Source organism: Aethalodelphis obliquidens, unplaced genomic scaffold (genome assembly GCF_003676395.1).
Source record: "Aethalodelphis obliquidens isolate GAN/ISIS:26980383/991018 unplaced genomic scaffold, ASM367639v1 scaffold5, whole genome shotgun sequence".
NCBI lineage: Eukaryota > Metazoa > Chordata > Mammalia > Artiodactyla > Delphinidae > Aethalodelphis > Aethalodelphis obliquidens.
In genome coordinates this window covers 64,963,685-65,035,773 of record NW_020837949.1, presented here as the reverse complement: position 1 = coordinate 65,035,773, position 72,089 = coordinate 64,963,685, and the positions used below count along the sequence as shown (strand labels likewise).

Here is a 72,089-nt window from a genome sequence, read left to right as displayed (position 1 = left end):
TGTTCTCAAAATAAATAGATATTGACTAAAAATAAAGCAAAATTTAAAAGACTGGGGATAGATGAACTAATTACATTTATTATTTCTATCTAAAGAATAGACAGAGATTAAAATTATTTATTGAAAAATTAGCCTCTCTATGGGGGCTACTGCCTAAATGAAATATTTTTAAATGAATGAGGGATTGATGATATATAAGTAATATAATAATCAAAGGTGTTTTAGAGCATGTCAGAATTAAAAGTATGATGAAATAAGCCATATGGCATAAAATAAGTCATAGTAGATTATATAAGGAGCAGATACAAGGTCTATAAGTAAATATGTTCCATCTTTTAAAAAATATATATTTACAGGTGTGAATTGACACCTGCACACATACAAATACACAAACATAAACCTATTTTCTTCTTACTCTGTTCCACCTAATTGAAATTTTCTCAAACTGCATTGTATGCTTTTTCTTCAGGAGTAATTCATTTTAATTTTATGATATAAGCAATACTAATATATAATTTCATTAAATGATGAAATTAAATTACTGCTGTTCAAATTTTATATGCAAACCAGTGAGAGAGGATATTATTGCATTAGGTATTTCTTAGTAAAATAATTGGCAGTGTCAAGTCATGTATCAGAAACAAGAGTCTAATGTTGATTTAATCAAATAAAATAATGTTAATAGTTTGTTCTTCCAAACAGTGTTAAGAAAGGGGAAAGACCTCGGTGGAATTATTTTGTTGTTACTGCTGTTGCTTATAATGTTGGACTCTGTTATTACAGAGCCTCATTACTGCTTCTAGTGTAAAAGGAATTGGAAGAAATTTAGGAAATAATTTTAATAGATAATCAAATTTCCCAAGGTCCTTTAGTATGTTGATGATGAAGGGGGAGTAGAATCCTAGGATCCCATAATCTCAGTAAGTGAATATTGACCGAATAAATGATTAAAATGGATAATTTGACCAATATAAACATCCAGTATGTGCCCACTATTAGCATAGCCACTATAGCAGATATACACAGTTTCTATTTGAACCAAATACTAGATATGAAATTTTAATAGCATAAAATGCTTTGTCCCTCTCTCTTCCTTTAGAAGAAAACAATGTTCATCACCATGTATTACTGGTTTCCTTAAACGTCGTCATTATCCTTGATCTTCATCTTTAGTAAACTATTCTTTCTTCTACCTGGCTGCTTCACTCTCTAGTTTGTGTGGATTATTTATTATGGGAAGATTTTTATGTCTGTAATTTCTTTGGGGGATTAGGAAAAAAGGATAAGCATCAAGTTTCATTATAGACTGCATCTATAATTGAAATAAATCAGTAGTAACAACAGGGCCACTTGAGACCTAGATATACAAAAATTTAATTCCATAAATCACTAACAAGCAGTTTTGCCAATAATGTTGCTTTTTTTAAGTTTTTTTTTATATTTATTTTTGGCTGTGTTGGGTCTTCTTTGCTGTGCGCGGGTTTTCTCTAGCTACGGAGAGCAGGGGCTACTCTTCGTTGCAGTGCGCGGGCTTCTCATTGCGGTGGCTTCTCTTGTTGCAGAGCATGGGCTCTAGGCACACGGGCTTCAGAAGTTGTGGCTCACAGGCTCTAGAGCGCAGGCTCAGTAGTTGTGGCTCACAGGCTTAGTTGCTCCGCAGCACGTGGGATCTTCCCAGACCAGGGCTCAAACCCGTGTCCCCTGCATTGGCAGGCTGATTCTTAATCACTGCGCCACCAGGGAAGCCCGCCAGTAATATTGTTACTGAATTAAACGGAAACAGCTCCTGACTTTTGGTGTAACAATTCTGTGGAGTATGCCTTGATGAAGAGTAGCTTCCTGCTTTTATGGTGGAACAGACCTTGGGAACATGAGAAGAAGACTGATCCTCAGGGACTGAGTGGCACAGTTGCACTGAACATGACATTTATTTGGATTACACATAAAGACCCAACTCAAAATTTGGACTTTCCACTTGAACTATATACTAAAGCAGGTTGCACTGAAGTAGTTATAACAATGGTCAAGGAGGGATCAATAACTGCTTTTTCACCAGTCAAGTTCAAAAAGAAAGCCTGGACCACACAAGTGCATTGACTTCAGTGAAAGAAGTGTAAAATTAGGGAACTGGGCTGCTGATACCACAAGCTCCTTCTTTCTTAACTGCACCCAAAATATACCTACACCTGTACCTATACCTGTATCTATACCCATATACATAACAGCTATATCTATATCAAATATCTGTCTATCATCTGTCTACCTATCTTTTTTTTTCTTTTTGTGACCCTAATATTAAAAATACTCCTTGGGACTTCCCTCGTGGCACAGTGGTTAAGAATCCATCTGCCAATGCAGGGAACACAGTTTCAACTCCTGGTCCGGGAAGATCCCACATGCGGCGAAGCACTAAGCCCGTGGGCCACAACTACTGAGCCTGCAATCTAGAACCCATGCACAACAACTACTGAGCCCGCGTGCTTAGAGCCTGTGCTCCACAACAAGAGAGGCCACTATAATGAGAAGCCTGCATACTGCAACGAAGAGTAGCCCCCGCTCGCCACAACTAGGGAAAGCCCGTGCGCAGCAACGAAGACCCAACACAGCCAAAAATAAGTCAAATAAATAAGTTTTTTTTTTAAAAAAAAGAATACTCCTAACTTCTGTCCATGGCCATACAGACAGAAGATGTAACTAATATTTTATTAGAAATTAGTGAGTATTTCAGGAAGACTGATATGGAATAAGTGATAAAAACTTGTGTCAAGGAAAAAAGATGTTGCCAAAACCAAATGCAAACAACTTCACAGTTTTGCTCAGCGACCACCAAACAGCACGGCAGCCTCTACAAAGAATAAGCTGGAAAGAGTTAGACAAGGCTTTGTAGGTGACTCTGGAGATACTGAGTAATTAAGACAGAAAAAATACTCACTTCAAGGAGTTCCTAGTTTAATAGATTGTATTCTATTCACCTTAGTATTTCTGTAAAATGAGAATTTACACAGTTATTCATGTAAAGGCCAAAATACACGTTAGAATAAGTGTTTTAACTTCTCTGATCAATTCTACCTGTGCACAGACCATTTTCCTCCTTATTTTAGGGGACTGTTGCCACCTATGGATAAGAATAGAGTATTACAGCTTGCATCAAGACAGCCCAATATCCACCGGTAACACAGTAGTGAATGTCAGATGTAGCTTGAGTTTCATACATTTTAATTCAGTTCAAACAATATTTATCATCAATATTAAACACTTAATTAAGCACTGGACATTCAGAGATATATAAACAAGGCTTTGATCCTCAAGGAGCTCATAGTCTAGTAGGTGACGTAAACCTAGAAACAGATATAATTTCAAGACTATGAGGTAAAAGAAAATGTACTACAGGGCAAGAGCAGAGTTCAGCTTTAATAATGTATAAATGCGGAGCAGGAAGTGTGAGAGTGGAGGCTGAGGTAAGTTTGCTAGAGGTGATGTATTAGCTAACTCATAGGGAAGAGGAAGAGTTAACCAGAAAAACGATAGAGAGGATGGGTATATGAAGGCCATAGGTAATCTCTAAACTCCCTGACAATTTTGCAGGTAATATGTAATTTAGTCTTTTTCTGGCTGCACTGGGTAGATTTGCTCAGTTAATGAGATTTCATCGATAGGCCGTACGAGAAATAATAATACTAAAAATAATAAAAGTTTCCCCACTGTTGAGCACATTCTACACACCAGTTATGCTAAAGCTTCATATGCATTGTTTGTTTCATCCACACAAAAACTTCATGAGGCAAATATTATTATCCCCATTTTACAGATGTCAAAACAGGTAAGACAAGTTAAATAAATTGCCCAGAGTTACCTAGCTGGTTAGTGACAGGACTAGTTTGCAGAACAAGTCATTCTGATTCCAGGTCTCGTAACCACTGTGCTGAACTGCCTTACATTGTTCCTCCTTTAGTATAATGCAGTAGCTCTCAAAGCAATGGGAACCTGGCAGCAACTCACCCCCTACCCAGCTGACTTTGCATGTCTTGAATTCAAACTCTCCAAAGGTAAGGACATGATGAGTTTAGAGAATGAGCTCTATCTTGGAGCCTCCTGCTATGGATTGATTTGACCGCCCCGCACCCACCCTCAGGGCCCCTGCCCCCAATTCATATGCTGAAGCCCTAAGCCCCATTGTGACTATCTCTGGAGACAGGGTCTTTAGGAAGTAATTAAGGTTACAAGAGGTCAGAAGGAGACTTGCAGATGACTACTGTCCTCACACGGTGGAATGAGAGAGATCTCTCCTCCTCTTGTTAGAAGGCCACAGTCCAATCAGATTAGGGCCCCACCCTTATGACCTGCAAGATAGTTACAGTACCAGGACACAGTTACAGAGCACTAATTTGTAAAATCTGTCCCCCATCCCTGCACCAGCCCCACTCATGGTCTGTCCTGGTTGCCAGGCACTTGTTTGGATTGAAGTAAAACACTTGCAGGGTTCCAGGCAAGCACTTGTAACCCACAAGCTAACTTCCACAGTAGAGCTGTAATGCCCTTTGGAATCAGAGAGGGCCTCCTGGAGGCCAAATAAATGAACTTCCAGCCAGTCCCGTAGCAGCTGTGCAGTGCTCTGATGGTGTTGTCTGAATTATGGGCACAAGGCTCAAGTCTGTTTGGATTTCCCTACGAAATTCTAGTATGAACTGCTTTGATTGTGTTTAACATTAAAAGCCAATTTACTTTAAGGAGGGAAAAGGCTAGGAAAAGATTTTCTGTTTGAGTTAAAGAATATCAGGGCATGAGTGAGAAGATTAGACTGATTGCAAAAGACTCTAAAGTCCTCGAATCACCTGCAGTGGAGCCCAGCCCTCTGAAGTTACAAACTCTGTGTTTGGTAGCACTTAGTAGAGCTGTGAACAGGTCCCTGAGGGATACAATAAGTCTTGGCAGAGAACAGAAAAGAGAGCTACAAAAAATTTCATTTAATGGCATGAGGATCGTCTATCTCTAAAGGCAGTCACAATCACTTAAAGAGGCATCAAAATCCCTACAATTCAAAGTGACTGAGTCCAAAAATAACTTAAAGTCGTCTCAGAAGCATAAAGAACTATGTCACAGGGGAATAATGGTTTTGATGCAAATGCTCAACGCAAGAAAGCTTAAAGAAGATGCTGAACGGCAGAAAGAATGTGGAAACTAAAGGAACAACAAAATGCTTGACAACTTCGACACACAATGGTAACTCATTGTAAATGATAGAGACAGTTAAAATCTCTGACTGAAACTTTCCTGAATGTAAGTGTTCCGCATCTCATTAGAGAAGATTACAATGATGATGGCAATTTGGAAACAGAGGGAAAAAAAGTGATTCAGAAGAATGAGACCAAGATAATCAGTCAGAAATGGATTTGAAGAAGCTTAAATACTTATTTAAACAGACATAAAAGAGAAAAAAAAGTGATATTTTAAAAGTTATGTGAAGCCAATCAAATGAGTGAAACAATTCAAATTAAAAGTCTCAAACTGAGAGAGCATCTTTACAGTGTGAAAATGCATATTTTGAACATGAGGTTCAAAAGCCTCAGCTGAGACTTCAAAAACTGTCTTTACAGTGTGAAAATGCATATTTTGAACATGAGATTCAAAAGCCTCAGCTGAGACTTCAAAAACTGTCTAAACTACATCATGAATATGAAACACAGCATCAATTGACGAGGGAATTTATAACTTAAAATGGAATAGAATACGCAGAGGGGAAGGCAATGTGAAGAGGAAGGCAGAGATAGGAATGATGTGGCCACAAGCCAAGGAATGCTGGCAGCCTTCAGAAGCTGGAAGACACAAGGAAGGAATCCTCCCCTGGAGCCTCCAAAGGGTGTGAGTCCCTGCCAACTCTTTGATTTTAACCCAGAGAATTGATTTCTGACTTCTGACTTCCAGAACTGTGATGGAATAAATTCGTTGGTTAAAAAAAAAGGAGACGAAGAGAGTACAAACTTCCCAAAGTTTATGAAAACATCAGCATTACACATTGACACCTACAGTAAGATAGCCAAAATGTGGAGAAAGAATTGGAAAGCACCACTTCTTTCTATCACATAGGATTTTCTCCTATGACAAAAAACCTGAAGTTGCTTGGCAGCTCTGTTAACTGAAAGCTCAATGAGCTAAGGAAAGAAAATGATCAAAACAGGGAAAAGTGGGCAGAATCAGAGTTTAGAATCCAGCCTTTGCCAAAAGACCCTTTTGCACCTGCTATTCCACTTGCAGCTCAGGGCAGCTGCCAGGGAGGGTCAGGGCATTCCTTGCATCCTCAGGTCCCCAGGGGAGGAGAGGGATATGAGGGCACAGGGATCCAGGGTGATGTGCAGGTTTGATTCAGCTGTAGAGCAGCCAACTCCCGCATGTCCATACGCATAGCAGAAGATCTGATGTGTTTTCCTCTCTTTAAAGAAATTTTGATTGATATTTTTCTAGTGTAACTGCTGCCCTTTAACTGATGATGCATTTTCCCTTATTAAAGTTTTATAGCTCCTAAGAGAGTAGTTCCAGAATACAGATGGCTGAAATATAACTCTTACTAATACATTATTTTCATTTCTTTGGACCTCCCAGAATTCAATTGTGTAAGTACTGTATTTTAAATGAATAAATTAGTCCATGACTACTTCAGCCATAATTGAAGCTTGACATGATCAGTTGGAGATATTTGAAACATTAAAGTCTACTTCTATACACTATCAAGTATACTAAGAAATCTGTACAAATAACCTAATATTTACTTTAGTAATTGATGATTGGTTTTGAAAATAACAGAAAACATGCATGAAAATACCAAAACAACAACAAACCCCTGGCAAAACTTATTAGTGTTTTTATTCTTCATTCTCTTTAGGAATTTTTCTCATTTTTTGGATATACTTAATCTTTTGTAGATGAGTCCAATATAATTTAGTTGAGTTTCTTCCACAGCCCCAGTTAAACCTACTATTAAGATTTTTATTGGTTTAATAATAATTTTATAGATTATCATAGGGAAAGTTGACTTTTTTTAATGATGCCTCGTATCCACAGAAAAACATACATGAATATTTAATTAAACTCTCTTTTATATATTCAGTAGAGTTTTCTTCTTTCACATGCTGCACATTTATTTGGTTTTTAGGCAATTTAACCTGCCAATAAATTATGCAAATATAATATATTAAGGTGTTAATCTTTGTTTCCTTCATTTTTTCCCTCCTTTCTTTCCTACAATTAGCCTCTTTGTATAACCTCTGAGAGAATGGTAACACGGGAAGATAACAGAAATTTGTTCCATATGTTCTAGCTTTTTATTTTGAAAAGCTTAAACCTTGGAGGAGAGAGAGTATTTGCAGACTGAATGAAATATCTTTGGGAGAAAGATGACAAGAACAGTATGTTCCCCTTCCCCTGTCACCACGTCAAACACAAAGACACATGGCCATGCCCCAACCAGACTACTCTAGATTTGGAAAAGGGAGAAGAGAGAGGTAGGGACAGAGTCTTTAAAGGAGTGGCTATAGGGCAGATCTAGGCAGAAAGACCAGGATCAGCCTTGAAGAAAGTTTTCAGTGCTCTAAATATGGCTGTGAAGCAGCAGCAAGCTGAGAGGACTTGAGGATGCATGACAAGCAAGGCAATGTCCGTTGCAGAGGATAAGCAGAAGGGCAGGGCCCCCATCCTGACAAAGGCTTGCCACTCTGCAGGGCCCCCAGTACCTTGACAGTACCAGGGTTATAACACAAGAAGCAAGCACTCTTCTGTCTTCCAAAAAACCCTTGTGTCAAATACACACACACACACACATACACATTAATAACCATTTTGTTATATTGATGATATGTTTCCTCATTAAGCCCCACATCATTTTGTGGACTTATTAAAAATTAGGGCATACCACATCCCTCACTTTGTCATTTCAGGTGAGAAATAATACATTGACACTTCAGTTGCTGCTCTTTATTTCTACTGAATTCTGTGAGCTACTCAAAATGTATAGAGCTATGCATATTATCTCAGAATTTGCCATTTATTTGTTCCATATTTTACTAAATTTGGCATGTATTTTTCAAAGGCTGATATTTAGGAACAAGGTTATTTGTGGCTTAGATTTTTTAAATTTTTGTGAACTTTTTAATGTCACATATAACACACATACATAAACATGAATAAACCAGAGTTACACAGTGATCTGTGATATGAGTACAAAGTGATCTTCCTGTTACAGCGCCTTAGTCAAGAGAAGGAGTATTAACAGCAAGTTCTCCTCAACCTCCTCACTCCTCGAACAGCTGGAAAGCTTAACCACAAATAAGGTTTGGGTTTATGGGTATAAAAACAACAATATGGCTGTTTCCAATTCTTTCTTCTTACTCCTTTCAAAATAACATTATTTCCACACACTAAACGTACCCTCTTTGTGCACAGTTCTGAGAGTTTTCATAAACATAATCAGTGTGCACCTACCTCTATAAGGAAAATATAGAGCAGATGTCTCACCCCAAAATGAACTTATTTATCCATTTGAAATCAACAAATATAACATTGCCAACCCCTGGAAGCTACTTATTTGTTCTCTGGGCAGATAGTATTGCCTTGCAATAATTCATATAAATGGAATCAAAGAGTATGTAGTCATTTAAGTCCGTCTACTTTCATGTATTATAATGCAACTGAGACTAACCCTTAGAAAAATGCCATATTTGCTTTACAGCTCTAGTGCTGCCTGTTCAGCAACATTTTTTTCCAAACACAGCCTGCCAGTGCTGCTTATTTACAAGAAATAAATCATTTTTAATGTTGGGAAGAGACATATAAAGTTTATTAAAATACAGCTTGCCAATCACTACGTGAGTATAAATGAAGATTAATGGTTGCAACAATGAGGGGGCATAGAGAGCTATGCATGTGACACCCTGGAGATGACTTACTTTTCTTGGCATGGAATTTATAACTTCTGTATCACTGGATATATTTCAGCTGAATCATTAAGATGCTCTTTGCAGTAAGAAATAAGGGGAAAGACAGTTTAGGCAAAAGAAACAGTGAGAAAAAGGGTATGGCCATGTGGAAACATGTGGTACATTTTGATGTCACAGTGCAATACAGTGTAATTACAGAAAACGATGTGCATCAATCTCAATTTCCTAATTCAAATACAAGACCCCCCTATCATCTGATATTCTGCAGTCTAGATATAATAGCACTGAGTTATGTCATGCTAAGCAAGTGTAACTGGAATAGATTATACTGCCTTCAAAAAAATGCTAGACATATTTTTGAGAATATGATTAGTGAGCATTTCATTGACCAGACAGACAATTAGAGCCAAATGGCTACAATTGTATATCAACTTAGGTTGTATCTTTTGTTTTTTAAATATTTGAGGGGAAAAATGAAAGGACAAAGCAGTTTTTAAAAGTAGGTTATTTTGGCACCTTCATGTATCAAAGCCACGTCTATCAGCTGGGGGTGCAGAAGCTACTCTGTCTTCTGAGACCAATAATGAGCCTAACTCCCTCATGAACCTAGTGAATAACTATATCCATTCAGACCCTTGACCTAGCTTTCCACGTCAGCATAACTCATACTTTTACTGGATTCAGTTTAACCAAGCAAGTACTTTTTGAGTGTCAACAGTGTCTGTTACGGAGCCATCTTCTGCAAACATGTTGATCCAGACAATCTTTACTTTCAAGGACCTCACAATTTGGTGAGGTAGGCAGTTAGGGAAGTGGGGAACTTCCATATGATGGGTAAATGTCCATCAACAGTTGAAAGGATAAAGAAGATGTGGTATATATATATATATATATATATATATATATATATACACAATGGAATATTACTCAGACATAAAAAAGAATGAAATAATGTCATTTGCAGCAACATGGATGGACCTAGAGAATACCATATTAAGTCAGACAGAGAAAGACTAATACCATATGATATCACTTATATGTGGAATCTAAAAAAGTGATACGAATGAACTTATTTACAAAACAGAAATAGACTCACAAACATAGAAAACAAACTTACGGTTACCAAAGGGGATAGCGGGGAGTGGGGAGATAAATTAGGAGTTTGGGATTAACATGTACACACTACTACATGCAAAGTAGATAAAGGACCTACTGTATAGCACAGGGAACTATATTCAATATCTTCTAATAACCTAGAATGTAAAAGAATCTGAAAAAGAAAACATACATATATATGTGTGTATATATATATATATATATATATATGAATCACTTTGTTGTACACCTAAAACTAACACATTATAAATTAACTATACACCAATTAAAAAAAATAGTTACAAAAAAAAAAAAGAGCTGTGAGAATGTTAAGTACATGGAGTTATAGGAATCCTCGGTTTGTCAAGAAAACACTGGAAAAAGTGATGTCTCAGCTGAAAGCCAAGCCTGAGTAGGTGATAGTCAGGTAAAAGATAAGGAACAGAAAGCCTTCAGGCCAGGGATCTATCATATGAAAGAAATGAATAAGAGCCTGGTCACATCAGAGAATTGTGAGCTGTTGTGTGAGAGTGGAGGTGTGCATTCTTGTGGAAGAAGAGGCTAAGTGAGGATGGAGGGGGGCCACTCTGAAGACTCTTGTAGCTTATCTTTCGAACATGGGGCCCCATGCAAAGGATGGGGATGAATTGATAGATTTACATAGACATGTGGGCAAAAATGAAAACAAAAAAAGTTATTGTCCATAAACTAGGTGAGAAGTGATGGCTATCTGCCCATGTAGTGTCAGGAGGGAAGGAAGAAAATGAATGGAATTGAGGGATGTTAAAGGAGCAGACAGGTCTGGGGGACTGCCTAGCTGTGGGAGGTGCAGTGGGGGGAAGTGAGGATGACCTGCAGGCTTTCAGCTGAGAGGAAATGAGGGAATTATTCCTGAGACAGAAAATCATGGAGAAGAATTTTGAAAAGTAAGGGTGTGGATGGTGCAGATACGCAGAGTTGGCATCCTGGGATGTGGAGACCACGGGCTAGCTATTCAATCGGCATTTGGTTTTACGGGCATGGAGTCAGGAGAGAGATTCTGTTGAGGGAACTCTGGAAACGTCATCATACAGTGGTTACTGGTGCCACGTGTTTGAAAAGTGTCTCAAGCTGCTCTTTTCATTTCCGAAATGTTGTGAAAGCTGCAGGGAAAGAGGAATGTTGCTGCTACATTAACCGTTTACTTCCTCCTCCTACCTTTCCTCACTGAGACGTAAGGCGGCAGGAGCATCTTCTGAGAAGCACGCTCTTCGTGGACAATCCAACAGGAACCAACAGAGGTTGAAGAATCTGTCTGCAGGGATAATCAGGGACGGTGCTCCTGCCAACTGAACAATACCTGGCTTCCTCTACTGAAAGTACATCTCTGAAGTTTCTAAAACTACCAAGTCTTCCCCCAAAACAATTACACTAAGAGAAGGGCGCGGAGCCACTCTACTTCCGGTGAGCGCTGGCGCTAGGTGCAAGCGGCCGGCGGGATGCGGGAACTGGAAACGCCGCGAGAGGGAGCGGGCGCGACGGCGCAGCTTTCGGACCCGCCGGTCGGGGTCGCAGACAGGAGGGGCAGCGCACAGGCTGACATCGCTGTTCAAGAAGAGGGCTGGCTGAGACATGAGCGAAGACCCGTGGCCAAACTGAACTTGTAGCAGGAACAGACAGGGAAGCCCAGGACGGCCCCATCCTTCCCGTCCCCGCGGCTTGGGCTCCCTGAGGTCTTTGGAGCCAGGGCACCGGCTGATGCTCCTAGCCACGAGGAAGGTCAGAGAGGTAGGGGGATGCCGCTGGGTGTGGAGATGGGAGGCTCTATCTGTCAGAAGGTAAGCGGAGTGTAGCTGAGCATCTTAATGTACAGCTGGAGCTTGTGACTGACCCTGACCGACGGCCACCCTGTCTCGCTCCGGCCTTTGCAGTGGTCACTTTTCTTCCAGTGGTTTTAGTTTTCCTTTGCGTACTGGCAGTTGTCTTCTCCCCGAGGAGAGGGAGGTCTTGTATTTTTGCTGCTGATGTCCTGCTCCTTAAAATTCCCTCACTAATCTGTATGTAACTTCTAGAGCCTGCCAGGCATTCTAGAGGCAAGGAAATTCTAATTAGCAAAAAGGATAATCAGACACTGATTCTGTTCCAATTCCTTTTGCTACTGTAAATTAGATCTCTTTTGAGGGAAGACCCTCCTGCCCCCAACTCCTTTAATCTAGGCAAAGAAAACATAGCTAATACACAGTGCAATTAAAACAAGGACAGTTCATTAGTCGTTCCTAGTTATTGCTCATTATTCGTATAGACAGGAATATCAAAGTAAAAGAGTCGACAGATTCAAAACATTAGGAAGTCACAGGGATGAATGTGGCCATCAGTTAGAGATTCTTGGACCCCTCTCTATTTAGATAGTCATTGAGTTATTGAGCCTTACTTTATAAATCAAGAAATTAATTATCTGAACTATTAAATAACTTGCCCAAAGACATACAGCTTTTAAAATCAGATTCCAATTTTGAATCAAAGTTGGTCTAATCCAGTAATGTTTATTCTTTTTTTCATATCACGAAATTCACATGTGTGCACAAAATTTAATTTCCTGATACCTAAAGTATCAGGAAATCCAGGAATTTAAGTAAGTACACTAAAGCCTTTGGTTTTTCTTTTAACGTTCTAGGCATTATTTGAGGTCTGAAAGGGCTGCTAATAGATGAATCATTCATGAAGAAAAGCTGCTGAAAATTTCAAAAATGTTGACAGTAATTTTCACGTGCAGTATTCATAAAAGTTTGAGAATCTTCTACAGATTGACTTCAAAATTTGTCATCCCAATTTTATACAAACAAATCTTCAAGAGGTTTTACTTTACTTCACCTAATATCAAATGAAATGCATTGACATTTTTGAGGCAATTCATTTGTTAAAAATCATGGCTTAAAGTATTATAACAATTTTGCCAATAAAATTTCAAAATTGAGTCATGGAAAAAACAAGAGACCTAATTTTTGATCAAAATATTTCTGAGAGATTTTTATTTCAGAGAAAAATAAACACAAGCCAAGAACACACATCATATACAAATTTACTTTCCCTCCTAAAGCAAGTTTGTTTAGAAAACAATATGGAAATTTCTTTAAAAATGAAACACAGGCTTATAATATGACCCAGCAACTCCATTCCTAGAACTCTATCCAAAATAACGAGCATACGTGTACATCCAAAGACTTACACTCAAATGTTAATGGCAGCATTATTCACAATGACCAAAAAGTGGAAACAACCCAAAATGTCCATCAACTGAAGAATGTATAAACAAAATATAGTATATCCATACAACGGAATATTGCCAATAAAAAGGAATAAGGATTGGAGCAGCTAAAGCCCAAGGAGTGCAAAGACTTAGCCGAGGTCACACAGAGGGTTAGCAATGGGACAAGATTTGAAGTATCTTGCTTTGCAGTCAAGGGTCTGTTTATGACATCATGCTGCCCTCTAGGAGAATGTGACTTATAAGCAAATAGGAAATGTTTTAGGATGTCAGAAACCTGGATATGGGTGAAAGGCCAAGGATAGTTTCAAGGAGGGCATGGAATGATGTGAAATGGGATTTAAATGGGTGGAGAGCAGAGGGCAATGTAGCTCGAGGGGGATGCCCTATACCTGCCCAGAATGTGCCAAACCTGGCATTTCAGTATCAGGAAAAGAAGTAAGCAGATTCTTGTGGTGAAAAATTGCTACAGCAGTAAAATTAAATCCCCTTTCCGGAAGAAATGGAAACCTTTGTAAGAGATGAGAAATCTAAACCTCTGTGCCCTAGCTTAACTGATTTAAGAAACCAACAGCTCCTTGCAAGGTTGAAGAGAAGAGGAAAATACTTGGCTTGCCTCCCCACTTAAAGAAAGAGTATTTCCTGCTGGCAGCTACAAACATTTATAAAGCACCCTGAGGGCTTCATCCCCAGTAGAGCAGCAAGGGCAGATACAGTCCCCCAACGCCAGGAGGGGCCCCCAGAGCCTTACCTATTCACCAATGGGTGACAGGACCACAACAGACCTGAGTCACCCTTGCTAATCATGTTCAGTTCATTGGCCCATAACAAATCTCCCTCAGCCGGAATGGGATGCAGCCTCTAAAACAATAGCACAGGGAACTCCACTCAGTACTCTGTAATGCCCTGTATGGGAAAAGAACCTAAAAAAGATTGGATATATATGTATGTATAACTGATTCACTTTGCTGTACACCTGAAACTAACACAACATTGTAAATTAACTATACTCCAATAAAAATTAAAAACAACAACAACAACAATGCAGGCAAAGACAGCAGCTAATATGGAGAAGCATTTATACAATGAGTTTGGATGAAAAGTATAGAACCCAACAGCAAAGTAAAATATACATAAGGAGGAATTAAGATTGGAAAGAAAAACGAACACCATTGTGTCCAGTTGGTAAGATTATGAGTGCTTTTATAAATCTTTTAAAATAATCTTCATTATAATTACATGTGATTTAAATAATAAATACATTTTATAATACTTTAAAAAATAAATAAATAAGGGTAAAAAAAAAAGGAATAAGGTACTAATAAAGCTACAATACAGACAATCTCAAAAAGTGAAAGAAACCAGTCACAAAAGAACATATATGATCCATTTATGTGGAATATCCAAAAAAAAACAAATATGTAGAGACAGAAAGGAGATTAGTTGTTGCTTGAGATTGGAGATGGAGAAAGACTATAAGTTGGCATGAGGTTTATCTTTAGAGTGACAGAAATGTTCTAAAATTAGATTGTTGTAATGTTTGTACAGACCTGTAAATATGCTAGTATTCACTGAATTATACACTAAAAACAGGTCAGTTCTTTGTTATGTAAATTAAATCTCAATAAAGCTATTTTTAAAAATGACTTTACATCTTGTAAAAATATGGCTTATTTCAAATTGGACTAGAGTGGGTGTTTGGGACAGTTGGACAAAAATGAAATATCTGACATCTATTAGATTGTTTTGTAAATCTAACCATTTCATAAATAATGGAATTACTGCTCCAATATTACCAAGCATTGCTTCTAGAGTTAAAGAATTTAACTAATTATATATTACAAGTTAGAATTTTGAGGATCAAAATGCTTTGAGATTTAGAAAAGGATGACAACATAAATCATATAAACAAAAACAGAAATGTCACATAGCTTTACCACCTGCTACAACGTTTTATTTAAGGCTTCCAGAAGAACCTAAATAACATTTAAGTATAATCATGACACTAGCCAGACATTTCAATTATAAAGGTATTGTATAATATATACTTCAGATGCAAACATTATTGCTTACGTATATGGATGGCTGTTGAAAGGGAAAATATACACCTTTTCCAACTCCATTCAAAGGAATTTTAGTATTCCAATCTTATTTTTAAACCACACTGTGAAAGATAGTAAATTGAAACAAGTTCATTTTTGTATGAAAATTATGATTTTTAAAAGTTGCTTTTATCTTCGTGCACCAGAAACTAGCATAGTATTGTAGGTCAATTATACTTCAAACAAACAAACACACACACAGACTCTTAGAAAAAGAGATTAGATTTGTGGTTACTGGAGGTGGGGGTGGGGGGATTAGGAATTGGATGAAGGTAGTCAAAAATACAAACTTCCGGGAACTTTCCTGGCGGTCCAGTGGTTAAGACTCCATACTCCCAATACAGTGGGCACAGGTTTGATCCCTGGTCGGGGAATGAAGATCCCACATGCCGCATGGCCAAAACTAATAAAATAAAATAAAACAAAAAAACCCCCAAATTTTCAGTTATAGAATACGTAAGTACTAGGGATGTAATGTACAACATGATAAATATAATTAACACTGCTATGTTATGTATGGAAGTTACTAAGAGAGTAAATCCTAAGAGTTCTCAAAACAAGGAAAAAAATTTTTTTTTCTTTTATTTTGTATCTATGTGAGATGAGGCACGTTCACTAAACTTACTATGATAATCATCTCATGATGTATGTAAATCACATCACTATGCTATATACCTTAAACTTATTCAGTGCTGTATGTCAACTATATTTCAATAAAACTGGAAGAAAAATAATTTTAAAAGTTTTTATTGTACAAAAATAACAAAAACAAAATCTTTGAAAAGTAGTAATTTCTCAGTCTTCTGTAAAATATACTGATCTACAAGATAGAAAAACTGCTTAGGCGGTAAAACATGGTCACCATGTTGCAATCTATGTGATTTTGCATGGTTGATTGATATGTTATCAGGTTGTCACCTCTATATGAATTTATGTCAAAAGTAAGCTCAGTCAGGGGTTGAACCATTTCTACTCTGCTGAACATTTTCAAGAAACCTCCTTAGGGCCAATGACATTGAGATATGTTGAAATAAAGGGCTTTCTTTCTAGCCGATGAGTGAAAGATACATTCTTTTTATTTTATCTGATTTTATTTTACTTTTTAAATGTAAGAATAGTTGATTTACAATATTAGTTTCAGCTATGCACCAAGTGATTCAGTATTTGTATAGATTATACTCCATTTAAAGTTATTATAAAATAATGGCTATATTTCCCTATGCTGAACAATATATCTTTGTTGCTTATTTATTTTATACATAGTAGTTTGTACCTCTTAATCCCCTGTTCCTGTTTTGTCCCTCTCCCCTTCCTTCTCCCCACTGGTAACCACTAATTTGTTCTCTTTATCTGAGTCTGTTTCTGTTCTGCTATATTCATTTATTTTTTTTTTGATTCCACATATATTTAACAGTGATAACACACAGTATGTTTTATTTTTTAAATTCCACATACATTTAAAAGTGATAACATACAGTATTTGTCTTTCTCATGACTTTTTCATGAGACTTATTTCACTTATGACATTTCACTAAGCATATTACCCTCTAGGTCACCCATGTTGTTGCAAATGGCAGAATTTCATTCTATTTTTTGGCTGAGTAATATTCAATTATATATATAATTATATATATATATATATATATATACATGCACCACATCTTCTTTACCCATTTATCTGTTGATGGACACTTAGGTCGCTTCCATATCTTGGCAATTGTAAATAATGCTGCTGTGAACATTGCGGTGAATGTACCTTTTCAAAGTAGTGTTTTTGTTTTCTTCAGATGTATACCCAGGAGTGGAATTGCTGGCTCATATTGTTGCTCTATTTTTAGTTTTTTGAGGAACCTCCATACTGTTTTCCATAGTGACTGCACCAATTTCCATTCCCACCAACAGGATTCCCTTTTCTTCACATCCTTAGCAACACTTGTTATTTGCAGACTTTTTGATGATAGACATTCTGACAGGTGTGAGGTGATATCTCATTATGGGTTTGATTTGCATTTCTCTGATGATTAGTGATGTTCAGCATCTTTTCATGTGTCTTTTGGCCACCTGTATATTGTCTCTGGAAAAATTTTAATCAGATTATTTGGTCTTTTGATATTGAGTTATACGAGCTGTTTATATATTTTGGATATTAACCCCTTATCCATCATATCATTTGCAAACATTTTCTCCCATTCAATAGGTTGTCTTTTCGTTTTGCCAATTGTTTCCTTTGCTGTGCAAAAGCTTTTAAGTTTAAGTAGGTCCCATTGGTTTATTTTGCCTTTGTTTATTTTGCCTTAGGAGACAGATCCAAAAAAAAATATTACTATGATTTATGTTAAAGAGTGTTCTGCCTATGTTCTCTTCTAGGAGTTTTATGGTTTCAGGTCTTACATTTAGGTCTCTAATCCACTTTGAATTTATTTTTGTATATGGTGTGAGAAAATGTACTAATTTCATTCTTTTACATGTACCCTCTATTCTGTTTCATTGATCTTTGTATCTGTTTTTGTGCCAGTACCATGGTGTTTTGATGACTGTAGCTTTGTAGTATAGTCTAAGGTCAAAGAGGCATGATACCTCCAGCTTTGTTCTTTTTTCTCAAGATTGCTTTGGCTCATTCTTTTTATTTTTTTCTATTTTGACAAAGTATACATAACATAAATTTACCATTTTAACCATTTTAAGTGTACAGTTCAGTCGCAATAAGTATATTCACATTGGTCTGCAACCATCACCACCATCCACCTCCAGAACTTTTTCATCTTCCCAAACTGAAACTCTGTTCTCATTCAACAATAACTCCCCATTGTCCTCTTCCCCCAGTCCCTGGCATCCAGCATTCTACTTTCTGTCTCTGTGAACTTGACTACTATAGGTACCTCATATAAGTGGAATCATATAGTATCTGTCCTTTTCTGATTGGTTTCTTTCACATATCTTCAAGCTTCATCCATGTTTGTAGCTTGTATCAGAATTTCCTTTTTAAGCTGAATAATATTGCATTGTATCTATATACCACACTTTGCTTACCATTCATCCATAGTGGACAGTTGTGTTTCATCCATGTTTTAGCTGCTGTGAATAATGCTTCTATGAACATGGATGCAGAAAGATTCATTCATTTTTTTTTTAAGATTTAATTTTATTTATTTTTGGCTGTGTTGGGTCTTCTTTGCTGTGCACGGGCTTTCTCTAGTTGTGGCAAGCAGGGGCTACTCTTTGTTGCATTGTGTGGGCCTCTCCTTGCAGTGGCTTCTCTTGTTGCGGAGCACAGGGTCTAGGCATGTGGGCTTCAGTAGTTGCAGCACATGGGCTCAGTAGTTGTGGCTCGTGGGCTCTAGAGCGCAGGCTCAGTAGTTGTGGCGCACAGGCTTAGTTGCTCTGTGGCATGTGGGATCTTCCCGGACTAGGGATCAAACCCGTGTCCCCTTCATTGGCAGGCAGATTCCCATCCACTGCACCACCAGGGAAGTCCCAAAAGATTGATTCTTAAAACAAGCATTCATGCCAAGCATGCAGCTCCCCTCTCTCAGCTTATTTACATTATTTCATAGAGACATGCCACAATAAACATTATAAAATTCACAGTTAATGGATGCTTTCAGTTAATTTTCTTTAATGTATCAAGTGTCTAGCTGACTCCTCATTAAGAAAAAGGAATCTACTACTGTTGGGGGCAAAATGTCTGCCCCATTAAGTGTCTCTGTCTGGGAGCAATGGCCTCCTGAATGTAAACTCAGTGCCAAAGCCAAAACATTAATTTTTGAAGCTCAAGAATTGATTTGATGACACTGTTCTCTTCCCCAATGCCATTTCTAGCAAACCTCCTCTTCCCCTGCCTAAAAAAAAAAAAAAAAAAAAGATATATCCAGGTGAGACCCAGACTTTCTCATTTAGTAACATATACACGGGTCAAGGAATTCATATATTATATAAACGTGTGTTTCTCAGTAAGGTTACTCCAAATTATCCTGAGCACTGTAAGAGAATAACACTGAGAAATGATGAACCGTTATATAATAACAAAAGGACACGTATAGTTATGTGGTATTGCAGCTTGGTTTTATTATCTGTAAACTATTATGTATACTCAGGGTAGCTACCCTATGCCAGACACTACCTAAATGCTCTCTCTCCAGACCCCTCCTCCTCCACACCACCCCCACCCCACACATACATACACTATTGTTTCCTTTTTTTAAAACAGCCAGTCTTATGAATCCATTTCTTTTTTTAAAATTTTACTTATTATTTATTTATTTTATCTATTTTTTGCTGCATCGGGTCCTGCTGTGGCACGCGGGATCTTTGTCGAGGCGTGCGGGATCTTTCGTTGCGGCAGGTGGGCTTCTCTCTAGTTGTGGCACCTGGGCTCCAGGGCACATGGGCTCTGTAATTTGCGGCACGCAGACTCTGTAGTTGAGGCGCTCAAGCTCAGTAGTTGTGGCGAGCAGGCTTAGTTGCCCCACAGCATGTGGGATATTAGTTCCCTGACCAGGGATCCAACCGTGTCCCCTGCATTGTAAGGTGGATTCTTTACCACTGGACCACCAGGGAAATCCCATACACTATTGTTTCTTAAACTCTACGGGGTAGGTATTATTACCATCATTCCCATGGCACAAAAAAAAGAAGTTCAGAATGCCATCCAAGGTGACACAGTCAGTAAATAGGTAGCAAATCTAGGATTAGAACCCAGGTGTCCTAACCTCAGGATTTGTGCACTTAATCACTGTGTCTTTCTATCCCCTGAATTTGGGGGATTTACTCATATAAGTTCAGCATAATTTTGCAAATGAACCTGAGAAGAGCTGAGTTATTTCCTTTTTCAAGGAAATTATCCTTTGAAATTTTCTCCTGATTAGTGTTTCCTTTCACTCAAGTTATACTGTACTTGGCTTCATTTTATCTTCCACACAGACATTCTGTATTATTTCTCTCTCAGTGGTATTTACTGCATTTTACACGTACCACTGGTATTTATAATTAGAGTACCATGCCTCCATTCTTTATCCTGCTTTTCAAAAATTAAAAAGTTTTAAAAATTTGAACATTATACCAAATTTTGATGAATCTCACTATATAATGTATGTTAAAACATTATTTTTATTACTTTTTGTTTTTCCCACAGTCCTGTAACTAATTTTTATTCAGTATATTCTTGCAGACTCAAGCCAGTTTAGATGAATTTACTATTGAGATCTGAAAAACAATTGTTTTCAGGTTTTCTTCCATCTTAACTCACTTACATGGAGGAAAATCTGTTCTCTGTTACAAGTCTATTGTAAACTCATAAACTGGTATTCATCAACCAAAACTGAAGGGGAAAATGAGACATATTATACTTCACATTGTATGCTCAGGGTTTGCTGGAAGTTAGGCAAGTGATGTTGTCCTCCAGGAAAGTATAAAAGTTGATTGCATTTCTACAGATATTGCTGGACAATAAATTTACAAAAAAGCCTGATGTTATTTAATCCTGATTATAACCATTACCTTATTTCTGTTGATTTCACAGATAGACTGAGAAAAATCGATGTTTATTTTTCTGTCCCAGTTTTATTAGGGCTTTGATAAGCTGAAACAAAAGATGGAGGCTAAAAAATCTCTGGGTTTTCAACCTGCTCACATTAAATTGTTCTTCCACAATTAGGCTTTAAGATGAAACTCATCTTCCACACCCACCAAAAACTTATGTTTCAGTTTTTTCCTGGAAGATTGGATGCCTTTTCTGCATCTAAAAGGGGGCTAAACACAAGTTTTGCACAGCACAAAGAAATTTTTTCCAAGATGGACTAATACTCATATGTTTGGAAACAGTTTTTAAACTTTTAAATGGTAATTTCTTTCAAACAAGCTATAAACAATTTTTAAAAGAACTTTTTTATACATTTGGGCACCTGCTGTCTTTATCACCATACATAGTCCATGCTTTAATCGTCCAAATCTATAAATGGAACTGTGGCCTGAACCCTGATGCTCACCAGGACTCCAGGACTACCATCTGTATCTGTTGACCAGTGTCTTCTTTCCCCTCAGGTACAGGCTCTAAGGGTGAAGTCTCAGGTGATGGATAAAAGGACTCAAGAACTGAGAATACCAGAGAAAAACTAGAAGAGTGAGGTTTCGTTTAAAGACGTAAAAAGATGAAGAATCGGTTAAGAAGAAGAAGAAAAAAAGGCCCCTTCCCTCTGCAGAGGCAACCACACATCTGAAGACAACTGTGGATTGGAAACCATCCCCAGGGCAACCCTGGGAGTCATGTAACCATGTCTTGGAAACTCCTGAGTCACTGGGTCACCACTGGACAACTGAGAGAGCTCTGGGAATCATCAGCAAATACATGATGACTGTGCCCACGTATTTGAAAAATGTCTAAACGCCCTCCAGTTCACTTCTGAAAAACCTGCCATATAGACAGAGAAAAAGAGCTACTACTGTCGCAGCAGTAATCTCTACTTCCTCCTTCCATCGTTCACACTGAGGCCGAAAGTGGCAGGTGCAACTTCTGAGAAGCACCTGTGGAGGCAAACCAGCAACCCCGATTACCAGGTGAAGAGTCCATCTGCAGGTATGATCAGGGGCCCCCTCCCTGCCAACAGAACCTTGCAAGCCTTCTTTTATTGGAGGTCCATCAGAACAGTTTCTAGGAATACCAAGTTTTCCTAAAGCATTTGTTAGAACAGCGAGACGCGGGATGCCGTTACATCCTGGGAGGCTTCCCCGAGAATGTGCGACTGCTGTTGACAACCAGGGTGGTGAAGCCACAGCCAGGACACGCAGGGCGCACGCGGTCTCGGGGACAGTTGGGCGTGGCTTTCCGGTGGGTGGGCGGGGTTTGGGAGGAAGGAGCCACCAGGCTCGCTGGGTTATCCCTGGAAAAGACCAGCGCGCCCCACAGCAAGGACGCGCGGCAACCCTGAAGGGCGAGCAGGAACGGACTGAGTTCTGTGATAGGAGGACAGAGAGGCTGCTGTGGCACCCTCCTGCCCGCACCCTTGGCCAGGGATCAGCGACGCCTTCGTCCCACCTGCGGCAGTAGCGATGCTTGACGGAGTCCGGGTGCTGACGCTGGCACTGATGCTCCTGGCGGCCGGGAAAGGTCGGCCAGGTAGGGCGCGGGCGTTAAGGCAGCGCAGGGGCGCCACCTGGACCTTTGGAGGAGGGAGGCTAACTTCCCGGATGACACGTGGAGCGTGCCTGTGCATCTTTACGGCCGCATCTAATACTTGTCCCATACCAACCTCCTCCCTGTCCTACCACCTTCTTTGAAATGGTCACTTTACAACCTTGGCACTCTTCAGTTTTCCTTTGTGCACAGGCGACTGTTGCCTCCTATTTTTCTGCTCTTAAGACCCTCAGTCACTTTTTTGTTCCTTTGTTTCCTGCTGATATCCGCTCCTTAATGTCCCTTTATTACCATAAGAAACTTTTGCTGGATCTTCCAGGCATCCTAGCGACAACTGGATCTGAAATATCCGAAAGGAGTTCAGTTCCAAACTGCACGATTTCTGCACCACTCCCTCCCGACCCCCGGAAATAATAAATTGATTAGCATTTTACCCCTATAATAATTCAGTAAGTTTTGTGCATGATATCTTAAGTTTTGTGTATATCTCTTAGAATCAGTTTTGCTACTGTAAAAGAGATCTCTGAGGAGCGAGTAGCTCCCTCCCACTTCAATCCACGACGAAGAACGCATGGTTGAAAACGCTGTGAAGTTAAAACAATATTCCTTAGCCCTTCCTGATTGTTTTGTGTTCACACAGATAGGAACATTAAATGAAAGGTGACTTGTTCTTATAAGTTTCCTTATGTTTTTCAGAAATAAATCTGATCTGTGTAAAACTACCCACAGCTTTAAAAAAGAGATTGTGTGCAACATTTATAAGTGTTCAGGATATAATTTTATTTTATCATCTTGTTGATCTTAATCTAGTTTGCTAAGGTAAGTTTGCTCTGTAAAAGAGGAAGGGAGAGCAGCACTCACCCTTAAAACTGTACAAAGAATATTAGAACACAATTATTTCCTAAAATGATAGACCTCAACAAGCTAGCATTGATCTGTGCCATCTTTGGTTGCTTACACATTAACTAGATCTTCATGAAGAACTTTTCAAAAAATACATGTAATAATATATAATATGTACTTACAACAGACGATATGTTTCCAGAAAAATGACCAATATTTATAAAGGAATTTACTTCAGTGTTTACTATAGATCACATAACGACTTCTTGCCCTATATAATAGCCTTGTAATCTCTCTACTAAAGGTGAATATTAACCATTGCCATGTTCTAAGCTCCTATTGTGGTAAAGTTGATAATAAAGTTTATGCTAAACTTCTTTATGTTAATGTAGTAGAGATAAAAGTGGAGACAAATGGAGCACACGAGACTTTTTCAAATAACTTTATTAAGATATAGTTCATATATCATACAAATCATTCATTTACAGTGTACAGAGGTTTCTTACAGGACACAGTGACCTATGGGTTTATGTATATTCAAAAATATGTGCAACCATTACTATAGTCAATTTTTATCACCTTGAAAAGAAATACCATACTCTAGGTATCCTCCCCTTATACCCTCCTTCACCCTCTCCACCCTCCCCACTATAAGCAATCACTAATCTACTTTCTGCTCTATAGATTTACCTATTCAGGATATTTTATCTAAATGGAATCATATAACAGATTGTCTTTTGTGACTGACTTCTTTCATTTAGCATAATGTTTTCAAGGTTTCTCATGTTCTAACATGTATCAGTACTTCCTCTCTTTTTGTGATGGAATAATATTCCATTATAAGTACATACCACGTTTTGTATATAAATCAATCAGTTTGTGAACATTTGGATTGTTTTTACCTTATGGCTATTGTAAATAATGCTGCTGTAAACATCTGGGTGTAAGTTTTTGTATGGACACATTTTCATTTCTTTTAGAAATATACCTAGGAGTGGAGTTATTGGATCATAGGGTAACTCTGTGTTTAACCATTTCAGGAATAGCCAGACTGTTTTCCAAAGTGGTCGCACTGTTTTACACTCCTGCAGCAGTGTACGAGGGTTTTAATTTATCCACAGCCTCGTCAGCGCTTATTATCTGAAAAAAAGTTTTTTTATCTGAAATTTTGATTCTAGCCATTCTAGTGGGTGTGAAGTGACGTCTCATTGTGGTTTGATTTGCATTTCTCTGGCGGTCAATGATGTCAGCAATTTTTCATGTGTTTATTGAACATTTACATATCTTCGTTGGAGAAATACCTATGCAAATACTTTGCCAATTTTTTAATTGGGTCATTGGCCCTTTTATTATTGAGTTGTATGTGTTATTTGTATAGTCTAAATACAGTTATCTTAGCAGACATGTGGATTTGCAGTTATTTTCTCCCATTCTGTGGGTTGTCTTTTCACTTTCTTGGTAATGTCCTTTGAAGCATGGAAGTTGCTAATTTTGATGAAGTCCAGTTTGTCTATCTTTTGTTGCTTGTGCTTTGTTGTCATATCTTGAAATCCATTGCCAAATCTACAGTCATGAAGATTTACCCCAATATTTTTCCTAAGTCTTTTAGTTTTAGTTCTTGTATTTTGGTCTTTGATCCATTTTGAATTAACTTTGTATATGGTATAACCAAAGGGTCCAATTTTATTATTTTGCACATGGATATCCAGTTTTGTTGAAAAGACTGTCATTTCCCCATTGACTGATCTGGGCACCCGTCTCAAAAATCAGTTAAAAACCATACGTACGTGGGTTTATTTCTGGACTGTCAATTTTATTCACCAATCTATGTCTCTCCTCATGCCACCACTAAACTTTCTTGATTACTGTAGCTCTATAGTAAATTTTGAAATGAGAAAATGTGAGTCCTCCTGTTTTGTTCTTCTTTTTCAAGATTAGTTTAGCTATTCTGGTCCCCTGAAATTCCATATGAATTTTACAATTAGTTTGTCATTCTTTACAAAAGAGTCAGCTGGTATTCTGTTAGGAGCTGTGATGAATCTGCATGTAAATCTGGGGAGTATTGCCAACTTAACAACATTAAATTTTCAGATCCACGAACATGGATGAATTTCCATTTAAATACTTAGGTCTTTAATTTCTTTCAACAATGTTTGTTATATTCAGAATATAAGTTTTGTGCTTTTGTTAAATTTATCCCTAAGTATTTGTTCTTTTGAAACTATTATAAATGGAATTGTTTTCTTAATTTCTTTCTTAGTCTATTTACTGCACATGTTTAAGAATATAATTAACCACCCTAAGGCCCATAAAACTTTAGGCAACTCCCAGTTTCTTCATTTGTGAAATAGAAAAGGTAATAACCTTGCTGGCTTATTTTAACACAGCAAATGTAGAAAGCATCTACTATGTGTAGGCATTATTCTAAGCACTTTAAAATACATTACCCACATTAAATCATTTAATTCTCACAATACCCACAGGATAAGTATTATTATTACCCTATTTTACAAGTAAGAAAACTGAGTCACATATATGCTAGGCCATTTACCCAAAGTCACATACTATTAAGTAGCAGAGCCAGACTTTGAACACATGCAAGGTGGCTTCAGATTCTAACATCCTTAACTATTGGGCTATCTCTACTGCCCCTAGTGAATGAAATAGCATATGTTCACACAAAAATTTGTTCATTAAGGTCCACTTCAGCATTATTCATAAAAGGCAAAAAGTGGAAACAACCCAAATGCCCATCAAATGATGAATGAATGGGTAAACAAAATGTGGTATATCCAGTGGAATACTATTTGGCCATAAGTAGGAATGAAGTACTGCAACATGGATGAAACTTGAAAACATGGTAAAGCCAGAGACAAAATGCCACATATTATATAATTGCTTTTATATAAAATGTCTAGAGTAGAGTAGGTAAATCCATAGAGACAAAAAAATTAGTGGTTGCCAGTGGCTCGAGGTAGAGGGGAATGGGCAGGAGTGACTGCTAATGATACAGGTGTCTTTTTGGGGTGATGAAAATATTCTAAACTTGATTGTGGTATACAACTTTGTGAATATGCAAAAAGAAAAAAAAAACACCCCATACTGAATTCTACATTTAGAAATGGTAAATTTTATGGTATGTGAATTTTAAAAAAAGAATAAAATCACATTTTGCATCTTGATTTTACATCCTAAAGCCTTGCTGAACTTGTTCACTAGTGTTAATATTTTGTTGTGTTTTTTAGTGGACTTCTTAGGAGTTTTACATAAAAAGTTAGGTCATCTGTGAATAAAGATAGTTTTACTTCTTTCTTTCCAATCTGGATATCTTTATTTATTTATCTTGCCTAGTTGTCCTGGTTACAACCTCAAGTACAGTGTTGAATAGAAGTGGTGAGAGTGGATATCCTTGTCTTTTTCCTGATCTTATGAGAAAGCATCTAGTCTTTCTCCATCAGGTATGTTGTGGCTACGTGGTTTTTTGTAGATTTCCTTTATTGGGTTGAGCAAGTGCCCTTCTTCTGTTCCTAGTTTTTTATCATAATGTGTTAGATTTTTTTCAAGTGATTTTTCTGTGTCTATTGAGAAGCACATATGGATTTTGTTTTTTATTCTGTTAATATGGTATATTACCTTAATTCATTTTTGGATGTTGAATCAACCTTGCACGCCTAGGATAAATCCTACTTGGTCATGGTTTATAATTCTTTGTCTGTATTTCTGGATTTGATTTGCTAGTATTTTGCTGAGGACTTTTGTATCTATATTCAAAAGATACATTGGTTCATAGGCTTTTTTTCCCCTGCGATATCATTTTCTGGCTTTGGTATCAGGGTAAATAGAATGGTATCTGGCTCATAGAATGAGTCTGGAAGTATTCCATCTTTTTCTATTTTTTGGAAATGTTTGTGAAGAATTGGTATTATTCTTTAAATGTTAGGTAGAATTGAACATTGATGCCATCTAGACCTGGTCTTTTCTTTTTGGATGTTTCTTTTTTTCTTTTTTTAAACTGATTCAGTCTTTTCACATGATATAAATCTATTTGGATTGCTTACTTTTTCTTGAATCAGTTTTGTACTTTGTGTCTTTTTAGGAATTTCTCAATTTTATATAAGTTATCTAATGTACTGGCATGCAACTGTAATAGTATTCCTTAATAAGATCTGTAGTGGTGTGCCCTGTTTCATTTTGATTCTAGTAAATGAGTCTTCTCTCTTTTTTTCTCAGCAAACCTAGAAGTATGTCACCTTTGTTGATTTTTTTCAAAGAACCAGCTTTTGGTTTCATTGATTTTTCTCTACTGTTTTTCTATTCTCAATTTCATTAATGTCTTCTTTAGTCTTTAAAATTTCTTACCTTCTTCCTTTAGATTTAGTATGTTCTTTTTTTCCAGCCTTCAGGCGAAAGATTAGTTCATTATATTGGGATCTTTTTCTTTTTTAATATAGGCATATATATCTATAATTTTCCTCTAAACACTACTTTAGCAGCATCCCATAAATTTTGGTGTGTTGTATCTTTCTTGTAATCCTTTTCAATGTATTTTCTCATTTCTATTTTCATTTCTTTGACCTCTTGCTTTTATCGGTTGTTTAATTTCCACGTATTTGTAAGTTTCTTAAATTTCTTTCTGCTATTGATTTATATATTCATTCTATTGCAGTCAGAGAACATACTTTGTATAATTTTTATCTTTTCAAATTTATTGAGGTTTGTCTTATGGTCTAATGTATTGTCCAGCTGGAAAATGTTCCATGTGCACTCCAGAAGAATTTATATTCTGCTGTTGTTGGGTAGAGTGTTCTATAGATGTCCGTTAAGTCAAGTTGGTTTATAGTGTGTTGTTCTGGCTCTGTTTCCTTGATGATTTTCTGCCCATTTTTCTATTCATGTTGAAAGTGGAGTATTGAAGTCCCCAACTATTACTCCTGAAGTATGTATTTTTTTTCCCCTTTGTTTCTCTCAGATTTTGCTTCATGTATTTTTGTGCTGTGTTATTAGGTGTATATCTTCCTCATGGATTGAAACTTTTATTGTTATAAAACGTCTCTCTTTGTCTCTAGTAACATTTTTTTTTGTTTTAAGATATTTTTGTCTGATATTAATACAGCCAGTCCAGTTTTCTTGTGGTTACTGTTTGCATAATGTTATTGTCCATCCTTTTACTTTCAGTCTATTTGTATTCTTTTCAAGCACATTCATCCTTTAATATATAAAGGATGACAAAGTAAAGAGACTTAGCAAGTCCATCACTCTCTATTTGACCTTGCTTTTCAGCCTTTTGTGTTGTTGCAGAATCCATAATACAATTTTGAACATTAGAAGCTTAATGATTAACTTTTTATTTCTCACTGAATTTGGAGCTAAAAGGTGGGTTTTCTCTTTTCCACATCTTTGGGGAAGTTATACAATTTTTTAAAATTCACAGATATTTGAAATTCCCATAGAGCAATATACCAAAGGTTTTATAATTGTAAACTCAGATATTATGAAGTACCTGTCTTTAGGCATTAAGCATATTCATCTCTTAAAAATACAATAATTTATTTAGTTTCTTAACATATTTGTCTGTCACCCAATTATGAATCTTAAAGCATACTAGTCTTAGCCATTGTATTAACCAATGTATTAATCTAATACAGGTTACTTATACCTACAAACAAAACTAGAAAACTATTTGCATATTGTATCATTATGTATCTATTATTTATAACTTGACACGTTTTCCCAAAGTATCTGAAATGCAAATATTGCAGATTCTATTATATACTACCTAGCTTCTTTAAATCCTATTGAAAAGAAGACAGAATAAACAGAAATGTAAATTTTAATGTATATTTTATATGTACTTTTGTTTTGAGGGAAAAAACTTTTATTGGACATTTGCTAGAAAGCTTTGCACATCATTCATGTCATGAAATTGACTGATGTGTGAAATGGGCTTGTAGAGTTATTCTTTTAGTACTTCAGGAGGTAGGCCCCCAGATTCCCAAATGGGAGCCCAAACCAGCCATAGTTAACTATATCCTCCCTTCTAGAGTTAAGGTTGTAATGAGATTTTTAAGAGTGTGACTTATTCATTGCTAGTAAGATTTAAATTTTTCTTCAGAGACCTTGAACATTTAATGAGTGACAAGTCGATTTGGAGGGAAAAATTGTGAAATAAATGATACAAAATATGAGCTATTATTAATTATAAAAATTAAGACTTTTCCTCTAAAATTAATATTAAATAAAAATTTAAAATTTCTGTTTAAATATTATACAGTTCTTAGTATTGTTGATGTCACACTGTGATTGCTTCTACATTTATGACATCTTTAGCTTTGGATTAGAAAACAGTTATTCAAAGCAGCAAAATCAGAGGAAATGTGAGAACTTCAGAAGTGCTTAGCAAGGAGAAATACTGCACAGAATAAAGATGGAGTTATTGACTTTTTTCCCAAGACAAAATTCTGTTGTAGGATAAGATCAGAGAAAATATCTCAATAATTTATACAAACCTCACTAGTAATCTCTTTTAAAATATTTTCCTTAGTTTCTAACCACGTGCAATCTTCTGATATTGACAGGGGGTTAGAATTATTTCAAAATTAAATGAAATGATAGCACATCCTCTGACTTCTACCCACATTCATTTTATAAAATATTTATCTAGTGTTGACAAATTGAGATCGTCAAAGTCACTAGAGCCTTTTGGGACATTTATAACTGGTGAAACTAGAGACAAAAGGAAGAAGAACCTTTTGTGGTCATTCCTAAAATCTTTTACGAAAAAAAATTCTTTAGGGAGATCTTTTATCTTGCAAAACAATACCTTTTTTACAGTTTAATTGCTGTAACTACAAACAAAATAAAAAGCAAAAACCTATATAATAAAGACAATTTTATAAGCTACATTTGTGAGACTGACGTGCAAATTATCTCTAGTTTATTGTGCTCTTTATTAATTTGTTTGGAAACTGATTTTTGTTCATAAACTGTAGCTTAAAATTATGTAATAAACATTTGAGAGTTCTGTTCAGTTAGATTTTTTTCCATTACTTTAGTAATGATTAAATTTTTCTTCCGATTTCTATTTCAAAGATATTATCTTTACTATAGTGTTTTCCTTGAACAAATACAATATCTAATATTGGGAGATTTTCTGCCTATTGTGTCAATAAGATACTCCAAATAAGGACAGTTCCATGTGTTTCTTATTATTAGGGAGACAGCAGCCTCAAACAAGAGCTGTATTTCCAGGATAACTATTTTTATTGCCTCCTTTTCTCTTCTCTCTTCTTGCTGGGAAGAGGTGCTTTATGTTCTCCCTCTGTGGATTTGACAGAAAAAGGTATCTTCCAGGCCAGCTACTGCTCAGAAAATGGCTTTCCTAAAAATATACAGAACTAGCTCTTTCTCCATGTTTTTTTTCTTGTTTTTCCTTCAAAACTGTTCCCTTCTACCCCATTCATTTTCCTATGCTTAGAAATGAAAATGAACTTCACTACTTTTATATGTAAAAATAAGAAAAAATGTGAAAACTTTATATTTTTTCCTGCAGTAAAAAAATGCAGGAAACTTCACTAGGAGGGCATTTTACAAAAATTATATTAGCATTAAAAGTTTGGTTTGTTGCATTCTAGGACCTGGCAGAGATGGGATTTGGGGGGGCACATGGCTACTGTGGCAGAAAGCAGGTCATGGAGGGTCAGTAATTGCATTCAAATCTGGAGGATCACTCTCAAGAGGAGTCCTTGTAAGGCCTATACCTTCTGATGGTAGGAATAAACAAATCCTGACTCAACAGCAATCAGCAATTTTGCCTGTCCAAATTAAATGAAAATAAAGTCCTTGAAGCTCAAATAACTCAAAAATACATTCTAAAGAGTTTGTTGATTGGCTTATTGTATTTATGGAAAGTGCATATTGTCATCTTTGTTCTACTAAGAGATTATAACATTTCAGATGGCCTTTACATGCACTTGTAGGTTTATTTTCTGTTTTTGTTTCAGTAGTCAGTTTTAATCGAGGGCTGAACTATGTCAATGAAGAAAATACATAACATCATCTGTCCTTCCATTCTAGCTCAGGGGTGCTCTCCTGGGGGATACCAGTTTCTTCAGAGCCCTTATAGAAGTGTCAATTTTGACTCCCTGGGCCTCCAGCAGTTAGCCATTCAAGACCTGATATGTGACCACTCCCTTTCTCCCTGATGGTATCGATTTCTCCTCTTTGACAGACCTGCTAAGATGCCAACCAAATGTGTTGAGGTATCAACTCACTAATGTGAACTACACGTGCTTTTTCTTAAGTATTTTTTCATATAAGGATTGAATCTTGTTACAACCAATTTATTTATCACGCTGCAATATTATTTTAATTTTGCATCAAGATTAAGTTAATCAAAGGGAGTATTCCAAGGTTCTCTGTTCTGACAATAGTAATAGTTAATGTAATGTTCAACAGTCCACCAAAGTGTTTTAACTTACAATATCTTATAGAAGGCAGCCTATCATCGTGATTTCCACCATATAATACAGAAAACATATTTTTAGGCGTAACATACCTAGAGTCACCTGGATAACAGGTCAGACAACCAAGTTTTGATCACAGGCTGTCACTCTCCAGGGCTCAGGTACTTAACCTCAGTAACTTTCAAACAGTAAAATACTGCATATTTTAAGTGCTTCAGTTCTTGTCTGCTTAATAGAAGGATTATGTCTTAATAGAAGGCTCATTTTCCTTATCAATACCCACATTTTAAAAATTATGCAGAAGGGCTTCCCTGGTGGCGCAGTGGTTGACAGTCCGCCTGCCGATGCAGGGGACACGGGTTCGTGCCCCTATCTGGGAAGATCCCACATGCCGCAGAGCAGCTGGGCCCGTGAGCCATGGCCGCTGAGCCTGCGCATCCAGAGCCTGCGCTCCACAATGGGAGAGGCCACAACAGTGCGAGGCCCGCGTACCGCAAAAAAAAAAAAAAAATCATGCATAAGTGGGAATTATTTTCGTTTTTAGGTACGTAATGTAAAAAGAACTCAGGAAAGATATCCAAATTTGGCTTCAAGTGAGGCTTTAACCTCATTTTTTTCCCAAATTGCCAGCCTGTTGGTCCATCACCAAATTTTGAGCAATCCTGTCTTCTTCCTCCCGATTTTTGATGCCTCCTCTACTGTGCACTAACTTCTTACGTATACTATTTCCAGAAAATTTTCAAGAAATCTCCAAGATCAGCTTATCTTTGTGCTGTATATTAAGATGACTTCAGATTGACTTGTCTTAGATGTATCAGCTATTTCATGAGTTAACTGATACTGAACTTCTCTTGTTCACAATAAATGTAATAAATGGAATAAAGGTATTTTAATTGAAAAAGATTATATTAATTATGAGGGATGTACCCTTAAATTTACTCTTCCATGAAGTTACTACTTCTTTTATGTTATGGGTACAAGTTATTAGATTTTTTTAAATGATTGATACTTTAATATTTTAAAGGTTGTGTAAAAGAAAATGCAAAGTTGATTTATCTACCATGTATGAAAAAAACTGGCTTTTCAACTTTTGTTTTCTCTGATCCAAAAGATGAACCACTGCGCAACACTGGCCCCCATCTGCCTGTCTCTGAACGATTCAGAAACACTACCTCCACCTGGGGAGATCAAGCAATTGACAGCTTGTGCCACATGGCAGTTTGTTTTGTTGTTGTTTATAGCACTTTATTTTCAGGTATAAACATGTTTTTGATTTTTAAAAACTCCCTTCAGGGCTTCCCTGGTGGCACAGTAGTTGAGAGTCCTTCTGCCGACACAGGGGACACAGGTTCATGCCCCGGTCCGGGAAGATCCCACATGCCGCGGAGCGGCTGGGCCCGTGAGCCATGGCCACTGAGCCTGCGCAGCCGGAGCCTATACTCCGCAACGGGAGAGGCCACAACAGTAAGAGGGCTGCGTACCGCAAAAAAAAAAAAAAAAAAAAAACTAAAAAAAAACTCCTTTCAAAACATGTTCAGAAACAAGTTTTACATTAAACAAAGTTTATGCCATGTCTTAAGACAAATATGCTTATAATTTGACAAAATGGGTTGAAAACACTGTCAAAAATCTCACTCCGGGGGCGAAAGGGGTAAGACACATCTACAAAATATTTTTTTTAATGTTACAAAAGAACTTATTTACAAAACAGAAATAGACCCACAGACATAGAAAACAAACTTATGGTTACCAAAGAGGAAAGGAGGGAGATAAATTAGGAGTTTGGGATTGACATATACACAGTACTATATATAAAATAGATAACTAACAAGGACCTACTGTACAGCACAGGGATCTATACTCAATATTTTGTAATAACCTATAAGGGAACAGAATCTGGAAAAGAATAAATATATTTATAGATGTATACATCTATACATCTGAATCACTTTGCTGTATGCCTGAAACTAACACAACATTGTGAATCAACTGTACTTCCATTTAAAAAATAAATAAAAAATAAAATACCACATATCAGTGATTGAAATTGTTCTCAATTGATAGAAGGATTTGGAAAGAGCTGTCAACTTTAGGATATTGAGTCTTCCAATCCATTAATACAGTATGCTCCTCTACTTATTCAGATTTTCTTTAACATTGTTCATAAAGTTTCATAATTTTCACCTTAAAGGTGTTTTATACCTTTTAATTTATTCCTATTTGTATTTTTATTGGCACTATTGTAAATACTATTTTTTAAAAAAAATTTACTTCCTAACTGGTACTATTGTATAGAATTATAGTTGATTTTACATTGATTTTTGTACCTAGCAAACTTGCTAAATTCCCTATAATTCTCTATATATTCTTTTGCATTTTCAACAGAGCGAATCTTATCATCAGAGAATAATAAAAGTTTATTTCTTCCTTTCAATCCTTATAAATTAAAAATTATTCTCACCTTACTATATTGGTTAGGGTTTCCAGGAAAATGTTGAATAGAAGGAGTGATTATAGCTATACACATGGCAGTTTTTGTTCAGCACTACAAAAGACTTCTGTCTTTTTCAAATCCCAGTGTCCATAAGAAACTGTGGAAAGTTTTTTGTGTACTTACTACAACCCACTCAGGGATGTATGGGATATTGTGCAGAAGGTAAGAAAACATGTTTAATACACATGAACTGCTAGTGATGGAACTCTGTGTGTTGGTGTGTTTGTGCCATCCTCTGGATGGGATGTATGGAGCTAATGCAAATCTCAGTAAGAGATTTGGTTTGCTATTATTGCTAAAATGAGGCTAAATTTCTGGTTTAAATTGGCCAGATTTGTTCAGGGTTCTTTGCCAAGATGTTCAAATCCTCAAAACTATCTGTTAATGTGAAAGTATCAACAGTTAATATCAGCAGTGATAATGTATAGTGATACCATTTATCTACTAATAACACTCAATAAGAAGGACACTTCTCCTTTGTTGTATTCTTCCTCAAAGTCATAATCCCAGTCTAATCATGATCAAATTCATATAAACCCAAACTGAGAAACATTCTACAAAATACGTGAATAGTACTATTCAAAAGTGTCAAAATCATGGAAAACCATGAAAGAGTAAGAAATTGTCAAATATTGGAGAGGACTAAGGAAACACGAGTAATACATTATGAAGATATCCTGGATTGGATAACTGAAACAGAAAAGAACATTCATGGAAAACTGATAAAAACTGAACAGAGTCTTCAGTTTATTTAAGAGTAGAGTCCTACAGTCAATTTCTTAGGGTTTTTTTTGGTTTTTTTTGTTTTTTTTTTTTTTTGCGGTACACAGGCCCCCCACTGTCGTGGCCCCTCCCGTTGTGGAGCACAGGCTCCGGCCGCGCAGGCTCAGCAGCCATGGCTCACGGGCCCAGCCGCTCCGCGGCATGTGGGATCTTCCCGGACCGGGGCACGAACCCGTGTCCCCTGCATCGGCAGGTGGACTCTCAACCACTGCGCCACCAGTGAAGCCCCGAAATTGATCAAACTTTTAATAACTGTGTTGCTTTTATTAATGAATGGAGGTAAGAAAGTAACTTATTTTCGTTTGTTATTATATTAATATTTGACTTAACATGAGTGGTGGGTGACTCAACGCTCTGCTTTTTTTGCAACACGTTACTGAGAAAAAATCGTTCTTGTCCAAATTACTATTCTTTTCTGTTTTCCATCTGGAAGGATTTTACCAGGAAAAAGCATGTTTGACACAATGCCAGTTTCTCTGCCATCACCTAGAAAACAGTCCTATTGTAGCTGCTCAATAGACACTACTTCATTGTATCCATCCTCTAATCATCTGGAAAGTGTTTCTCAATCAGAGACTGTTTCAGCTTGCAAAGACCCCAAACATGTCAAATTCGCTTCCTTGATAAGAGCTAGATGTCACCTCTGAATATATTAATTCAGAAGCTCCTGTCAGAGGAATAAACAAGCATACATCTCGAGAAAAAAATAATTTGGATTTTTTCCTCAAGAAAAAAAGCATGTGAATCTAACCAGTCTGGACTTAAATTTACAAAAACATCCTGGGAATGAAAAACAAGATGCATCAAAAACTTTGGACAAGGGGAGACGTACACAGGACCAGGGTAATCACAGCCAAGAAATAAGGTGCGATCGACAAAACAGATGGAAACAGCAAAACTTCAGTGAGTTTCTTCCTTTGTTTGCTTTTCAAAGTCTCAGCCAAAGTGACCTAGAAGAGTTTACTTACTTTTTCCCTGAGGACCATACTGAGGATGTCCACCAAGAGTTTGTCCCCACGTGGCCCACACCATCTGGCCACACCGAATACAGCACATCGGCACTATGTCAGCACACTCTTGCCAACTCCAGCATAGGAATGCACTGTCTTGCCTTTCTTGGCAAGAGACTAGACAGTGTGATAGAGATGTGTTTTAAGGATGTTCTCCTAAAAGATGATCTTAGCTGGGCAGAAGCAGGTGTGGCCCTTTTAGAAAATGAATGTGAAAAGAGGATTTTGGAAGAGGGGAAATATAACAGAGAAGAATACATCAAGTCAATTAAAGACATTATCTTGTCATTAAAACGCCCCAATTTATGCAGTGGCCATGGGCAGTATATGGAATGGGGGTGTGCATGCTCCCCAGGCTTTAGTTCCTATGATTGCAGTGATTCACACGGTAAGTAAATACACTCCAACTTTGATCTTGTGTATGTTATTTAATTATGAAACCTTCTTTGTTCTTTTTTACCTTCAGTATCCTAACAGGCTTTATTCAGATTATATATGGAAAAGAACCCAAATTATATTACTCAATATGTTAATAATATTCCAAAACAGTCTCATCTTAGAATAAAAGCTGAAGTACTTATAATGGCCTATAAGACACAATGTGATCAGGCACACAATATCTCTCGAGACTCATCCCTTACTACTATCACCCTCACTCATTCCACTCCACCCACTTTGGTTTCTGTGCTGTTCCTTACAATGCCAGTTCTCTTGACCTCAGGGCCTTTGCACATAGCTGATCCCTCTACTTGCAGAGGATAATCATTCTTCTAGAACTCAAATTTAGTATTTTTGAAGCACTGTTTATATTTTGCTAATTTTACTAATATGCTTAATTTTTTTCTCTAACCTATCTAAATGGTACAAATTATTTTGTCCCAATATATTAGAGAAAGACATTTCAAAAAGTCAATTTGATTCTCTTAACTATTAAACCAGTAACTCCTGATTTTGCTCCTACCACCACCAATCTGCCCTTTTCTATCTCAGTAAATGCAAACTTCATTCCTCTAATTGTTCACATTAAAAACTTGTAGTCACTGACTTTTCTTTTTATATCAAGCCTCATATTTGATCCATTAGCAGCAAATCCAGCTCTAGCTTCAAAGAATTTCATATCTTTCCCTGCTATCAGCTTAGTCCAAGCCACTATTCTCTCTCCCTGGATTATTATAGATTCTCTCAAAGTTTATTCTCCATGCGGCAGCTAAAGTGATTCCTTTGAAATGTAAGTCAGATCGTATTACTCCCCTGCTTAAATCCTTCTGTTAGCTCTTCATCTCCTTCAGCATAAAATTGGCAGGCCCTACTATGGCCTAGAAGATTCTATTTATGTGAAGACTATTCTACATATAGTCTGAGACTCCTCTCTCACTGAATTCATCTACCATTGTCTCCATAGGTCATTACTTTCCAGAGTTCTCTAGTGGTTGCTTTGCTGTTCCTCAAAAAAGGCCAAGCCTGCTTCTACATCAGAACATTTGCACTTACTGCTCCCTCTCACTGGCACATTCTACCACATATCTTCATGACTGACTTCCTTCTCTTCTCTATTCAAATATCATATTATCATAGAATCCTTCCATCATCATTCTAAATAAAGTAGTTTTTCTCACACAACCCCATGGCCTTTATCTCCCTTAATATAGTTTATATGCTTTTTCCCCATTACCTCAAAAACACTTACGTGATACACTTTATTTTCTCATTGGTTTATTTTTTTGTCCTCCCATATTAGAATGTAAGTTACATGAAGGCAGGGACTATTTTGTTCATTACTATATCTCCAATATTTGGAATAACACCAGAAAAATAGATGTTGCTCAGTAAACATTTGTTGAATATATGAAAGAATAATACGTGTTTTTTAAATTTTTCGTAAATATTTTAGGGTTCTGAATACATGTAACAGGATTTTTATATCCTATTGCTATTAAAGTTATATTCACTTGGATTTTGCCACTACTTAGACAAAGGACTCAATTGTTTTTATACTGCATTTATCTATTTTGACCACCAGATCTTGCTCATAATGAATGATCTTACCAAGACCAGAACCACAGAAATAACCATATGAAGGTCAGTTAACTCTGACTGATAAAAGAAATTTTTTCTCCTATGACTGAGAAGTACACCTAAGATTATGGTAGCATGTAGGATAGCAATAATACACAAAAATATCAACAATACTGGGACAACAGCATGCACAAATTTTGATAATTCTTTTCTAAAACAGATTAAGAATTTAAAGAAAATATTTTAATACATCACATTGCTAAGTACACTATATTATTACAAAAGCACTTTTTCTATAACCTATCTCTATGACATAAAGCAAAATCGTAAAACCAAAACATAGGCCATGGTAGAAGTAATTTGTTAGTACTCATACTTATTTGGTATCAAATATTATTAAAAAACTAATTAAACCTGTATAGTTAGGCACTGGTAGTATCTGTAATGCTATTTCTATTGAGTTGAATAGTAGGTAACACTTCTTTTAATACCAGATCACTCTTAACATGTAATAGTTTAATTAATGTACTAAATATTATTGGGGGTAGACTTTAAAATATTAGTTTATATATGCTTTTAATTTTGGCCTTGAAAAATAATTAGTTTTTTTCTGGAATTAAAGCAAATATGTCCTATTTTTTCCAAAGACAAGGTTCCTGAAATTATAGAACTTGAGAATGCTGGATTGTGTAATATTCAAAAATACAACTGTATGATGGTGAGAGTTTTTGGTCAAGGCTTCAAAGAATCACCTTCAATTAAATGTGAAGTTACTAAACTGAAGGTATGTTAATTATAATGTTGAAAACAATTAAGTTTATGAGTTATTCAGATTAATTTTCTTAGATTAATTTGGAGTATCAATTAGCAACATAATCCCAAAGGATGTCATATCCTCAGAGAGCTGAACAGGAAAATTATTAAGTTGCTTAACCTTAAATCTTCCCTATTTGCCAACTCTATTAAACTGTTTTATATAATTTTTATTGAGGTATTGACTCACTATTTAAGCCATAATCAGAAATTAAAATAATATCAAACTTGATATATAAGCTTCTGTATTTACTGAAATGTAAAAACACAAAGAACGGAGGTCATTTTTATCTAAGACTCTGCATGAATTATAGGATTTAGAGATAGGAACAATTCCCTTTTACAAACCAGAAAGTTTGGACAAATTGTGCTCATCCTTTATATTTCCTTTACTATGGATTTCATATGAGAGAATTACCAAAAAAAAAAAAATATATAGTGTTTTTCTTTCTTGAGACCACCAAAGACAGACATGATCACTCAGTTTGAACAATGGTGTATCAAATTACACCTTTTTTTTTTAACATCTTTATTGGAGTATAATTGCTTTACAATGGTGTGTTAGTTTCTGCTTTATAACAAAGTGAATCAGCTACACATATACATATATCCCCATATCTCTTCCCTCTTGCGTCTCCCTCCCACCCTCCCTACCCCACGCCTTTAGGTGGTCACAAAGCACAGAGCTGATCTCCCTGTGCTATGCGGCTGCTTCCCATTAGCTATCGGTTTTACATTTGGTAGTGTATATATGTCCATGCCACTCTCTCACTTTGTCACAGCTTACCCTTCCCCCTCCCCGTGTCCTCAAGTCCATTCTCTAGTAGGTCTGAGTCTTTATTCCCGTCCTGCTCCTAGGTTCTTCATGAACATTTTAAAAAATTTTTAGATTCCATATATATGTTAGCATACGGTATTTTTCTCTTTCTGACTTACTTCATTCTGTATGACAGACTCTAGGTCCATCCACCTCACTACAAATAACTCAATTTCGTTTCTTTTTATTGCTGAGTAATGTTCCATTGTATATATGTGCCACATCTTCTTTACCCATTCATCTGTTGATAGACACTTAGGTTGCTTCCATGTCCTGGCTATTGTAAATAGAGCTGCAATGAACATTGTGTACACCTTATTTTTGATGATTATTTATATGGTCTTCCTTTTCTTTATTTAAGTGGAATTTTATTTTAAGGAAAGCACTTTGAATTTAGAAAGTACTTATTACATGGATAAGATAAAAACTTAAAACAGAAAATCATATCTTGGCATTCTTTTTACCTTTTCTCTAAATTGATTCTGAGATTGAGAATTTAAGAAGGAAATAACTTTTGTTTGTGTCTTTATCAAATAGTTATACACAAGAATTATGTTTATTTCCTGATTTTATGAGCAGAGCCTTTCTAAATGAGCCATGAAATATTCTAACCCCAATGAAATAAGACACATAATAGAAAATGTAATATATATGTATTATTTCATTCACTTCAAAGTCGCTCAAGAGAGTTGTCATTACATTGTTCTTGGCAGAATAAACCATATGACATCACACTATAATTAAGCAATTTGACAAGAGAGAATTTTATAGGTTTATATTTTCTTGGAAAGTACATTTTATTCTTACTTTCAGATATATATTTTCCTGTGGTATTTTTTCTCATACTACTTCCCTCCTCCAAATAGCTTATCAATAAAGAGTACACTCTGGAATTCATTAACACTATACAGAACTATAGAAAGGAAGAAAATATATTCACTAGCCAAAACAATCTTACATAGATTAACTATTTTCTTTCTCACCCCGTTTAGAATGTTTATGTATTTTATTTGTAATACAATTAGGTTTATTTTTTAATATTTATATTCCATTTTGAATTTCCTTCACACTCTGGTTGATTTTAGTTATATACTTATTTGGAAGGTATGTGAAATATTATCATGGTTCTAACACTTGATGCCATACAACAGGTATACAACACAGAGAAATGTCACTATCTTATCCCTACCTCCCTCTTCCCACTACCCCTTCTTTCCATCCTGTTCCCATCCATCCCCTGAAGGTATCCACTCTCATTATTTTCTAGTTTTTCCTTACTGTGTTTCTTTTGCACAAAGGAGAAGGTAAATTCCTTCTTTTTTTATATGAATAGTAGCACATTATGTATGTTCTTTTCTACTTTTGCAGTAATAATTTTAGACAAGTTTTTAGCCAGAGAGCCAGCCACCCAATCATTTCCTTCACTCTCCCCCAAAGCTGCTAGGACTTTACAGAATCCAATTTTTAAACAACTTACTTATAGGATTAAATCCAAGTTGTTATCCTAGAAACAAATGGCCCTTCATGATCCAGCTCTTGTCTGTTTTTGGAGGCTTGAACTTCCTGCATGTGCTCTAGGAAAATCCCATGCTATTTCATGCATCGCTGTCTTTTCACATGGTGTTCACTCCAACCTTGCTAACTCGCACTCACTCTGTTTCTGCTCCCAGTGTCCAAATGGCAGTCTCCTTTTTTACTTTCAAGAGAAGTGCTGTCTTCTTTTTCAAAGCCTTCGTGACTGTGCTGGTTAGACTTAGTGGCTTCTTTCTCTCTCATTACACCTTATTTGAATCTTGGTTATAGCAATAAGAAAATGTTTTATTGTTTGTCTTTTTCTCTGTGATCTCTTTTCATCAGAATATCCTCAGTACCTATAGATATTCCCAAAATATTGATGAATGGAAAAGAAATAGAACCCTGTTTATTCCTCATTTGGGGTAGGCTCTCCACACAGAGGGGTGGAAATAACCCCTAAATTCCCAGTCATTGCCTGGAGTCTTGTTTCTACACACAAAACCAAGAGACCCTGTATCCATCTAAGTGTCGACATCATGACTACCCTGAGACATTGCTGTCATTCCCCTCTGCTAGAAGGGAACCACTGATATATCTGCTAGACCAGACTGTATACACTCCCTTAAATATGGAGATTTGTTCTGGGACTCACTCTTTCAGCAACATAGTTTCTACTAGCCACAGACTAGTGTGTTCTTGCCTTCCATTCTTTTTCCTGCTGACCTACAATATTGAAGCATCAGCACACTTACTATTTCTGAGCCACTGAAACAATTACACAGTCATAAATTTTTTAAAAATCTGAATCTAAATTTTGGTAATAAGATACATCTTTTTAGTTTTCTGTGTAGTTATCAGTACCCAGAACATTATCCTTGCTTTTCTTCTTTAGACAACAATGCATTTCAATACTGAAAAATAGTACTCAAAGTTTAAATATGATATGCCATTGAGTTATTATATAGGGTGAACTGGTTAGAATTTATTTAGTTTAAGTTACATAGATTCAATTGAACTAGCTTGAGCAAAAATGATATTTATTATGAGGATAATGCATTTTTCACAGAATCAGGATAGAGTATGACTGCTGAATTCTCAGGAAAAAAAGCTTAAACTTGGGACTTGAACACCACGAAGACTCAGTTTGTCTGCATTTGTGTGTGTGTGTGCATATGTGTGTGTATCTGTCTGTCACAGTTCTGCTTTTCTCTGTTTGTGGGCTTCATTTTTCCCTTTCACTAGATATTAGCTTTCTCCACATAGTGAAAAACGTGGCCATCAACAGCTCCATAACTTTTTTTAAAATAAATTGACTTATTTTATCTATTTATTTTTGTCTGTGTTGGGTCTTTGTTGCTGTGCATGGGCTTTCTCTAGTTGCCGTGAGTGGGGACTACTCTTCATTGCGGTACGCAGGCTTCTCGTTGTGGTGGCTTCTCTTGTTGCAGAGTACGGGCTCTAGGCGAGTGGGCTTCAGTAGTTGTGGCACGCAGACTCAGTAGTGGTGGCTCGCGGGCTCTAGGGCACAGGCTCAGTAGTTGTGGCGCATGGCCTTCGTTGCTTCGCGGCATGAGGGATCTTCCCGGACCAGGGCTCGAACCTGTGTCCCCTGCACTGGCAGGCGGATTCTTAACCACTGTGCCACCAGGGAAGCCCTGCTTACATATACTCTTAAATTTTTGCTCATTTCTATAGTTTGGCAATATTCTGTGTCTATATTGTATTTTGCAGGTTCCTAAACATTTCTATCTATATTTGGTAGGTAGAAATATATTTAAATGTATTACTATTTAAATATAGTATAGAATAATAAAGAAATTTGCCATGGGAAATATAAAAATTATCATTTAAAAATTTAATGATAATTCATTAACTTAAAAATATCATAAGAGTTGAAATCAATGAAATGTTAGAATATTTGTTAACTCATTAATTATTCCAAAATGTCTGATTCCAGAAACCCCAAATAAGTATATGATTGACAATTTTAACTTCCCAAGGCTTTTAAAAAACTCATACCAATATTTTCTTTAATTAAAATAGATATAAATATTAAATAAGTAAATGTAGAGTTACTGAGATGATATTTTCCTTGAAGACATCTATTTTAACATAATAATAGAACTAGGCAGGACATTTAAGTCTTCTAATTTTCTTCAGCATATCTAAAATAAAAATTTTCATTATTTGGGGCTATTTTGCTACAGACTACCTTTGAAAGAATTCAGATGTTGATTTCTTCATGGATTTTACTATAATAGGGGTTACCATCATTAATGACTGTCAGTATATTCATTCAAATAAGTTGTTAAACATTTCAAAGAGCAACACCTCATCTCAAAACTTTTTACTGAAGACTGACCTTCCTAGCACACTGTAAAATTTTTATGGATTTTTACAGCCAATTCAATAACTGGACTGAATTGTTGTCCTTAAGCTAAGCAGGCAACCATTCTAATAACTTCTTAAAGAATCACTGAGTTTTTTAACAAAGTACAAATTACTGCTATAATATGATAATTTTTGCCTTAAAATATTAATGGCCTTCTTAAGTCTTATTTATAGGGAAAAGCTTTTAAACTTGAAGGGTCTTGCTTAATGTTAAATAGAATCTAATTAATAACCTTATGTTTAATTATATAGTAAATTTTTAAAACAGTACACTTCTCTCCTCTTTATATATGACAGCTTTGGGGGAGTTACCAGGACATACATAAAGAGTAAAAGAAATGAATCTTTGATTTGACATGTAATGTTTTTCAAATTAAATAATTTGAATTCTCAATCTATATTTTATTTAGGCAAAAACTGCCAGGAAGATGTTGATGAGTGTGAATCCAGGCCTTGCTTTTCAGGAGCAGAGTGCCTCAATACCTTTGGTTCTTATCATTGTGTTCATGTCCAAAAGCATTTTACGGTGATGGAAAAATATGTCATGGTAAAAGTCCCTATTTTCTGGCATGAAATGTTTTTGTTTCTGTTTTTGCTGCATTTAATTAATTCAGGTCATTTAGTTCCATTCTCTCTTGTACTCATGAATTCATTCAGGGTCATGCACTAAGCTAGATGCAGAGGATGCAGAAATATATAAGATATGTCCTCTGACCTAATAGCTTTGAGTATAGTAGCAGGAAATATGACATGTAATCACATAGTTCAATATGATGTTCTGTGTCTTTCGATAGAAGTGTCTAGAGAGAATAGTAGGAATAGTACCTTGAGGGACAAGGAAAAGTTTTTAAAAGGAAGTATCACTACAGCTGAATCTGATGTATCTGATCAAGAAAGAGAGAGACATTCTAGGCAGAAGAAACAGCGTGAGCAAAGGTACAGAGGCATGTAACATCACCTTGGGCACTGAGAAGGATTCAGTGTGCTTGGAATAGAGAAGGTAAGGGGACTGCTACAAGAGTAGCAGGGGTATCCAGTGGACAGATCACTGACAAACTATGAGAAACATGATAAGGTTTACATCTGAGAAAGTCTACTTAAGAGCAGTGTAGAGGATGGACCACTTGCAGGTAAGGAACTGTACAAGTGTGAAGGTGGGAAGAAGAGTTAAGACAATATTACAAACATAGGAAAGGCATGAAGATATCCCGACCTAAAATGAGGATGAAAAAGACACTAAAGAAGAAAGTTGAGTCTGTTTCCGCAGACTCACAGACGTAAAAAACAAACTTGTGGTTACCATAGGGGAGAGGGAAGTTGGGAGGGACAAATGTGGGGTATGGGATTATAGATACAAACTACTATATGTAAAACAGACAAGGAACAAGGTATACTGTGTGACACAGGGAATCATACCGATTTTCTTTTAATAATCTATAATGGAGTATAATCTGCAAAAATACTGAATCACTATGCTATACACTTGAAACTAACACAATACTGTAAATTAACTATACTTCAAAAAAAAGAAAGCAAGTTGACAGTACTTGGTCAGCGATTGGGATTAGCACGGTGAGGGAGAGAGTTACAGTGCTTGGTTTAGGCAAATTGAGTGGGTAGAATTGACATTCATATTGCTAAGGACTGAATCATGTCCTCCCAAAATTCATACATTGAATCTTAAACCCCAATATGGCTGTATTTGGAGTAAGGAAGTAGTTAATGGTAAATGAGGTCATAAGGGAGAAGCTCTGATCCAACAGGGTTAGTGTCCTTCTAAGAGGAGACACCAGAGAACTTAATCTCTTTCTCTCTCTGCCAGGTGAGGACACAAGGAAAATGCAGCTGTCTGGGACGCAGGAAGAAAGCTCTCTCACCAGGGACCAAATGGGCCTGCACCTTGATCTTGGACTTCCCACCCTCCAAAATGGTTAGAAAATAAATTCCTGTTGTTTAAACCACCTACTCTGATATTTTGTAATGGCAGCTCGAGCTGACTAAGACACATATGAAATATGAGGAAGAAGAAATAGTTTCGGAGAGGAAAGATAATGAACTCAGTTTGGAAACACAGACACTGAGGTGACTATGGAATAGCCAAGTGGAGCTCAGGAAGGGGGATAACGTTAAAGATATAATTCTTAGGGTCACCAGTCAGGGGTGAAACTTCCCAGGGAGAGCACTTAGAATTAGAGAAAAGAGGAAAAACATTGGTGGATATCAACCTTTTAAAAACTTACAAAGACAAAAGTAAATTATAAAAAGTTAATGTCAAAGAAAAGTAAATTATAAAAAGTCAGTATCTTTGGGGACCTTCCTGGCAGTCCAGTGGCTAAGACTAAGCGCTCCCAATGCAGGGGGCCTGGATTCGATCCCTGGTCAGGGATCCTGCATGCATGCCACAATAAATATCCCACATGCTGCAACTAAAAAGATCCCGCATGCCGCAATGAAGATCCCGCATGCCGCAACAAAGACCTGGCACAGATAAATAAATAAATAAATAAATAAATAAATAAATAAAAAGTCAGTATCTTTGGTATTACTAAGCAAACAAGGCGTATTTTGATGAAAAATACATATTAATTACATGATATCACCTTGTGCTTCAAATTGCAGTGGACCTGTCTAGCATGGGAGATACAGATTTGAAGAGCACACTGCAGGATGGTGAGAGAAATTCCCTACTAGTTCAGCTACTCACATCAATATCCAGTCCCAAATACTGAACCTTCCACTCTGCGCACTAAAGTGATCTAACATCCGTCTTTTCCAAACAGTGGCCCATTTTCTCAATAAGACCTTTATCAAGTGGAATTTAAGACAAAAGCACATTGAACCAAATTCCATTACACGTGAGTGACTAGTAAGTTTCTTAACCCTATCAGAGACATTTGTGTATTTTAGGAAAATGCTTGTTAAAGTAATTTTTTATTGTTGGTTACTTGGTTTTATGGCAGGCACCAGAGTCAATGACTATAAAATAAAGTGCAGTTCTTATTCTTGAAGTTCCTAACTAGTGTAGTAAAGAGACACATAAGTGTGAAGGACAAAGTTCTGTGAATGAACACAGATGGGTGACACTGATTAAGTGGGTGAGTGTGACTCTAGGAACATCCATTAGTTAGCTCAGGCTGCCGTAACAGAACACCACAGACTGGGTCACTTAAACAGCAGAAACTGGTTCTGTCACAGTTCTGGAAACTGGAAGCTTGAGATTAAGTTGCCAGCAACATTGGTTTCTGGCCTCTCTCCTTGGTTTGCAGATGGCTGCTCTCTCACTGTACCCTCACATGTACACTCTTCATGTGCTTTCTCCTCTTATAAGGACAGACGTCATTCCTATAGAATTAGTGCCCCACTCTCATGACTTCATTTAACCTTAATAACCTCCTTTAAAGTATCTCCAAATACAGTCACATTTAGGGTTAGGGCTTCAACAGAGAAATTTTGGGGAACACAATTCAGTCCCTAACAGAAGCATCTGTTGAAGATGTGACATTTAAGCTAGTTCTCTGATCTAATTTGCAAGGAGTTCAATCCAAGTGACATTTTTATTTTATGTTCTTATTCACAGTGCTTTAGTTTTATAACAGTTTAATTCTGATCTGTTTTTCATGTATACATTTACAGTTGAAACAGTTTTTAAATAAATTTACTACACATACTGTGGTTCTCACAAGGTCTGACAACAGTGTAACTAAGGAAGAGGATGGTAAAAATGACCATCAGGGGCTTCCCTGGTGGTGCAGTGGTTGAGAGTCCGCCTGCTGATGCAGGGGACAGGGTTCGTGCCCCGGTCCGGGAAGATCCCACATTCTGTGGAGCGGCTAGGCCCGTGAGCCATGGCCACTGAGCCTGCACGTCTGGAGCCTGTGCTCCGCAATGCGAGAGGCCACAACAGTGAGAGGCCCGCGTACCGCAAAAAAAAAAAAAAAAAAAAATATATATATATATATGCCAATCAGAGGGAGAGGAATGTTAAGCCAACAAATGGAAATGCCTCTAGTAAGTAATGGTCTTAGTTAAACTCTAATGACAAGTAATACCTCTCATTTGTTTTCCAGAAGATTACCGTATTTACTCGTCAGGAATTTTTATTTTCAAAAAGTTCACCTAAGATTACATAATGCAGTTTACAAATTATTCTTTTTCTTGCTAATCTTTTGAATCCTCTGGCTTATATTCTAGAAAAGTGATTCATGTTGTGTAATGAACAAATTATATCATTAATTAAGGTGATTTCAGAGAAGCTTATGGTTGGAAGTGACCATTTCATACTTACATTCTATAAATCCCTGGTCATTCATCATCTACTCAAACTCTAAACATATGAGAGGCTCATTATTTCATAAGGCCTTTTCTTCTTCATAGTGTTTTCTTTATAACTCTTTGTTTTATTCAATAATACTCTATTACTGTCTTCATAACAGTCTTCCACGTTTCTCATTACCTTTCTTTATGCCTTTGCATACTGTAATATCAGCTGTTTATCTTGCAAGATATCATTGCATTTGTTCATTTTGCAAGGTGCTGTCTATTACTGCAATATAGGAAAGCTATCTTGATTGTAATGTTATTCATGCATCTGGTTGCCTTACTAAATACTCTTATTTACACTATTTTTTATAGTTGATTCTCTTCTTAATTTTATAGGTAAAACATAATATTTTTTGCAAATACTGAGTTTGTCTCTCATTTACTTTCTTATAGTAACTAAGATTGTCTGTATTTATAATGTGCCAGCATTAGGAAAATATTTTTAATGTATTATTTCATTCGATCCTCATAATAGATAGCTATATATAGTAACTCTTCTTATTTCCATTTTACAGATGAGTAAACAGAGGCGTCTATGGGTTAAGCAATCTGTTCAGATTTACAGAGTTTGTAAATTACAGAGGCAAGACTTGAACCTGAGCAATCTCATGGACCTGTCCCAGTTCTCAAACTTAGGCTGTGATTGTAGTGGCTGGGACCTCCAGTTCAAAGTGTGTAGGGATTGGAATAGCTTTGTTTCTTAATGGTTTCAATGGGAATTCTTCTCATGTTTCACCAGTGAATATAACTGTAGGTTTCTGCTAGAATTTTCCTTTCACTGATTGCTTTCTCAGAATTCTCTTTAGTTTTAAGTCATGAGTGGGTTTTACAGTTTATCAAATGCTTTTTCAGATCAATTATTACTTGCTACAATTTCTGTTAATGTTTCCATGGATTAACTTTCTCAGAATGTTTTTAACAAAAAACATTGATGTATCAAATTACTTTTTAACATTATTTTATATTATTTTCTTCACTAATATCTTGATATAATTATGTTAGTTGAGATACAAGTCTATTTTATCCTGATGTGATAATATATAACTACACTGCTGCACTTGATCTGATTTAAATGAAATACTAGTATTTCATTTTAAATTTTTATGTATTTTCATAAATAATATTGGCTATAAGATTATGCCACTCTGACAAAATGTTTATGTTTCATCTCTTTGTGCGTGTTGCAACAGTTCTGTAAAATATTCTTTCCTTGAAATTTGGTTGATTTTTTTCCATTAGATCAGCTGTCCTGGCATCATTTTAGGAGGTTATTTTAGATTATTTTTCTATTTCTTTCAAAGTAATTTTTCTATCATCTACTCTATCTCTTCTTCAGTCAACTTAATCATTTATATTTTGCAAAAAAATCATTTATCTCATTGAGATTTCAAATTCTTAGTTTAAAATTATATGTAGTATTCTTATATAATTTAAAATTCTTTTCATATATATACTTTTTTCTGTTTTCTCATCTTCAAAGTAGTTTAGTTATATCTTTCCATTGTTTTTTTTCCAGATACAACTTGCCAAGGGTTATCTATTTAATTGTTTTTTTCAAATAATCATTGAAATTTGCCTTTCTGTTAATTATCTGTAACTTTTCTTTGACTTTTTGTTGATTTGTAAGAGTACTTTACATATTCTGGCCACTGATCCTTTACATAATGTGTACTTGAAATTATCTTTTTTATCTCTATGGCTTGCCTCATCTATGTTGTCTTTTTATGCAGAAATATTAAGATTTTACGTAGTCAATATACTGCTTAATATTCTGTGTTATCTTGTATATCCAAATAGATTATTTAAGTTCCTAGAAGGCAGGAACCATGTGATAACTTCTTATTGCTGCATGAATCTTAGTATAGTGTTTATATAAGTAACAGACATTAAATGAAGGAATGAATTACCTAATGTTAAATACTGTGGGTAGAGCAGAGCATTAACAGATGTTATTGACTAACATTTCTTTTTCTTTTTTGGTTGTTTAGACATAAATTTGCAACAACTATCAACAGAACATTCACTAATTGATGCAAGCTCTATCCACAGTTCTGCAACTATGAAAAAGTTCTTGGATACAATCGACATCTCACAATTCTCATTAAAATCAGTCACAACTCGAATGAATCATTCAAAGAAGGCTATTTCCCATCAGATATCAGATTTTGAACATGTGGATCATACCCCCAATACAAACCTCAGTCTGGAGGAGTTGGAAGTTCCTACAAACAACCGTAGTTCTTTAAGCATTAACCTGAATAGTTTCCATGGCGAAGTAAAGGATGTTATCCAGGGCCCCATCCAAACAGAGGCAGGAGGATATAATTCTCAAACTAACAGGTCTCCCCAAGGTTACACACAGTATTAGGATGGGTTTGCATCATCACTTACTAGAGCCATCACTATTTTGCCAGAAAAGCCTGGATTGACCAAAATATTAAGTTGTGCTGAATCCCCTTGCTTTCTTGGTGTTTCCTGTGTGCCAATCAAAGATGGTCACTTCCAGTGTGGATGCTGCCCCTTTGGACATTATGCAGATGGTATCAAATGCAGAGGTAGTATGAAAACTCTTCAAAACTTACAAAGAAAAGAAAACTATCCAGTTCACGTTTAAGTACTTAAGAAGATATGCTCTTCTATTGATTAATTTTTGTTTACTCTATTTAGTTCACTAATTTCTATTCATTTTATTTATTATTTGTGCATATTCTCTTCACATTTCAAAAAAAATAATATTGATGTTTCTTAATTTTTTTCATAAAGTTAATATTAAATAGCATTATAACTATATAATACATTATAAATATATGTATTAAGTACCTACTGTGTTCTAGGGCCTTTGGAAAAAATTTTGTATCAATTATGTCATATAATCCACAAGGACCCCATATACTGGGTATTATTTTTCCCATTATACAGAAGAGAAAGCAGAGCCTTACAGGGCTAACTGACTTTCCTGGCAATAAGCAGCTAGATATAAAATAATGGTGTGAATAACACTGTGGTTTGGGTTCTTTTCAGCTCACAGAGGGTATTTAGCACTTTAAATTACTAATTTTGGCATATTTGCTTATTTGTATAAACTAGGTTTCTCTGTAATTCCTCCACCTCTTGAGAATAAAACAAGTTAGACATCACTTTAATTTTGAAAGGAGTGTTTACTTCTTTTCACAATCATCAGCATTGTTTTCTTTGATACAAATCAAATTTCTGGCTTAGAAGCTACTTTTTGTTGTTGATATTGTTCCGTTGTTATTGTTTTGTTTTGTTTGTGTTTTGATTTGAGACCAACTTAAGCAACAAAGCTGTTGGAGTATTCCTTTGTTCTCAGTTACCTAGAGGAACTTCATTTTTTCTTTCTTCTGTAGGAATAATGATAATAACCTTCAATTCTTACATGTTTATAGTATAAAATGCCTTATTATTAGCAAATAAAACAGAAAAAAACCCTCATGCATTTCAGTTACCTCAGGAAGTGTTAAATGACTTATAGTCTCCAGGCCTCAGACTTCTTTACTTTCAAGTTTGAACTAGACAGTTGCTGTCAAGTGCAAATGACACATACAGTGGACCACCTGCAAGTACAGTCAGCACATGGCTAGCTACAATTAAGTAATGGTATTATTGTCATAAGACATGTTACAGAAAGTGCAGAAGAAATGAGAACATGATCTTTATTTTTATTAGATCACATCCCCTTTTGAGGGAATGAAGGGAAGGGAAGATGGTATACACATGGAAAGCCATTGAATAAAATTAGGCAGAATATGGTTAAAAGTAATATGAGGAGTATATTCTGTGTATTCTATAGGATTTCAAAAGAGGAAGAAAGACACTGAGCTGGAAACATCATGAAAGGTGAAACTACTCTATTAATAAGCAAGACTTAAAATGTGTGGCTGGAGAGATGATTAAATATATCTTCCAGTTTCCTTCATCCCTTAAATGCCATGAGCCCATTCCATACAGAAAGTGAGGCCAGATTACTTGGCTCATTTTGGAGTTTGGTGGAAGATCCATCTGAGGCCTGGAGAATCTCATGAATATGTAATACATGAAAGTGGGTTTTCTCCTAAACCTCCTTTTCTTAAAATGTGATTGGGGTGGGCATGACCGAGCCCAAGTTTATGTCATTTCTCTATATTACTTTAATTATATGTACTTTTCTGTATACATGTAGTATTTATCTCTACACTCAAGTTTTGTAGAGTAGATGAGTATTGATTATAACAAGGCTATCCATTATAAAAGGGTCTTTTATTCTTTTCAAGCTTTAAATTTCTAACCACAGGTATTTCCTATGGTGTTTTTGTAATGGAAAGAGTACACCTTTCTTAATAAATAGAAATAACCTTAAATTGTATAAAGATTAGGAAGCAGAAAATGTAAGAGCATTTCTCCATAATAAAAAGTACCAATAAAAATGCCAGAGAAAGTAAACTCAATCATTAACCAGAAAAGGCTCAGTCTAAAATAGTGGAAATTATCCATTTGCTGAAACATTCAGTTAATATTGTTTTTATACATAAGTACTTCATTATTTTCACTTATAAATCTATTTGAAATCAGTTGAAGTTTTCTTAGTGTTTGGAAATTTAAAAAGCAGCTATTAAAGATGGATCTAATTCAATTCAAATGGGGAGTCTGTCTACCAAGGCCCTATTACCAAAACCAGTTAGTTTGACATTCACTTCTAAAACACAAACTAAAATCCACTTAATCATCATTTAAGGAAAATTAAATTAAAAAATTTATAGGCAGGTTTGCCTATGTATTATTGTTTTTTAAATAACTGCATTTAATTGTCATATCAGTAAGAAATATGAAGCAATAAAAATCCTCTCATAAAAGATTATAAACATTAACTTCTGAACTCCATGGAACAGAATCATATACATAGAAGATACTAGTACAGCGTATTCAGGATTATCCAATAAATATTCCTGACAAAGCCAAAGATTTATTGTTAAAAAGATTTTTCGCCAGGCATTCACAGGAATAAGTCACATATAAAGCTCTGCCTTCGTGACCTCAGTAGGTATCCAAAAGTTAACTTCAAAGTTTTTTCTAAACATCATGTGACCAATGTTGAGTTTTTCTAATTTCCACAGGAACAGATATTCTTATTTTGAGCTCGGTTTTGACTTATTTTCTTGGTTTTTCCCAGGTCATTTCACTCTATATGCACTCTAATACTGAAGGCTCCACTGGTTATGAACAACACATTTCATAATTCACCAATACATTTCAAATTGTGCTAACCCACTAGCAACTTACAACTATAAGCATTGTATTTTATGACTTAGAAAGGACGGTTTTAATGACTTGCAGTGGTGATCTTTTATTTTAATAACACATTTCTCTGCCTTATGTCCCCATAGATATAAGCACATGATGCAATATGTAATATATAATAATTGAATATGTGATATTCACAGATTGCTGTCATGTGTTCCTTTAGCTATCTTGTCACCCTCCCTGTAAGAATGGTGGTCACTGCATGAGAAATAACGTGTGTGCCTATCCTCAAGGATACACTGGTAGGAGATGCCAAAAAAGTAAGACACTACTAAATGTGTTTGCCAACTACATGTAAAGCAAACATATTAAATAGCAAAATTATTGATATTTAAGAACTGATATTTCATCCCTTTACCTTAAGGTATCTGTGATCCCATATGCATTAATGGAGGAAAGTGTGTGGGACCAAGTCTTTGCTGTTGTCCTTCTGGCTGGACAGGGAAACAATGCAACACACGTAAGAGAAATACTCTTAAAATGCTGAAGTCTACATGGGAACATAAAGCAGAATTTCAGACAAAGAGCATTTTCCTTGTTTTCTATTTCCCTGTTTTTATTTTTTTTATTTGTTCCTACTTTAGAATATATCTTTTCGAAATAGAAAGAGTAAAATGCCAAGTCCTCTGAACTCATTCTTTCAGGTTAGTGGAGGTAGAGGATATCCTGTATTTTCCGGTCTGTTCACTACAGTTGCCAGGATAAATGACAAGTCTTTAAGTCCTGGTCTCTCAGTTTTAAGTAGGAGTCAGGGGAAGGTTTTTAAAAAATTACTGATTCCTTGGTCCCATCTCAGACCAATTCAAAACCTCCTGAGATGGGGTACCACTGCTTTCAAGTCTTGCTAGTTTTTAAGATGATGGCAGCTCTCCTCATTCAAATGTTTCATTTTTTTCTTTTTATAATTATTTAAAGTTAGCAGCTATTATAATGTATTGGCCAAAGTGTAAAATGAGAAGCAACATAAATGTCTAACAATTGGGGAAAAGCTTTAAGGGAAAAGATCCTTTAATCATTGATTTTTAACTGTTTCTCTTTTTTTAATGAAAATTTTTATGGTTTATGATAGGATTTGACTAGTAAATTATTAACTTGTTTATTTCTCTACTTGCAGCTATCTGCTTTCAGAAATGTAAAAATGGTGGTGAGTGTATTGCTCCTATCATATGCCATTGTCCTACGACATGGGAAGGAGCACAGCGTCAAATACATAAGGCTACAGAATTTGCTTTCTAATCTATGTTTTGAATTTGAACCTATTATAATTATCAAACAAAGTATAGCTTTAGGAGAAATATACAGGGTAAAATAAATCTCAGCATGCTGATCCATTAAAAAGAGAGTTTTAGAAATAAAAGGATATCTCCATTTCTATACCCATTTTAAAAAAGAAAGTATGGTATAGTATATTAATATTTTGTGTGACATAGATAACTCCAAATTACGATCTGTGGGTTGCCAGTGAAGTTCTCTTAGGTGGACTGAAGAAGGTTTTCTTTTTTTATTTTAAAAGATCTTTCTTTTTCCTCCAGTTTTATTGCAATATAATTGACATTCTGCACTGTATAAGTTTAAGGTATACAGCATAATGATTTGACTTACATAAATCATGAAATAATTACCACAGTAAGTTTAGTGAATATCCATCACCTCATATAGCTACAACATTAAAGAAACAGAAAAAAATGTGTTTTTCCTTGTGATGAGAACTTTTACTGTCTTAAAACTTGCATATATAATGTATAGCAGTGTTAATTATATTTATTGTGTTGTATGTTACATCCCTAGTACTTATTTAACTTATAACTAGAAGTTTGTATCTTTTGACTATTTTCATCCAAGGGGGAACTGGATAAAGAAGGTTTTAATATAAGTTTAAATGTTTTTCCATATTATAAGGTAGGTATATATCTATCATGGAAATTATAGAAAATATGAAAAAGTTTTTAAAAATTAATCACTCCAAATTCCACCACCCAGAACTAGTTTCTGCCTTGATTTTAGCATTTTAGTTATTTCCATTCAGTTTTAGTCATAAATTTTTATATAGATGGGATCACAGGGTATAAAGGAAAATCAAATTTAATGCAATTATGAAATTTATGAAAACTTGAAATAACATGTTAAAATATTAACAAAGATTAATAACTCAATGGGAAAAATGGAAAATCTCCTCAAAATATTTTCAAATGCTCAATAACTACATAATATCAAAACTGGTGATCCAAGTGTACTGTAAACTGAAATAGCACAATTGTAAAATGACTGTGCCTTTTTACTAGAAATACCTGCTCTGCTTTTCATGTATCAGAGATTCTGCATATAATTTTTATGACTCTTAGACTTTATTTTACTAGTAATTGCTATTATAATTTACACATTTCTCATCCTAGGAAAATATTTTCAAAGAATTCATTAAGTACTAGTACTTACATAAGAATTATGTGCTCAAAAATAAATAACTTTCATTGAAAGTTAGATGGGATAAAATGCTAGAAAAAAGAACTAGCAACCTCAGTTTGGGCTACTCATTCTGAAGAGAGTTTGTATGGAACATGCGAGAGAATGATAAGATGCTAAAAGCACATTAATGTGGAAATATGCTGCAGTAATTGTGGATTAAGTTACTCTGAGCACAGCCTGAAGATGTGCACCCTGTTTTTGCACCTTGTGTTTGCACCTTGCACCTTTATGTGAATTTTTTGAAGTCCCCTTCCTCGAAATGCTTTACTTCCATCTGTCTGCAAACAGTCTAAATATTGATGATGTTATTTATATAAGATGTCTTACTGCCATCTTCTGGAAAATTGTTGTAATAAATATTTGAATCTATGATGTCTGTGATATGAACAGTGCTTCCTTAGCTGTGGAACCTTGTGCATTACATAACCTGCTCAGCCATACACAATAGCTCTGATGAAAACATACCTTTCAATGTTGCATTTATATTAAAGGGAATATTATTCTTGAATTATGCAAGCTTCCAATATGAGCTCTTGAAACAGATTCCTCTCCCATGAAAAATAACTGTATTGTATATAATTTTATATTCCTATTTTTAGTCAATATTACTTAAAAGCATTTCCATGTCCTTAAAGATGTAATTTTAAATGATATATTAAATTCCATAATATAAATACTATAATTCACTTGACCTTTCCTCTCATATTGAACATTTCTGTTATTTAGAAATTGTTACTATTATAAGCATTTTGCTCTGTAGGTGGGTAGATAGAAAGAAAGAAAGAAAGAAAGGAAAGAAAGAAAGAAAGAAAGAAAGAAAGAAAGAAAGAAAGAAAGAAAGAGAAAGAAAGAAAGAAAAGACAAAAGATAAATAGATACAGGTATTTAAAAATTGCATAGGGAGAGATTTTAAAGAAGAAATTTCTAGTACAGGTAGTGTGAAGATCTTTAGGAAGCTTCCAATAGAGTTGTTTCACATTAAACTTCCATTGATAGTATATAAAATTGTCTGTTTTTCCATACATTGGTCAGTACTGAATTGTCCCTTTTAAATTTTTGCTAAAAAATTTTTATTAAAAAGCAAATTATGAATGCTATCGTATATTACTGATTTGAATCTTCTCTCTATAGAAAACAAAAAGATGTATTTTAAATACTTTAAAATGTAGCCAATGAAAATTTTGTTTGCTTTAATAATATCTTTATAAAATACTGAAACTGTTGTGTTGAGTTTGGGGGTGTTTTGTCTTTTGATATGTGTATGTATGTGTGTGTTTGCAAGCTGGCTGCAGAAATACAGGACTGCAATTGGTCATTCATAGACTCTTATGACTATTTTTATAGTCAAGTTGCTGAATGGCTTCAGACCATTGGAATAGAATATGTCACAAGCATTTGTGTCAAAAGGTGGTAACTGTAAAAACTTGTGTATTGCAGCAATCTGCTATCAAAAGTGTCTTTATGGAGGCAGATGCGTACTCCCCAACATATGTTCTTGCTGCACTGGATATACTGGAGTCAAACGTGAAAAGAAAATACAGGTATTTTACATTTTAAACAAAGTATATGTTAGATGTCGACATATGCCATCTACTCAGATATTCTACTTAGTGATTTTTACCTATCTGTTAATGTTTTATTTTCTTTTACTTCCAAAATAGAAAACATACAAGATTTTTCTATTTGCCCCCAAAACTAAAAGTAATATCATTCTTGTGTCATTATAGAGTTATCTTATTATTCAAAATTTTGATGTGCACTTAAGGAATTTCAGTGTGTAGATAACAACCATCAAACATAATGCAATATATCATGGCATGAGAGCTGAAAGAAAGCAAATACCTCACAACATGGATTTAAGACACTAATAATTTATATTTGGTCAAATACTAGGTAAAAAGACCACCTTCACCCTTTAAAAAAATTCCCCACTTTTATATCAATGAATCACGACTTCATTGATTTTGGTGGGTGCGTGTTTCTAAACATTTTCAGTGGATCATATGCCACTGAAGCCTTGAATATCCTCATTCTTTTCCCTGATAGTAGTTCTCTCTTCATTTACTCCCTATTAAAATCCATTTCAGGGAAAGCAATAAAAAACTCTTCATATCATTACAATTAGGATTTATTTGTATTTGGAAAATCAAGAAAACAAAGGAAGAAGAAAGGCTTTCTTGCAGTTGCCCCACACTTAACTTACAAGGCCAGTGCTATGTAAACATCTATTTTAAAAGTTTCTGTGATCATATCGGTACTTATAAAATGAAACTGAATTTTTTAGGTCTCCGATCTTAAATTTCTAAATATCAATAGCCAAGATATTTTTTCTGTCCTAATTCCTACATATACCAGGGTGACTCTAACGATCACACACACACACACACACACAAAAACAGTTGCAGCAGAACTCTCCAAAAATTTCTTAAAGTTAATCTGTATTAGATTTAATTTAAAAAGCAATTATAGGGACTTCCCTCGTGGTCCAGTGGTTAAGACTTGGCCTTCCAGTGAAGGGGATGCAGGTTCCATCCCTGGTCAGGGAGCTAAGATCCCACATGTCTTGTGGCCACAAAACCAAAACATAAAACAGAAACAATATTGTAACAAATTCAATAAAGACTTTAAAAATGGTCCACATCAAAAAAAAATCTTAAAAAAAAACACAATTATATGCTATTTAGCACTTCAAAAAACCCAAGGGTCATGAATATCAAAGTATGCTGGAGTATTATATTTTGAAAAATGATAAGGAATTTTCTTCCCAAAGCAAGATACTGAATCAGTCTGGCTTAGAGGCAAAGTGGATGTATATATATGTTTTTCTTCTAGCACTGGTGTTCATCCTGGAAGGATATGTCCCCCATTTTGAAAAAAACAAGATTATAATAGTACTATGGTTTGAAAACTAGGAGACAAAAGTTATTGACTATTTGATCAGCTATTGTTGAGAAAAATAAATATAAAAGTTTGAGTTACCTGGGTTTGTAGGCAGCCTAAATATAATTTTTTTTATTTTATTTGAGATTTTTATGGCACAGAAAACCCTATGACCTCAAAAGCTTTTAACTCCACTTTGACAGACTAAACTAGGTTACTTCTCTATATTCTATTTTTATGCATTTCTTTACTGCCTGAATCCTTCCTCATGTGATTAATAGCAGATCATCCTCATCCCCATTAATGTTGCTTCTGAGACTGCATCTGGAAACATATTAAGGAAAGAAGAACAAAAGATCATGGGGAAGGAGAAGGAAAACAAAACAAAAAGACTAGCCCAAGGACCTCAAGTCCTGCTTTACTATAACCTGCTCTCCCAAGTTCTTATGGATTGCTAGAATTTCAATAAAACAGACCAAGAATTACTGGCTAGAAACAAAAGACACAAATAAAGAGGAAATGGGGAAGATGGTGCTAAAGAGGGTGGGTTGATGAACAGCTTTGAGAGGTTTCATAACTTGCTGCCTAGCTGCTAAATGTACTTACCATATCCCTGCCACTTGTTTGCTCTGTGACCTTGGGCAAGGTATGCCACCCTGACCCTTAATTTTTTTCACCTGTAATATGGAACTAATAGTAACACCTATCATGGGGTTGTTGTAAGGATTAAATATGTTAATATATGTGAAGTACCTAGAACAGTGCCTGGTATGTAGAAAATACTATGTAAGTTCGTTGGTAGTTGCATTGATAGAGGAATAGAGAGAGGTGGAGAAGGACAAGGATGGGCAAAGAGACTTGAGAGAAATGTTGCAATGTGTTATGAATATCAAAAGTCGTTTCCTGAAGGATATAAAAAATTTTATTTGGTTTAATTGAGCATGGATGTTTCTTGAATGTAACTCTGCCAAGATGGAGTCATGTAGTATCCAAGCTCCATTCAGTCACAACTGTTTTGACATTTAAATATGATCTTGATTAGGTCTCAGTTTTATGAAAGCAGTACTTAGTCTCTAGTGGCAAACACAGAACCTGAAAGAGCTTTATGTATCATGTCAGGGGGAAGGAAGTAGCAAATAATGAGTCAGAGTTAACTGGTTTTTTAATATTCTTTGAAACTTGATTTCCCTCTTCCTACTACAGAAAAAACACCATTGAGTAATATCAAGTATAAGAATGGAAATTTTTATTCAGAAAACATTGAAGTTAACTACTTGAAGTTTATTGGAACATCATTTTTAAAGCTATTTTAAAGACTGAAGAAACTAATAAATACAGACTGGTCTTAGTTGTTAGAGAAAAGCAAAGAAAAAATCCAGATAATCAAAAATTTACTTTGAAATGTGATTTGATATTTACATATTGAAATGATGTTTCTGATATTCCTGACATTCACAATATTTAATAAACTGAACATTTTCCCAGTCCTTACTGTGATGGTGTTTTTATTATCAGGGATCAGTCAGCATAACAGAAGCCATTTGATGTATCCAGATATAAAGTGTTAATGCAGAATTAGGGACTCTCAGGACTGTTGGAAGAGCTGGGGTAAAGATGGGGGAAGGATAGGGTAGAGGTCAGAAAGCAGCTGCTGAAGGTCAGAGACTGAGAATGAAGATGTCAGCCTGTTTCCAAGCATCCAGCTGCAAACACCTCTGAAAAAATAATGGCTTCCTATTCATTTCCATCTTCTAACTCTCTAGAAAGTTTTCTTCATTGGTGAACTCTAACCCAGAACACAGAGAAGGGGATTCTGGAAAATGTAGACCCTAGCCTTAGAAGGAAGTGACAGTGGTGCCAAAGGGACAAAAGTGAGCTAACACAAGACATAATAAAAGTTCTGCATCTTATTGCTTTGGACTGTATTCCAGAGATAAAGCTATTACTTTTCACTGATAAAACATCATATTTAGTTTCATCTGTTTATTTTTCACCTCTACTCTTTCTACTGCTCTGACCTGTACCATTTCTGAACAGAGGGGAAGAAAAAATGTAATTGGGTGTTTTAAAAGACTTACTTAGTCATTGTGTTTACGTGAAAATGTCTTTTATTTATCTGTTCTTTCAGTACCTTGATCTGTTTTGGTGCAGAAGCAAGAGAGAAACTATCACAAAATCAAATCCTTCTATAAATATCAAAAGAGAATTGGATGCTTAATAAAAGAACATTTAAATGACATGATTGTTGAGGAAGTGGGAATGTCAACAGGGAATATACAAATAATTGAAAGATCTCTCTCAGAGATGAAAATAATTACACGTTAACTAGAGTTATAAAACTTCCTTTACTATCTTATATTTGACCTCAAATTTTTCATTATCTTTTTCAAAAAACAATTTAATTTGAACATGTCTATTTTAAATCATGTAAGTTTACAAAACTCATTTTGTTCTTTTAAGTGGAAAGACTAAGCATTTCTAAGCCATGTCTAAAATTATAAGATAAAGTAAGACATTATTAGAATAAAATTATTGCTAACTTTGATAAGAATCTTTTTAAGTAATAGCATTCAATGTCACAATTAAAGAGATTTTATCATTTCATATTTGCTGAAAGGTAGTTTTAAGGAATCATTTAAGAGAATATAACATGTTTTACTATGTTTTATTTTATTACCAAAATTACAGAAATATAAATGCAAAATAAACCTTTGACAATTAGTGTGTGCTTAAATTTTTAAGCTGCTGTGAAAATATGAATACTAGAAAGAAAAAAGTACTCTAGATAAAAGTGAATATTTTTTTAAGTTAATAATTAGAATTGAAATTCCTACAAAAATAGTTAAATGAAATAGCTATAATTTTTAAACTGTTTCTGCCTCCTTTGCTGAGTATACAACATTGCAATTTTATTAGTAGCTTTACTAAGTTGATCTTCAGTGTACACTTTTTATGGTTAAAATGTTATAACAGCTGAAGGATTTATTCTGAAATGTCTAAACCAATACTTTAAAATCTTCATAAATATTTCCTAGATCCACACCAAGAATCCCAAGCTACAATTAAAATATTAATCAGTAGACTATGCATTTATAATAGATTTAATGGACCTGAATATGCTAATAATGAAGAAATGTTATGGTTTACAGTTTACAGATTTTATATAAAAGCACTCCTTATGAAAGCTAATGACTCATGCAAATGGAAGTAGTGTTTTAGAAATATAATGTGAGTTTTGAAAAACAAGTAATTTGATAAATTTATGAAGAAATTTAATTTTTTCTTACTTCTTGGTTATATTTTCACATCTATTAACTTGAACATTTTTTTAACCAAAATCTATTTGGAAAATATTTTGAAGATAATGAGTGTTCAAGATTTTAAGCAAAAGTACTTTAAAATGTGTAACTTTCAATGTTTACCTTATAAGTCATTTTGCATAAAAGAATTCAGGTCTTAAACCTTGTTTAATATGCTTGACTATTCTGTGTTTATTCATGTTAACATTTAAATGAAATGTCTGAGTTATCAAATATTCTTATTCTTTCTTTGGCCCTCTAGTGTTGGGAAGACCTAGGTTTTAATTCAATCCCAAATCTTCACTCCACCTCTTCCCAGTTATAGGGACTTGCAGAGAGAGATTTACCTCCCTCTATATTTAATTCCTTCATTTGTAAGATAGGAATAAATAATATTTACTTCAGAGGATTACTGGGTAATTTTAAATTTAAAATGAGATAATTATAAATAATTTTTCACAATGACTGTCATCTAATAAATGCCCAGTGCATGGGTTTTATTATATGTTTTTTGTTGCTAAAAATGAATATGTGGAACCAGCTGAGGAAAAGATGACAGGTAGACTTCCCCTATTTTATTATTTTTTTTTATTTTACTTCCCCAATGATTACTGTATATTGGTGTTTCTTGTTCCCTGATTAAAGAAAGAATTTACTTTTAAAAAGCACTGATTAAACAATATGTACATTAAAAGCAAGATAAAATAAGTGAGTGCAAATTTTAAATCAACTCTGGCAAACAGTTATTCAGAACCAGCCTAAAAAGGCTAAAAGTGGCAGGCATATAATGACTAAAATTTGTGAGCTCCATGTGTGCCAAGCTGATTCTAAGCGGTTTGCCAGGGTTAAGCTGATAACACCTCCTATTTACTCCTTAAATAGTAACTATGGATGTTCTGTGAGAATAAAAGAAAGGGCAGACAAACTAGATGACATTTAAATTTATATTTTTTTTTGTAAGGACAGTCTTGTCCATCATTGTGAAAACAATTTCAAACTCAGCTGTAAAGTTTTAAAAAATTGTTTCTACTGCCAGATGAAATTAGCAGAGTTTTGCCTGCAGATGGTGCTAGATCCTCAGTTCCCAGGTAACACGCAAGAAGTGCAAAACGACCATTTAGTAAGAGAGCACATTAAATATTTAATGCAAACGACATTTTTCAAAAATAAACTGCTTCACTAACACAACAGTCTTTCTTGTGAGCCTAGAAGTCTTCCTTACATCTAGTGATTAATCAATAATTACAGCCACTTGGCTGACTGCAGTTAACAATTCCCATTGTGCTAGTAAGGGATGAGTTGCATTTGAAGATTTGGTGACTTAATCTCTATGAGATTTAAATTGCTGTGAGAAGTATTAAGGTAAGCAGAAAACCTTTTGTTTTTCATACAAACATTAAACTTGGAAAATTCTAGCAATTAAAATAGCCAGTACTTTCAGATATTTCAAAATTATACCTCTTTTTTTTCCTGTTACTGACAAATAATCATAAGTGAAGGATAATGGATATTCTCCTTCTTGGAACCATAATTTTATCTGATGTAAGTAGGGTCCCCCCAGTTATATGTCTTACATATGACAATACCTGGAAAGTCATTGACTTGAGACACTAGGAACTTGAGAAAAGTATTAAGGATTACTGAACACAATCATTATAGTGAGAATAATTTCACTTTATTTCCCAGTTCCCTCAGATAGACAGAAATATAAATAGACCAAACATACATAGATTCTGATATCAAACTTAAATCTTGCTCACCAAGGAATTGTCCTTGCTAGTGTGGCCAAGAGATACTGCTATGGTCTAATTTAGATTCTCATTCTAAGATCTCAGGATCTTCATTTGCATTTCCTTTACTGCTTTGGTTCAGTGCTGCCTGAGCTGGGATGCTCCTCTCTTGGTTGAGGGCTCTGATCATGAATCAAAGGAAATTCTTAGGATTTGCTTTTCCATGGCTCCAAGTTGTGTTTTTAGCCACCAAGACCTGTCATTCATTTCTAGGCAAGATCTTGATGATGCCTCCTATGTTACTTTATTGAGCAGGCAGCTGCAGGATGCCTCATCCCCCTACTCTGACCTCTTCATGGCCACATCAGTGTCCTCTGCTGGTGCATTCTCACTGATGATTTGCAATTTCTGAGGACCAGGAAATAAACAGGACTTTTTTTTTCCCTTTCAAATCCTTTCTTGTGACAATAGTCAATTCTTTCTTTGGAGTTGACCTGAAACCTATCTCCCCACAGCAAAGATTCAAGACATTTTCAGTGTAATGCCATCAACATACCCTGCCTGCGGTGTTACAAAGTGAAATAAATAAAGCATCAGAGATGCTGTGTAGAGTGTGACCACTTCATTTCCTACACAGCAGCCTACAAAGAAGAGTGGAATGGTTCAACCCAAGAAAAAATCACAAGGCAGCAGCAGAGTTTGGTGAAAAATGTGGGCACCTTCTCAGAGAAAATGCATCATGTCTCACATGAGTGACAAAAATATTTTGAAAAATATTTTAGTTTTCTTTTTCTCCCCATAAAAGAAGAAACAGCTGTAGGAAATGGAAACTGACCTTACCAGAACATAAAACCTGAACTGCTCATTTTATTTTATTTTATTTTATTTTATTTTTTAACATCTTTATTGGAGTATAATTGCTTTACAATGGTATGTTAGTTTCAGCTTCACAACAAAATGAATCAGTTATATATATACATATATTCCCATATCTCTTCCCGCTTGCGTCTCCCTCCCTCCCACCCTCCCTATCCCACCCCTCCAGGCGGTCACAAAGCACCGAGCTGATCTCCCTGTGCTATGCGGCTGCTTCCCACTAGCTATCTACCTTACGTTTGGTAGTGTATATATGTCCATGCCTCTTTATCGCTTTGTCACCGTTTACCCTTCCCCCTCCCCATAGTCTCAAGTCCATTCTCTAGTAAGTCTGTGTATTTATTCCTGTTTCACCCCTAGGTTTTTCATGACATTTTTTTTTTTAAATTCCATATATATGTGTTAGCATATGGTATTTGTCTCTCTCTTTCTGACTTACTTCACTCTGTATGACAGACTCTAGGTCTATCCACCTCATTACAAATAGCTCAATTTCGTCTCTTTTTATGGCTGAGTAATATTCCATTGTATATATGTGCCACATCTTCTTTATCCATTCATCCGATGATGGACACTTAGGTTGTTTCCATCTCTGGGCTATTGTAAATAGAGCTGCTATGAACATTTTGGTACATGACTCTTTTTGAATTATGGTTTTCTCAGGGTATATGCCCAGTAGTGGGATTGCTGGGTCATATGGTAGTTCTATTTGTAGCTTTTTAAGGAACCTCCATACTGTTCTCCACAGTGGCTGTATCAATTTACATTCCCACCAACAGTGTAAGAGGGTTCCCTTTTCTCCACACCCTCTCGAGCATTCATTGTTTCTAGATTTTTTGATGATGGCCATTCTGACTGGTGTGAGATGATATCTCATTGTAGTTTTGATTTGCATTTCTCTAATGATTAGTGATGTTGAGCATTCTTTCATGTGTTTGTTGGCACTCTGTATATCTTCTTTGGAGAAATGTCTATTTAGGTCTTCTGCCCATTTTTGGATTGGGTTGTTTGTTTTTCTGTTATTAAGCTGCATGAGCTGCTTATAAATTTTGGAGATTAATCTTTTGTCAGTTGCTTCATTTGCAAATATTTTCTCCCATTCTGAGGGTTGTCTTTTGGTCTTCTTTATGGTTTCCTTTGCTGCGCAAAAGCTTTTAAGTTTCATTAGGTCCCATTTGTTTACTTTTGTTTTTATTTCCATTTCTCTAGGAGGTGGGTCAAAAAGGACCTTGCTGTGATTTATGTCATAGAGTGTTCTGCCTATGTTTTCCTCTAAGAGTTTGATAGTTTCTGGCCTTACATTTAGGTCTTTAATCCATTTTGAGCTTATTTCTGTGTATGGTGTTAGGGAGTGATCTAATCTCATACTTTTACATGTAGCTGTCCAGTTTTCCCAGCACCACTTATTGAATAGGCTGTCCTTTCTCCACTGTACATTTCTGCCTCCTTTGTCAAAGATAAGGTGACCATATCTGCGTGGGTTTATCTCTGGGCTTTCTATCCTGTTCCATTGATCTATCTTTCTGTTTTTGTGCCAGTACCATACCGTCTTGATAACTGTAGCTTTGTAGTATAGTCTGAAGTCAGGGAGCCTGATTCCTCCAGTTCCTTCTTTCGTTCTCAAGATTGCTTTAGCTATTCGGGGTCTTTTGTGTTTCCATACAAATTGCAAAATTTTTTGTTCTAGTTCTGTGAAAAATGCCAGTGGTAGTTTGATAGGGATTGCATTGAATCTATAGATTGCTTTGGGTAGTATAGTCATTTTCACAATGTTGATTCTTCCAATCCAAGAACATGGTATATCTCTCCATCTATTTGTATCAACTTTAATTTCTTTCATCAGTGTCTTATAATTTTCTGCATACAGATCTTTTGTCTCCTTAGGTAGGTTTATTCCTAGATATTTTATTCTTTTTGCTGCAATGGTAAATGGGAGTGTTTTCTTGATTTCACTTTCAGATTTTTCATCATTAGTATATAGGAGTGCCAGAGATTTCTGTGCATTAATTTTGTATCCTGCCACTTTACCAAATTCATTGATTAGCTCTAGTAGTTTTCTGGTAGCATCTTTAGGGTTCTCTATGTATAGGATCATGTCATCTGCAAACAGTGACAGCTTTACTTCTTCTTTTCCGATTTGGATTCCTTTTATTTCCTTTTCTTCTCTGATTGCTATGGCTAAAACTTCCAAAACTATGTTGAATAAGAGTGGTGAGAGTGGGCAACCTTGTCTTGTTCCTGATCTTAGTGGAAATGCTTTCAGTTTTTCACCACTGAGGATGATGTTTGCTGTGGGCTTGTCATATATGGCCTTTATTATGTTGAGGAAAGTTCCCTCTATGCCTACTTTCTGCAGGGTTTTTATCATAAATGGGTGTTGAATTTTGTCAAAAGCTTTCTCTGCATCTATTGAGATGATCATATGGTTTTTCTCCTTCAGTTTGTTAATATGGTTTATCACATTGATAGATTTGCGTATATTGAAGAATCCTTGCATTCCTGGAATAAACCCCACTTGATCATGGTGTATGATCCTTTTAATGTGCTGTTGGATTCTGTTTGCTAGTATTTTGTTGAGGATTTTTGCATCTATGTTCATCAGTGATATTGGCCTGTAGTTTTCTTTCTTTGTGACATCCTTGTCTGGTTTTGGTATCAAGGTGATGGTGGCCTCGTAGAAGGAGGAGTAGAAGGAGTAGAAGGAGTTTGGGAGTGTTCCTCCCTCTGCTATATTTTGGAAGAGTTTGAGAAGGATAGGTGTTAGCTCTTCTCTAAATGTTTGATAGAATTCGCCTGTGAAGCCATCTGGTCCTGGGCTTTTGTTTGTTGGAAGATTTTTAATCACAGTTTCAATTTCAGTGCTTGTGATTGGTCTGTTCATATTTTCTATTTCTTCCTGATTCAGTCTTGGCAGGTTGTGCATTTCTAAGAATTTGTCCATTTCTTCCAGATTGTCCATTTTATTGGCATAGAGTTGCTTGTAGTAATCTCTCATGATCTCTTTTATTTCTGCAGTGTCAGTTGTTACCTCTCCTTTTTCATTTCTAATTCTATTGATTTGAGTCTTCTCCCTTTTTTTCTTGATGAGTCTGGCTAGTGGTTTATCTATTTTGTTTATCTTCTCAAAGAACCAGCTTTTAGTTTTATTGATCTTTGCTATTGTTTCCTTCATTTCTTTTTCATTTATTTCTGATCTGATTTTTATGATTTCTTTCCTTCTGCTAGCTTTGGGGTTTTTTTGTTCTTCTTTCTCTAATTGCTTGAGGTGCAAGGTTAGGTTGTTTATTCAAGATGTTTCCTGCTTCTTAAGGTGGGCTTGTATTGCTATAAACTTCCCCCTTAGAACTGCTTTTGCTGCATCCCACAGGTTTTGGGTCGTTGTGTCTCCATTGTCATTTGTTTCTAGGTATTTTTTGATTTCCTCTTTGATTTCTTCAGTGATCACTTCGTTATTAAGTAGTGTATTGTTTAGCCTCCAGGTGTTTGTATTTTTTACAGATTTTTTCCTGTAATTGATATCTAGTCTCATGGCGTTGTGGTCAGAAAAGATACTTGATACAATTTCAATTTTCTTAAATTTACCAAGGCTTGATTTGTGACCCAAGATATGATCTATCCTGGAGAATGTTCCATGAGCAGTTGAGAAAAATGTGTATTCTGTTGTTTTTGGATGGAATGTCCTATAAATATCAATTAACTCCATCTCGTTTAATGTATCATTTAAAGCTTGTGTTTCCTTATTTATTTTCATTTTTGATGATCTGTCCATTGGTGAAAGTGGGGTGTTAAAGTCCCCTACTATGAATGTGTTACTGTCGATTTCCCCTTTTATGGTTGTCAGTATTTGCCTTATGTATTGAGGTGCACCTATGTTGGGTGCATAAATACTTACAATTGTTATATCTTCCTCTTGGATCGATCCCTTGATCATTATGTAGTGTCCTTCTTTGTCTCTTCTAATAGTCTTTGTTTTAAAGTCTATTTTGTCTGATATGAGAATTGCTACTCCAGCTTTCTTTTGGTTTCCATTTGCATGAAATACCTTTTTCCATCCCCTTACTTTCAGTCTGTATGTGTCTCTAGGTCTGAAGTGGGTCTCTTGTAGACAGCAAATATATGGGTCTTGTTTTTGTATCCATTCAGCCAATCTGTGTCTTTTGGTGGGAGCATTTAGTCCATTTACATTTAAGGTAATTATCGATATGTGTGTTCCTATTCCCATTTTCTTAATTGTTTTGGGTTCGTTATTGTAGGTCCTTTCCTTCTTTTGTGTTTCTTGCCTAGAGAAGTTCCTTTAGCAGTTGTTGTAGAGCTGGTTTGGTGGTGCTGAACTCTCTCAGCTTTTGCTTGTCTGTAAAGGTTTTAATTTCTCCATCAAATCTGAATGAGATCCTTGCTGGGTAGAGTAATCTTGGTTGCAGGTTTTTCTCCTTCAACACTTTCAATATGTCCTGCCACTCCCTTCTGGCTTGAAGAGTTTCTGCTGAAAGATCAGCTGTTAACCTTATGGGGATTCCCTTGTGTGTTATTTGTTGTTTTTCCCTTGCTGCTTTTAATATTTGTTCTTTGTATTTAATTTTTGACAGTTTGATTAATATGTGTCTTGGCGTATTTCTCCTTGGATTTATCCTGTATGGGACTCTCTGTGCTTCCTGGACTTGATTAACTATTTCCTTTCCCATATTAGGGAAGTTTTCAACTATAATCTCTTCAAATATTTTCTCAGTCCCTTTCTTTTTCTCTTCTTCTTCTGGTACCCCTATAATTCGAATGTTGGTGCGTTTAATGTTGTCCCAGAGGTCTCTGAGACTGTCCTCCATTCTTTTCATTCTTTTTTCTTTATTCTGCTCTGCAGTAGTTATTTCCACTATTTTATCTTCCAGGTCACTTATCCGTTCTTCTGCCTCAGTTATTCTGCTATTGCTCCCATCTAGAGTACTTTTAATTTCATTTATTGTGTTGTTCATCGTTGCTTGTTTCATCTTTAGTTCTTCTAGGTCCTTGTTAACTGATTCTTGCAATTTGTCCATTCTATTGTCCATTCTATCTCCAAGATTTCGGATCAACCTTACTATAATTATTCTGAATTCTTTTTCAGGTAGACTGCCTATTTCCTCTTCATTTGTTAGGTCTGGTGGGTTTTTATCTTGCTCCTTCATCTGCTGTGTGTTTTTCTGTCTTTTCATTTTGCTTATCTTACTGTGTTTGGGGTCTCCTTTTTTGCAGGCTGAAGGTTCGTAGTTCCTGTTGTTTTTTGTGTCTGTCCCCAGTGGCTAAGGTTGGTTCAGTGGGTTCTGTAGGCTTCCTGGTGGAGGGTACTAGTGCCTGTGTTCTGGTGGATGAGGCTGGATCTTGTCTTTCTGGTGGGCAGGTCCACGTCTGGTGGTGTGTTTTGGGGTGTCTGTAGACTTATTATGATTTTGGGCAGCCTCTCTGCTAATGGGTGGGGTTGTGTTCCTGTCTTGCTAGTTGTTTGGCATAGGATGTCCAGCACTGTAGCTTGCTGGTCGTTGAGTGAAGCTGGGTGCTGGCGTTGAGATGGAGATCTCTCGGAGATTTTTGCTGTTTGATATTATGTGCAGCTGGGAGGCCTCTTGTGGACCAGTGTCCTGAAGTTGGCTCTCCCACCTCAGAGGCACAGCACTGAGTCCTGGCTGCAGCACCAAGAGCCTTTCATCCACAGGGCTCCTTAATTTGGGATGATTTGTTGTCTATTCAGGTATTCCACAGATGCAGGGTATATCAAGTTGATTGTGGAGCTTTAATCCGCTGCTTCTGAGGCTGCTGGGAGAGATTTCCCTTTCTCTTCTTTGTTCTCACAGTTCCCAGGGGCTGAGCTTTGGATTTGGCCCCGCCTGTGTGTGTAGGTCGCCGGAGGGCGTCCGTTCTTTGCTCAGACGGGACGGGGTTAAAGGAGCCGCTGATTCGGAGGCTCTGGCTCACCCAGGCCGGGGGGTAGGGAGGGTCACGGAGTGTGGGGCGGGCCTGCAGCGGCAGAGGCCGGCGTGACGTTGCAGCCTGAGGCGCGCCGTGCGTTCTCCCGGGGGAGCCGTCCCTGGATCCCGGGACCCTGGCAGTGGCGGGCTGCACAGGCTCCCCGGAAGGGCGTGTGGCCAGCGACCTGTGTTCGCACACAGGCCTCCTGGCGGCGGCAGCAGCGGCCCTAGCGTCCCATGTCCGCCTCTGGGCTCCGCACTCCTAGCCGCGGCTCGCGCCCGTCCCTGGAGCTCTCTCAAGCAGCGTTCCCAATCCCCTCTCCTCGTGCACCAGGAAACAAAGAGGGACGTAAAAGTCTCTTGCCTCTTCGGTAGGTCCAGACCCCTCCCCGGACTCTGTCCCGGCCAGCCGCGGCGCACCAACGCCCTGCAGGCTGTGTTTACGCCGTCAACCTGAACCGCTCATTTTGAGGGTTGGCATGCAGCTGTGTGCTGGGCTCTGAAAAGCAGAAGTGGGATTCTTCTAGAGCCATATGGTTGAATCAAGAAGGGCAAAGGGTTAGAGCAGACAGAAGGCAGTTTACAGGTAATGACAAAGTCCTGAAGCATAATATATTCTAAAATGCTTCCAGTCTTAGATTCACATTAAAAAGGAGGAGGCTGCCAAGAAATACACTAATGTGTCTTTCTCCTGAGAGAACAAAGATCCCCAAAGCACTACCTGTCAGCTCTGCTTAGGTGACCGTACCTTCCAGTCACTGTTAAACCGAAGAATTAAGAGAGAATCCTATTTCTAATTGTTTTGAACATCATGATAGTCTTCCAAATGAATACCTACTGAGTTTCCACTAAAACACAAAAATCCTTCATTAACCCATATAGGCAGGCTGATTACACGCTCTACCAATCTGTATTACTAAGCACTAACTAACCTATTGAGACAACTTGCTAGAAAGAGAGTTGTTTCATTCCCCATCCCTCAGGGAAAACGAAACTGACAAGCATGGTTGAAACCAAGATGGATAAACAGTTTGTAGCTTCTGAGAGAATTCTCCTGCTGAAAATACATATGTGAGATTTTAACTAATTAGGCCTCAAGCTCTTTGCAAAAGCCACATTGCAATTAATTAAGATGCTACTCATTATTTTTCAAAGCACAAATTCTTTATCATAATTTACAAAACTGTCAGAGAAAACATATTCACACTACCATATTATAGTTTTTATGCTAAAAGAGATAAAATATTTAAGATGAACTTTGTTATTTTTAAGCTGTTCATTTCAGTTGAACTTAGCATACTATTATGAACACTTTAGCTAACATGTAATTATAATTGAATTAACTGAAAATTAAAGTCAAGATTTGTAACCTTTCATTGAGACCCAAATTTAAAGAATTATCACATCTACTATTAAAAGCAGTGCTATGAGGGACTTCCCTGGTGGTACAGTGTTTAAGAATCCACCTGCCAATGCAGGGGACGCAGGTTCAAGCCCTGGTCCGGGATGATCCCACATGCCACGGAGCAACTAAGCCTGTGCACCACAACTACTGAGCCTGCGCTCTAAAGCCCACGAGCCACAACTACTGAGCCTGCATGCCACAACTACTGAGGCTGCATGCCACAAGTACCGAAGCCTGTCCA

At 36.0% G+C, this 72,089-nt stretch overlaps 1 protein-coding gene across 1 annotated transcript; it reads left to right on the top strand.

Moving 5' to 3' along the window:
- Nucleotides 1-31,344: 31,344 nt before the first annotated feature.
- Nucleotides 31,345-60,087, top strand: VWDE (von Willebrand factor D and EGF domains). The gene is given in 16 exon segments (XM_027102793.1): nucleotides 31,345-31,598; nucleotides 32,914-33,014; nucleotides 34,328-34,492; nucleotides 34,795-34,805; nucleotides 35,461-35,704; nucleotides 35,706-35,800; nucleotides 35,803-36,477; nucleotides 44,052-44,188; nucleotides 45,464-45,571; nucleotides 47,227-47,356; nucleotides 49,950-50,236; nucleotides 53,423-53,519; nucleotides 53,624-53,719; nucleotides 54,374-54,469; nucleotides 57,160-57,263; nucleotides 59,806-60,087. Coding segments are annotated over 16 exon segments (2,592 nt in total). The 5' UTR covers nucleotides 31,345-31,367; the 3' UTR covers nucleotides 59,821-60,087.
- Nucleotides 60,088-72,089: the final 12,002 nt, after the last annotated feature.